This window comes from Sus scrofa, chromosome 7 (assembly GCF_000003025.6).
Source record: "Sus scrofa isolate TJ Tabasco breed Duroc chromosome 7, Sscrofa11.1, whole genome shotgun sequence".
NCBI classification, from domain to species: domain Eukaryota; kingdom Metazoa; phylum Chordata; class Mammalia; order Artiodactyla; family Suidae; genus Sus; species Sus scrofa.
This window is the reverse complement of record NC_010449.5, coordinates 29,989,219-30,055,779: the sequence shown is the minus strand read 5'-3', so window position 1 is coordinate 30,055,779 and position 66,561 is coordinate 29,989,219. Positions and strand designations below refer to the sequence as shown.

General features: G+C 55.3%; 2 protein-coding genes across 4 annotated transcripts in view; both read left to right on the top strand.

Annotated features, from left to right (window-relative positions):
* On the top strand, positions 42,716 to 52,279 carry MLN (motilin). Of its 3 annotated transcripts, none has more exon segments than NM_214235.1 (5): positions 42,716 to 42,739; positions 46,941 to 47,071; positions 49,125 to 49,241; positions 51,396 to 51,510; positions 52,098 to 52,254. In NM_214235.1, coding segments are annotated over 4 exon segments (360 nt in total). In that variant the 5' UTR covers positions 42,716 to 42,739; positions 46,941 to 46,954; the 3' UTR covers positions 52,109 to 52,254.
* LEMD2 (LEM domain containing 2) overlaps positions 58,703 to 66,561 on the top strand; it is a 16,684-nt gene continuing 8,825 nt past the window's right edge. The window contains exons 1-3 of the mRNA XM_005665892.3: positions 58,703 to 59,619; positions 61,264 to 61,304; positions 64,895 to 64,970. Coding sequence (XP_005665949.1) covers positions 58,812 to 59,619; positions 61,264 to 61,304; positions 64,895 to 64,970 — 925 coding nt within the window. The 5' untranslated portion in view covers positions 58,703 to 58,811. The remainder of the gene's footprint in view (positions 59,620 to 61,263; positions 61,305 to 64,894; positions 64,971 to 66,561) is intronic.

Here is a 66,561-nt window from a genome sequence, read left to right as displayed (position 1 = left end):
GGCAGTAGTTAGTTCTTCTACAGGGAGCCCCCGGAAGCCCTGCTCCCATCACATGACAAGGACCAGCAGAACCCCCGCCTGCCCCCAGAAGGTAGGGCTGGGCCCCTTGCGCAGGACTACATGGGACAGACTCACCTCTGAGCAACCCCTGGGCCTCTCCCAACAGGGTACCTGGACACAGAGCACCCCCTTCCCTTCTCCCCGGGGGTTGTGTATGGGGGGTGGATCCGGATCCCCGGGTTCCAGGCCGAGGCTTCAGTTGGCCTGGCCCCTCCCTTCTTTGAAGGCAGATGATGGTGTTGGTCCCAGAAAAGACAGAAGTAGCGCCCTTCAGACTCGCCGCTTCCTGTCTCGGTGGATTTATTACTCTCTGCCCTTGGCCGACCTCGGCACAGGAGCAGGTTCTTAGCTGCAAGGAGTCCCGGAGATGGTGGGGTCCGTGTCCCCTCATTTTACAGATACGGAGGCTCAGGCCCTCTGGGCAGTAGTGACTTAGCGCCGTCACCAAGGCGATGGTGGCCCCGGGACCACTGCAGAGCAGCCATGCAGGGCCCTGTGCCATGAGCACCGAGCAGACGGAGAAGATGGTTTCAGGAAGGAGGTGGCAAGAGAGGAAAAGCCATTTGCTGGCCATCGTTAGGAAGGTGGTTTGTCAGGACAGTAGGGTCTTCAGAGACAGGGCATGGTGGCTGCATCTCTGAGAAGGAGCCCCTGACTGAGCAGCTCAGGGCCAGGGCTCCCTTCTGACACCCTTTTCCTGACCAGCTGGGATGACTTGGACAAAAAAAGCTGCCCTTAGGACTTGGGGTGGGGTTGGAGGGGGAAGTGGAGGCCAGAGGGAAGGGCCGGAAGGGGGGCTCAGGTCTGGGCCCGGGTCCAGAACCTGGTCTGTGGCCCCTGTAGCCGACAAGAGCCAGCCAGGCCCCAGACCCCCGAGCTCAGCTCTGCACAGGGGAGGGTGTGCCAGCCAGGTGCCCATTGCGGGGTCTGGGCAGCTGTGGGGTGGAGCTGAATCAGCACAGATCCTGGGCTGAAGCACCCGGGACCTTCGGGGAGGACCCCGGGGACCATGGACCCCTCTCAGGGGAGGAACAAAGGGCTCCAGACCCTTGGCGGCGTCACTGGGCCAGGGAGGTGGAGGAGCGGAGCGCTGTACAGGCTTGAAAGCAGGGGCAGCGGTGGAGAGGGGCGGAGCGGTGTTATGAGGCCAAGGGCCCGCAGCATTCTGGAGGGGCCCCCAAGCACGGGAATGAGGGGTTGATGGGGGAGGGGGCCCCAGCTCCAGGCTTTGGACCCTGTTCTCTCCTCCCACCTCACCCCTGTAGCACCTTTCAGATGCCGTCCGCGGAGGAGGGGGTGCCTGGGACACAGAGAAATATAACTGTCCCGGGGACTGGAGCCTCATGTGGGATCCACCAGGGCATCTACCTGTAGAGCAGTCGCCACGGGAAGGTAAATGGTAACTGAAAGCTCGGGGCAGAAATTGGCTTGGGGGGAGGCCCACGCGGCTGTGTGTGTGTAGCTCCTTCCTGAGAAAGTGTCAACATCAAGCTAAGCAGCTGGGGGGGTGGAGAGGCTTCTGCCAGCACATGCCTGGGTGGTTTGCCGACTCCTCAGCTGCCCAGCCTCTCAACCCCCTTCCTATGCCCGGGGCCCCTCTCCCCCAATTAAGCGGAAAGCCTGCCGCCTTTTACAGAAATGCAGCAGACCTGATCCCCACTTTTCCATACTCCGTTGCAGCGTGACTGTGTTAGCAGCCCAGGCCCACCAGAGGCCCACAGCACCCCAGGCCTTGAGTGGGAGGCTGGGGCGGGAAAAGCCTCCATTCGGTGACAGTGGCGGCCTGGCCATCCTGGTTGCCAAGGCCAGCTATTCTTCCAGGAGCACCCAGCAGCTCCCCAGCATCCAGGCCTGACTGCTGTGCATTCCGCAGGGGCTGGGCCTCCAGGGGAACCGTGCCACCCCTGTGCGCCAGCTCTGCAGCTGAATTTCGGATGCTGTTCCGGGTCAATGTCCTTGCAGAGTCTCAGCCTTCTGGCGTCCTTTATTTAATAAATTCCCTTTCTGCTCACATCCGCCAGTGTCATTCTCTGCGCCCTGCAAATAAGAGCACTGCCTGATAGATGACCCCTTGGCACTGCCACCTGTCAGCTGTCCAGAGTCACGCAGCTGGTGGTGGCACACCTTGGACAAGTCCCAAGCTTGCAGCACTGCCCCACCTGCTCCCCAGTCAGGCCAGGAGCCATAGGGGACCAGTGAGTGCCACCTGTGTGCAGACACGGGACACATCCCCACTAGGCGTGATGGCCAGACAGACCTCTTGGAGATGGTGGGCCAGCAGGGTAAGTAAATGAAAGGGGCTCAGAGGAAAGGGGATGGTTTTCTGGGAAAAGACTTTACACTGAGCGTGACTATTTGGACGGTAGGGCTGGGAACTGGCTGAGGCTGGGGGACATGGCCCCTGTGCCAATATGTCACCCCCCGCCCCCGGCTCTGGGCTGACAGCAGTGAGGAACAAAAAATGAGCAGTTGGCAACAATTAATTGCTACAACACAAAGAAAAATTGTTTTGAATATTAAAATTATAGATATAAAGCTATTAGGCGCATGATTCAGAGTTTATGAAAACATTATTTATATTGATTTATTCCCAGAGCCATCAAGACTCCTTGAAAATAATTAAAGTTGACATTTCCATTGCTGAAGCTAAATGTTGATATCACATAATGAAAATTATATGCTAGGGATGGGTTGCGCGTGGAGAAAGCATTAAAACAAACACCAGCATCCGCAGAGCCTCGCACCCCTCCCCCATTACTAAGTACCGGCCACCAGCGGACGGCCTCTGAGGCTCTGCACCCACTGGCCATCAGGAGGGGACACGGGAGTGAGGAGGGAGGCAGGCTGAAGGAGGAGGTGTCTTCCTTCCTTCGGAACTTGCCCAAACTCCTCTGGCCACAAAGCTGCGCCCTCCGGGTGTGTGCCCATCCTCACCTGTCTTGAGGCAGCCCGTGGCCTTGGGGGTCTTTGTTTGTTGCCGGCTTTATGAGAGCCAGGGATCTCCTCTTGGGAGCCCTGAGTCATCAGTTTGGTCCCGGGGGCCTTTGGGTCAGGGAACCATCACTGCTCATATTTTCAGCTAACCTTCTCCAAGCGTCACCATGTCCCCAGCCCTATGTCACTTAAGGGTTGGGGACTCTGAGACTCCGAGCCAAGTCTTGACTTTGAGTGGCCTCCTCTGATGGGAGACAGAGCCGGGCCACTGTGACAACACGGTGTCCAATGAGCCCTGGCAGCGTAGGCATCAAGGTGGGTGCCAGGACAGTCATGGCAAATGGCAGCACCCCAGAGCACAGAAGCCTCGGAGACCTGGCCCGCCATCACTCCCCTGTTATTTGGTTCCAAACCAGCCTTGTGTGAGCTCATCTGATGGGAGAATCTTGATCTTAACCGGAACCTAGAGACATCTGGGAAATGCAGATTGTAACTTTCCAGGCACTTAGCGCAAAAGAAAAGCAGAGAAGAGAAGGGGCGGGCGACCCCTCGAGCCAACCTACGGAGCCCACCGCACAACCCTTCCTGTCTTGTGTTTGTAAATGAGCTGAGCCATCTGGCTAATCTGCCCGGCCCCTATCGCTATACCACGGACCTGGCCATGGGGCCCAGCCTGCTTTCCATCCAGAAACTCTGTGGAGAGTGAGAAGATTTTGCCTTGCAAGCGTCCCTCTAACTGTCACCATGGCCTTAAAGACTGGAGATGATTCTGGTCACAAGGAGGGGAGAGGAGGGAGAGGTAACATAATGCGGAGAGCAGCAGGGGATGATCACGCCCAGCAGTGGGGCCAGGGCACCAGCGGAGGTCAGAGTGCCTGAGCTTGCGGCCGCCTCCCACACCAACTCAGCCCCAGCCCCAGCCTAGGGCTCGTCTGCCCTGTGCCTCAGTTTCCTCACCCCTGTGAGGCCTTGAAGCCTGTGTCTGTGAGTTCCATCACGGGCATCTCCTCTGCGTTGCATAATGTCACGCACCTAGTGAGTGGCAGAACTGGGACCTGAACCCAGGTTTGTCTGACCCCAGAGACTCTTTAATTCAAAGTCCAAGAGGAAGGGGACAAGCTCGGGTGAGATTGCGATAAACCTAGAGAGAGCCATGCAATCAGCCAGGTACGTGTGTGTCCGGAACACCTCCTCTGTGCCAGGTTGGTCTAGTGCTGGGACAGCCAGGGCCATGCCATCTCAGCAAGGGGAGTGACTTGGTCACCCTGCCCTCCTGGAGCCTCGGGGGAGACATGGACAAGGAGAAAGCACAGGTGAGAGGGTGAGCAGCATTGGGGACACAAAGCAGGCGAGTTGGGGATGGAGATAGGGTGACCCAGGATGCAAGGAGGGCCTCCCGAGAAGGTGACTTGAAGGCACCCAGCCAGGGGACCCTGGGGGAGAAGGTTCCAGAGAGAGAGAGCAGCACCTTCAGAGGCAGGGGTGGAGTGAGGTGGGTGTGGCTGGGTCAGAGCGACAACAGTGATGGGGGGTTGCGGGGGGGGGGGGGGAGGAAGCAGGAGAGGAGCCACAGTGGCCATGGGACCTGGAGTGAATACCGGACCTCCTGCAGGGGTTAGAGCAGCACTGTGGCTCAGTCTAGTCCGACTTTGGTTTGGCAAGATGGCTCGGCTGCTATGTCCAGTGTGGGGCAAGGTGGGAGCAGCGAGGCCAGGCTGTGGCAGTGCTTCCCGAGAGACAGGGAAGTTTCTGGGGGTCTGTGGGTACCTCCCAGTAGGTACTTGGGTGGAAGCCTGGTGGCAAGAGAGGATCAGGGGAGGCTAGGTTCGGATTCTGGGTCAGGGGTCAAGGGCAACAGAGGGAAGTAGGTGAAGTGGATAATTAACGCCGGCTGAGCCCAGATTGGTCTGACTTCAAATTCTGTACCTGGAGGTCTGATAGGCATGCCTGGAGCATACAGCTGGCTGCCTCTGTCCCCTGGCTCCGCACAGCCTCCAACGCCTGGGTGCCCCAGCCTCCTACGCCTGGGTGCCCCAGCCTCCTGGGTCCATGGGTACTGCCGTCAGCCACGGCCTAGGATGCATGTCTCCCGTGGGTTCTGAAATGACCCCAGAGTTTTCTTTTTCCGGTTAGAAATTTACCAAGTCCCCCCCAGCCTGACACCACCCCCCCAATCTATACCCTGCCTGTGCTCCTCAGACCTTAAAGAATATTTAACCACCTGTTAAATGATTTATCCCATTGAGGCTCCAGAGCTCAGGGCATCTCACGGGCCTCCTGGAGAATTAACTAGAGCCATAAATCAAAGCGACATTTGAGAAATTTCCAGCCGCCTCAGACGGTAGGCAGTGGCTCGGGCCCAGACAGGGGAAATGGCATTTCGATGGGGGGGAAATGGCATTTAGGATGGAGAGGCAAGAGTGCTGGCTGGGAGTGGCCTCCAGGCAGCCCAGCTCTGAAGGCGGTGGTGGGCCAAGGACACTCTGCTTCTGCTGGGCTCTGCGGGGACGGCAGGCGTATTCCCTTGGCTCCTTGGGTCAAATGCAGGCAGCACCTTAACTGCTCAACACGTCCGGAGCCTTCTGTCGTCTGCAAAGAGCTTTCTCGCTGTTACCTCCTCTGATTTCAGAGCAGCCCAGGCAGACTGGCCTGGGGAAGGAGGGAGGCCAAGTGGGGTTGCGGACAGCCGCCATCGGGGGTGGGGCAGCCAAGAATCACAAGGGTGGCAGGGTGCAGGGACCAAGCAGGGACTTGGGTGGAGGCCTAGTGGCAAGAGAGGATCAGGTGAGGCTGGGCTCAGATTCTGGGTCAGGGGTCAAGGGCAGCAGAGGGAAGCAAGTAGGCGAAGTGGATAATTAGTGCCAGCTGAGCCCAGATTGGTCTGACTTCAAATTCCATGCTGTTCTTCCCCACTCTCAGGGCTGCTAAAAAATAAAAATGAAAACTGGCTGTGCCTGGGGCTCCCCTTACCCGCATTTTCACCTGAAGCCCTCACAGCAACTCCCGCAGCTCGTCTCTCTTAGTCCTTCCAATTTACAGATGAGGACACTGAGGCCCCCAAGCCCCAGCTCTGAGGAGCCGTGCGGGGGCTCACACCCAGCCAGTCTGACCCCAGAGCCCTCAGGCGGCACCCACCACACATTCACCTCTATGTTTGGAGGCTTTTTGTGGAAGGCTTGGTGGCCATACCTTCCGGGCAAGGGCGAGACCATTTTGGACCATCAGGCCCAGTCTTGGAAGCAGAAGGAGATACCACATGGACAGGGGCTGGCAGGGGCCAGCAAACAGAGCACCAAGCGGGAGGCTGCAAGGGGTCCCTGGGAGTTCCACCCCCCAGCCAGAGCGGCTGGCCGCAGGTTGCAGGGCGCCCCGGCACCAGCCGTCACGGGCTCCAAGGCAGAGGGGCAGGGCCCCACCTGGGCTGTCTCCATCCAGCAGGGCACTGTGGGGAGGCAGGGAGGCATCTGGATCCTGATGTTTCTCGGCTGCAGCGGGGAGGGTGCTGGCCTGGAGAGTGGACTCAGAGCCACCATTCTCAGTGACAATATCAAAACACCCAGCAGCTGGAAACAGTTCAGAAGCTTCCAGACAAGGAAGGGGGAGCTGACCCCGCAGCAGCCTGCACACCCATCCTTCCAGGTGGGGGCGGGTCAACACCCTCGTGCAGAAGGGGGAACAGGGAATGCGGGTAGCGTGATGCACCACGGACCTTGAAATCAAGGCCAGAAATCTAGGCCCTCCACCTGTCTTGGCTGTCAGAGGAGCCCCAGGACCTGCTCCTCCAAGAATGGCTTTAAGAGGTTGACAGGCTCTGCCACGGCTCAGCAAGTCCAAGTAACATGCACTTGTTATTAGCTGCCAGGTGCTGGGGAGGAAGGAGTGGGCACCCAGCCCGCTCTCCTCCCTCACCTTGGGGTCTAGGGGAGGGGCCAGAATGGTGGGCATTGCCCCGCCTAGCACTTACATGTTGGGGGCCTGGGTCCATCTCTACCCCTGCCCTGGGGTGGATGGTGCGAGGTTCAGAGAGGTTAGGTGACTTGACTAAGGTCACACAGCCTGAGCAGCAGTGTTGAGCCTGGAGCCAGGACCCTGAGGCTCTGGAGTTCCTGGTGGGGGTGGGGGTAGCAGGCAGCCCGGAAGGTGCAGGGATGACCAGCACCCGAGACCAGATATTGACAACCCGCCACAGGGACACCCCTAATGATACACTCAGATCTGGAGTCTGGTCCGAGGGCTGCCTTGTTCACACAAGCTGGGCTGTGACAACTGATACCCTGCAGCCTCGGGGAGGCCTGGAACCCTGGGTGGAGCACTCAAATGCCATCGTCAAGGCCCCAGGTCTGTGTGGGAATGCCCCAAACTTGGAGCCACTCTAGAGGCCGACCCCGGGGCCCAGGAGGCAAAAGGACAGAGGAAGGAGCCCCCAAGTGAGACCTAGGCTGCGCTCAGGGCCCAGACGGGGCAGGCGGAGGGGTGCGGCAGTGTCCTCCCGGCCAGCAGAAGATGATCCCGCCAGGAGAAGACAAACAGGCAGATGGCAGAAGAAGACACCGGCTGCAGCCTCCACTGGGAAAATTAATTAAGCCTTCAATTAGCGTGGCTGTCCCACTGGCTCCAAGGGGCGGCCGGAGCCACGGCTGCCCTGCCCAAGCCACAAGTTAATAACTCAGCCTATAAGTGAACTCGGCAGAGCTGGCCAGAAACGTCCCTGCATGTGCCTGCCCACCTGCCTGCCTGCCTGTCTGGCTCCAGCCGGGGAGCCTCCTTGGATCCCCTTTCCCCTGGGGACGTGTGTGTCCTCGAACCAGTCCCAGAATTGAAGGTGCCAGGACATGGCATGTCAGGGCGGGAGTCCCAGAGAGGTTTCACTTCAACATTGACTGTGCCTGCCACAGTGTAAGGACCTGGGGACAAAGATGGAGGAGCCCAGCTGTGCCCTCGTGGAGAACAGGGTTGGCTGAAAGGGCGGGGCTGGGGAGGACACAGGCATGAACCTGACCCTGAGCATTCCTGGCCAGCGCTGTCAGCAGCAGCACCCTCCAAGAGGCACCTGGGGAGGGGTCTCAGATGGCCCTGTGAACAGGGAGGGAGACACAATCCCACACTTTGTTTTATGGGTGCACAACCCAAAGCCCAGAGAGGGCAGGAACCTGGCCCAAGGCCACACAGTTATTCCAAGGCAGGACCAGAACTGAACTCAAACTAGACCCCACCTCTGAGGCGGTAAAACGTTTGCTTCCCCACGTTGCACAAGGCAAACTGAAGCCCAGAGAGCTGCTTCACTGAGACATGGAATGGAGCCCTCCGGGGACCCAGGCCCCACCTGAGAGTCACTGTCTTTTCACCCAGAGCCGCTCCCTGGGGTTTTCAGGCTCTCTGGCTCCTTCCACCCCCCCATCACCACCTTCTGCTCACACCCCAGAACTTTCCCCCAGCACCTCGGTCAGCCAAGCAGGCTGCCAAGAAGGGCCACGCTTCACTTCATCCTCCCAGGGCGGACCGGCCAGGCTTCCAGTCTACCGCTCAGACTCAACCTGCACCAGCGCCACCCAAGGAGTCCGCCGGAATGCGGGTTCCCAGGTCTCCCCCGGGAGAGAAGAATCAGACTCCCCAGAAATGGCTCATCAGAATCTACAATTAACACAAGCCCTCCAGGTTTTTTTCGTACATGTTAGTAGTGGATGCAGAAACAGACAAGCGTACAAGTCATAGGTAAACTACTCAGTGCAGTCTCACAGATTGAACATTTAATCTACACCAGATCAATAAATAGAACAGTAATAGCACCCCCACCCCCGTCTGCCCCCTTCCCACCAGTCTCCTCAGAGAGTGCCTCCGCCCTGACCTCTAGCAGCTTAGACCCTGCTTTTGAAATTCCCATGTATGGAATTCTACAGATACTCAAGGCTGGGTTTTCCTGCACAGCGTTGTTTGCAAGGTTCGTTCACATTGCTCGGTGCAGTGGAGGTTTATTTACTGCTGTGAGTAGCATTCCAGCCTAGGATGGTGCCCCAATTTGTCTGCGTGCTACTGTCAGTGAGCATCGGCTTGTTTCTCGCCTTAGGAGACTAAAGGGGGATTGCTATGAAAATTCTATGACGCGAATCTCTGTGGACATTTGTGTGCATTTCCGAAGGCTACATATCCACGCGTGGAACATTGCACCATGAGGTTTGCTTGTGTGCAGGTTCAACAGACACGAGAAAGCTTGTCCAAAGGAGCTGCACCAAGTTAGACTTGCTCCCCGTCCTCCCTGACATTGGTACACGTCTCTCCTCATCTGAGCCATGCTCGTGGGTGTGTAGTGGGATGGTTTTATGCTTCAGCTGGCATTTCCCTGATGACTAATGATGTTGAGCACAGTTTCTTATGTTTATTGGCCATTTGGGCATCCTCTTTGGAGAAGTGCCTTTTCAGATTTTTTGCCAATTTTTAAATCAGATTGTCTGTCTTTTCCTTATCAATTTATAGCAGGTCTATATATATTCAGGATCCCAGTCCTTTACTGGATATGTATATTTTAAATATCTCCTTTAGCTTCAGCTTGGTGTCTTGCCTTTTACGTGCGATGATTTTTATTTTTCTTTTTAGGGCCACACCTAAAAAGAATGGAGGTTCCCAGGCTAGGGGGTTGAATCAAACCTGCATTTGCAATCTACACCACAGCCGCAGCAACACCAGATCCGAGCCACATCTGTGACCTATGCCACAGCTCATGGCAACACCAGGTCCTTAACCCACTGAGCAAGACCAGGGATCGAACCTGCATCCTCACAGAGACAATGTCAAGTCCTTAACCCACTAAACCACTCCTCAATAATATCTTTTGATGAACAGTTTTCTTGAATATAGTCTGAATTATCCTTTTTTGGGGGAGTTAACATTTCCCATGTCCTATGTCTGGGTGACTTTCTGCACATCGAAGCTTGAGGGGTGTAAGCAGAGCCCTTCCAGATGGACAGCAGCCCTTGTTACTGCTCAACTCCACTTCCTTCTCAGCAAGAGAGACACAGAATTTGCACAATTGAACCAGCAGCACTTACTGAGTTACATCCCTGCTTGTAGGCACTGCTGTGTTATGGGACATACCCCTGGGCATCTGCTCAGCCCTTGTCCCTGTGTCATGGGAGCTGGGGACCACTCCTGCCACGGAAGGGCCATGGCCTGGGGACCCTGGCCACAGGTGATTGGGCAGGAGCAGACACTTAGCTGGCTCTCTCCACCAGGGATTGGCACACCTCTCAGTCAGGAGCACAGTGGGGATGCGATAACAGGAACTTGGGTGTCCAGTGGCCGTGGGGGAGCACGTCCAGCCCCTGGAAACCACACACATGGGCTGCAGAGGAAGACAGAGGAAGCAGATGTGTGGAGAGAAGCAGAGATGAAGGGTGGCATGTGGACTGTTCCGTCCTGGTTCCTGGCCCTCACGCTGCACTCCTGCCCAGGGGGTGGGGGTGGAGGGAGACACTCAGCCCCTTTCCAATAAATTCCCCTTTTGCTTTACCATGAATCTCTTAAGCGTCTACACTAAGATATGATTATTACCTTGAATCCTTAGGGCAATGGAGCCTTCCTTTTATTTTCATTTATTTTTAGGGCCGCACCCTTGGCATATGGAAGTTCCCAGGCTAGGGGTTGAATCAGAGATGCAGCTGCTGGCCTACGCCACAGCCACAGCAATGTCAGATCCAAGCCGCATCTGCAATCTACACCACAGCTCATGGCAACGCCAGATCGTTAACCCACCGAGTGAGGCCAGGGATCAAACCCATGTCCTCATAGATAATAGTCTAGTTCGTTACCGCTGAGCCATGACAGGAACTCCTGAGCCGTTTCCCCCGGCAGCAGCTCCACAACCGCCTCTGATGTGTGCAGTCCTCCCTTTATAGGAGCCATGAGTGCCTGAAAGGTTGGGAGCATAAATCAATGCCTGGCAGAAACATCCTTGTTGGAATTCAAGAGGAAAGCACACCGCTGAGGATCCCAGAGTGAGTTCCTCTCCCAAAGAACCATTGTCCCCAGTTTGTTTTTTGTTTAAAGCAGAGGCTCATGGCGTTCCCATCTTGGATCAGTGGAAAAAAATCCGACTAGGAATCATGAGGTTGTGGGTTTGATCCCTGGCCTCATTCAGTGGGTTAAGGATCCGGTGTTGCCGTGAGCTGTGGTGTAGGTCGCAGACACGGCTCAGATCTGGCGTTGCTGTGGCTGTGGTGTAGGCTGGCAGCTACAGCTCCAATTGGACCCCTAGCCTGGGAACTTCCATATGCCAAGGGTGCAGCCCTTAAAATGACAAAAAAAGAAAAAAAAGAAAAAGCAAAGGCTCATACATGGGAGTCGTTGATAATGGCCCTGCTCTGTCTATAGGGTTTCGCTGGGGGGATGTTCTGGCCCCCCAGCGATGGGTGACGGCCCACCAGCCTCCCAGACCCCCAGGGCTGGGGGCAACTTTCCAGCATTCATGCCTCTCTCTGCTTCACCCCTGCAAGTTCTGGCCCCTCCACCCATTCTAAGAGAGGTCACGCAGCCCTGTGGTCAGTGGCACCTGACTCCCTGACCACCTGCGCCCCCCCCCCCAGGACTTGGCTGGGCTAGGACACAGGGAGAGTCACCTTCTCAGTTTATTCCAAGCACGGCAGCACCCGCTCCTTGGGCAAGATGAGTCCAGGAACACTGACCAGGCCGGGAAAGTGATGTGGGAGGCGGGGACATCCATCACGGAGGGAGGCAGCTGCAGTAGATCAAAGCCTGCTCTCTCCGCCTCTACATCATCATTAGCAGAGGGCAGAGGCAGGGGGAGGTTGGAGGCCAGGGTGGGAGCAGAACTGCAAGAGAGATCTTTGGATTCACAGACTATAGCTGATACCCAGAGGTACCTGTGGCAGCGGGGGGAGGCGGGGGAGCTCCAATGGCCTCTGAGCCCAGGGTGTGGTGGGGCCAAAGGAAGGGCTCCATGCCCACGACACCTGCCAGGGAAGGCATCCTGGAGGAGGAAGCATCCAAGCTGGGTCCTGAGAAGGCACTGCTGATGTCCAGACCCTGCTTGGGGAGGTAGATTCCTATACGGGGGGAGTCTTCACCCTCGGAGACTTAACAGAGAGACAAGACACCACCAGCAGGTCTTAAATCCAGAGACCCATCCTGTAGGGCCCATTAATGGGATATATGGGTGGGTAATCAGGGAAGGCTTCCTGGAGGAGGTGAGCCGAAGCAGAGCTTTAAAGGAAAGGAGTGGAGAGAGGCTGTGACCTGGCCAACCACCAGCTCCATGACCTCCTCAGCTGTGGTCTCCATTCAATTAGCATCTGCCCTCTAAGGACTGAGGGCTCACAGTGCTGCTCACCATTGTGCCACAGCGAATGCTCCATCAGTGTTTCCAGGATGAATGGATGAGATAATGAATGAACAGCCCTAACTCTCCTGATGGCCTGAGGTAGAGAGGCTCTGTCCCATAGAGGGGGCAGAAGGCAGCAGACAGGCCTGGAGATTCTGAAGCATCAGGGAGCCCGTGTGGTTGAGCTGGGCAAAGGACAGTTTGGCAGTAGGACCATAAGCACGGTGTTCCTTGTTCTCACTTCTGGGGGAAAAGGGGACACCTCGGGGGGAAACGGGACAGGGCTGCGAGGTGGCACTGAAGGCAGAGTGGGTCATCTGGAGCTGGGGATGGCTGGGCTTGAGGGAGCCAAGCTCCCACCATGGGCACCCCGACCAGAGGCCCCTCTCCCAGGAGCCCCTGTCCCCTGCCTCCTTCCTGCCCCCCCTTGGTCTGATTGCACAGAGTGATTTGTGACCCTGACAAGTTGAATTGTGGGTAAAGCACCTGTCCAAATGGGGAGCAAATTGGAACTGTGGCTCCAGCCAGCAGGCCATCCATCACAGCGAAAGGCTCCGTCAGCACCTGGCTGTGCCTGCCCGGGTGCAGGGCGCCACCTTGGGTCTGAGGGGAGTGGGGACCCAGGCTGGGGGCCAGGCATGGGGGGGGACAGGGGAGGGGCCTGGGGTCACCATTCCTCCCCAGGTTGACATTTCCAGGGTCTGCTTCAGGCTTTGTAGCATTTTGAAGCTGAGGAGTGTCACGTGCGCCTCCCCAAAGGTGTATCCACTTACAAATTGGGAAACTGAGGCACAGCATACTCCACGATAGCCCCCAATGTGCCTGGCATTTTAAGAAACTGAAATTTGCTGCTGGAGCACCCGGAATCCTGAAACAAAGCAATTGTCTCCCGCAAGATGGAAAAATTCAAAAGCAAATAATGTTCTATCTGGCAAGACTCCTAGATCCTGGAGGTGACACGGCAGAGGCTGTGTCATGGACCAGTGAGGTGACAGAACCACAGAACCCCCTAACGCACAGAGGTGTGCCATCTCTGAAGGAAGTCACATGTTCCCAGACTAGGTGTGTCTGCTGCGCCCCCAACTGCAGCCCCAGTCAGGCCTCCAGGGGAGGCACTCATGCCCCCCATGTGACTCAGCTCCTGGCCATGGCTGCTGAGACCACAGGTGGGCACCAGAGCCAAAGGCTGTCTCCTCATAGGCAGCCACTGACCTTGACTCCAGGCCTGGATGAAATAGATGAGCTAAGCCAATGAGATTGGAGGGAGTTGGCACTGGGAGTCTGAGCAGTGCAATTGGGTAGCAGACTGAGCCACACTGAAGGTCACTCAAGTGTGCCTTCAGTACTCATTTTTTGGGGGACGGGGGCGGTGCAAGCCATCTATGCCCTGCTTGATCTCCCTCTGCTTCTCCCCCACGTCCTAGTCCAGGCGACACTGTGCGTGGGGGTGGGGGGAAGAGAGTGGGATCCTGTTCTATGTCACCTACCTGTCCCCATCTCCTGAGTTGTCCCACCGTGGTTTCCATTTCCTTTTTTTTTTTTTTTTTTCTTTTCTTTTTAGGACCACATTCGTGGCATATGGAGGTTCCCAGGCTAGGGGTCAAATCAGAGCTGCAGCTGCCTGCCTACACCACAGCCACAGCAACGCGGGATCCAAGCCTCATCTGTGACCTACACCACAGCTCACGGCAATGCTGGATTCTTAACCCACTGACCAAGGCCAGGGATCGAACCCACGTCCTCATAGATCCAAGCCGGCTTTGTTACCACTGAGCCACCACAGGACTCCCCATTTCCCTTTGGAATCTGCGATTTCAAACTCTAAAGCCAGGCGGGGACTGCTGGTCCCTTTATGCTGAGTCATCCGTCCCTTCCTGAGACAACAGCTATCCTGCCGGCTGCTGAACGGGCAACAGCCAAGGTCAGGATGGGGGTTACCACAAAGTAGAGATGGACGTTTTGACATGAGATCCGCCACATGAGGCCACCTGTGGCCTGACCCCAAACACTGAAGGAACAAGGAGGGAGGTAGTGTCTAGCTGGCCAATGAGAGCCTTCCACTGGGATTCTGCCTGAGCAGGTCCTCTGGGATCCTGAGCCATAAAGATGGAACGGTGGGTTGAAAAAGTGCCTCCCTCCCAAAGATATTTACTTTGTAATACCCAGAACCTGTAAATATTACCTTATATGCGGAAAGAGTGACTATGACCTAAGATGCCAAAAGATAAGATTAAGTGAAGGGGGAGTTTCCGTTGTGGCTCAGCGGATGACGAAGACTAGTATCCATGAGGATGTGGATTCAATCCCTGGCCTCACTCAGTGGGTTAAGGATCCAGCATGGCTGTGGCTGTGGTGTAGGCCGGCAGCTGCAGCTCTGATTCAACCCCTAGCCTGGGAACCTCCATATGCCATACGTACAGCCTCCCACCCAAAAAACAGATTAAGTGACAGGTCTTGAGAGGAAAAGCTTATCCTAGATTATCCAGGTGTGCCCTAAATGCCATCACAAGTATCCTTATAAAAGAAATTAGACACATACAGAGAGGAGATTAAACATGGGGAGAAGAAGGCATGTGAAAACCTAGCAGAGAGAGATGCGGCCATAAGCCAAGAAATGCCAATTGTCAACAGAAGGTGAGGCAGCAAGGAACAGATTCTTTCCTGGAGCCCCAGAGGGAGGGAGCAGAGCCCTGCCAACACCTTGGTTTCAAAAATATTGCATTTCTGCTGTTTAAAACCACTATGTCTATTGTACTTTGTCCCAGCAGCCCTAGGAAACTAGGCTGTGAGCCTATAGATGCTAGGGGCCATCCTGTGCCATGAGGAGAGGCTTGCCTGCAGTGAAGCTGATTCCGAGGAAAGCAGACATGAGGGACAGAGAGAGATGTAGGAGGTAGGCAGAGCCCTCAGACTCACCTTCCTTCCCTGGTCTTTTCAGCAACATAAGCCAACACATGTTCCTTCCCACTTAAGCCAGTTTGAACCGGCCTGTCACTTGCAACCCAAAGTTCTGGCTAACACTCTCACCAATAGTATCAAGAGCCTTAAAAATAGCTCAAATCTTTGACCCAGCTTTCTGCCTTAAGGAAATGATTTGTATAAGGACAGTTACTGCAGTAGGAAAAGAAATAGGAAAAAACCTGTACAGGTAACCACAGAATACGACTTCATAAATTATGACACATCCCTTACGCGACCATTAAAAACCATGTTCTCATGCTCATTATAAAATATTAAGTGAACAGCAGAATATTGCAAATGTAAATATAGACACAAAACCACACACATATATATTTATATATATATAAACAGAATGATCCCATTTTATTTTTATTTTGCTTTAGATCATTTTAAAAGAAGGGTTCCCGAGTTCCCGTTATGGCTCAGTGGTTAACGAATCCGACTAGGAATCATGAGGTTGAGGGTTTGATCCCTGGCCTCGATCAGTGGATTCAGGATCCCGCGTTGCCTCAAGCTGTGGTGTAGGTGGCAGACGTGGCTTGGATCCCACGGTTGCTGTGGCTCAGGCATAGGCTGGCAGCTACAGCTCTGATTAGACCCCCAGCCTGGGAACCTCCGTATGCCACAAAAGTGGCCCTAGAAAAGACAAAAAAAGACCAAAAAAAAAAAAAAAAAAGAAGAAGTAAGGGTTCAAATACAGTTGAAATCCTTTGTGTACCCTTCCTAGTTCCTTATACAGCCCCCTTAGTTGGTAACATTCCCATGCATGATTTTAAGGATGTATCCATAAATAATAGATAATATTTGCACATGTTTTTACACATTAATAAATAGCACGAGACTCAGAAACCTGCTTTTTCCCCCAAAGAACAATATGTTTGTGCACTTAATCCATCTTAACAACGTGTAACATTAATTTTAACTGCTGCCGAGAATTGAGTATCCCACACTTTTATCCTTTCTCTGGTTAATAAACACGGAGATTATTGACAATATTGTTTCCCATAAGATTCCACAGCCCTTACGCCTCCTTGCGCACACGCACACTCAAATACACACACACGAGACTGTCTCAAGGGTCTCAGGTGCAGCAGCTGAGAGGGTGCAGGCTTGTCTTTACAAGGCTGCTAAGTGCGCTCCTGAGTCGTGGTACCAAGAGCAGGTGGAGTTCCGGTTTCCCACATCCTTGAAGGAGAGACGTTTTTATTTCTATCAATCCAGCGGGAAGGAAACTACCTCGCCGTGGTTTTCGTGCGCACTTCCCAGTTTATACTGCTGTCCACGGTCGGTCCGGACATATCTGGTTCCATTTCCTGCTCTGCTAAATGCCTTCGCCTGTTCTACTGAGGTGTTTGCCTTTTGAACAGAAAATACTTTAGCATGAACAACACCCCAGTGTTCACAGTAGTTTACCAAGTGCTTTGTATACACTTTGTAGTAATAATAGGACGCTTGACTAGCGGAGGTGGCCCTGCCCCGCCCTCTGTTTTCACCTTCCCACCGCGCCAGATGGGCCAATGGGAACTGCCTCCCTCTTACTTGATCCCGTGCAATGATTGGGCCAGCTTTAGGCATGTGACCCAAGCCAGGCCATTCAGAGCCCTTCCCTGGCCTTTCCATCCCTGAGGCTGGGGGAGAACGCCTGTCCCTTCGCTCCATCTTGCAGCTGTGAGAATGCGAGGCCTCCTGCCAGATGAGGAGTGTGGGACCTTGGAGCCCCACTCGGAGGAGAAAAGAAACAGTGAGGTGCGGAGGGGCCTGCCAGACATGTCTAACACCACACACTAACGCAGCGACCCTCTCTGCACGGAACAGTCCGATTGGCGCCAGCACGTGCACCCCAAAGGGCTCTCACTAACATGTGAGACTGGTCTGCGTTTTTAAAGTTTTCTACAGTAGGTGTATGTGTTACTGTGTATCATCAGAAATTTAACACTTACTATCATTGTTTTCTTGTTTTTGTTTTTTGGCTGCACCGGTAACACACAGATGTTCCCAGGTCTAGGATGAAGCCCGAGCCACAGCAGTGACAACAACGAATCCTTAACCACTAGGCCACCAGGAACTCCAACATTTAGTGTCATTGTTTAATCTTACAAACATCTCTCTTCCACGAAGTTTTCAAAGCACCCAAAAAGCCCTGACTGGCTACCAGCAGAAAGGCCTGGCCTGGAGCGCTGCTGGAAACAGGTCAGTGCTGGCCCCTCCTGGGAAAGGGTCCCGGTGGAGGTGGGACATGGAGGGACAGGGGAGGGGAAGGTCTTTAGGGAAGTGGCGCCTGAGTGGACTTCCGACCTCCACTGAATTGCATTGACTTGGGGAAAGAGACTGGACCAGAAGCCTGCCCCATAGCCCAGGGTTGCCAGCCTTCTACAGTGTACTCACCAGACTCTGGCTGGCCCAGGGCCGGGGGAGACCCACAGGCTCTGACCCTGGAGATAGAGGTTGGGAAGAAGGCTGCTCCTGGTGCTGGGCCTCTGCGCAGGACCTGGGTCCACTGAGCTGGGATTAGGCACTGGCCCAGGTGACCCTCCACACCCACCCCTGCCCCCAAGGGTTGTGACCCTCTCCTTCTCACTGAGGCTAGAGGCTTCAGATGAAAAGCATGTTCCAAAAGATGTGGCTTATGGAAAAACTTCAGCCAAATCAATTAATGATAAAACCCTTGAGCAAACACAGCTACTTTTATCATTTTAGAATGTTGTGATTTGAGTGGCCAAAGAAATTAAATTAAAAGCGCAGAGACTCAGGGTCAGAACCCCAGCTGCTTTCATTGGTTTTTAATCTCCTGTTAAACAATATATCTTCTGATGGCTTTTGTCAGCTTATTCAATGTAATAACCCACGATGCGTGGCCCCGACCCACCTTGTTCCCTCCACGTGGCTGAGGCGGAAGGTGCTGCTGGCAGCTGGTCAACTGACACGGTTAAAATGGGGATGGGGGAGGGTCAGGGGAAATAACAGGAGGCCCTGACGTCACCAGAGCTGCGATGGCAAGGGGCAGGCCCTTGAGGTGCTCTGGGGCCAACTGTCCAACCTCTCAACTCCAAATGAGGTACCTGGACCCGGGAAAGCAAATGTTTGCCTAAGTCACCATGAATCAAGACTGGAACTCAGATGTCCCAGCGTCCAACCCACAGCTCATTCTGCTGGACCACCCACCCAGGTCATCCCACCCAGGTCACCCTGGAAGGGGCTGGGCTTGGCACAGGGGTGTGGCCTCCAGCCCTCTGTCTTCTTTTAGGGAATTATCAGGGGGGGCTTTTTTCCCCCTTTCTTTCTTTTTCCCTTTGTCTGCACCCACGACACATAGAAGTTCCTGGAGGGATTGAATCCAAGCCACAGCTGTGGCAACATGAAGTCCTTAATTCCCTGCACCTCAGTGGGAACTCCTCAGTGAGGCTTATTGAGTTCCTCCTGGGAGACAGAATTGAGCTGCATCTTTGGGGAGATCCTGACCTGATGAGGGAGGCAGTTCCCATGGTTGGGAGCCTCCCAGTCCGCTGATGGAGGTGCAGCCCTGCCCTTTCTGAGGGGGGACACAGGCAAATAGAGACAGCAAGCCTACAAGTAAATCATTTTGGTGGGAACAGCCCACAGCAAGTCAAGGTAGCCTGAACTTCTGTTGGCTTCACAAGGAAGGCTTCCCAGAGGAGGCTGAGACCTGAGGAGAAGAAGCTGGTCTTGGAACAGCTCAGGCAGAGGATCTGAGGCGAGGGAGAGCCTGGGGCTGGTGAGCGAGATGACACACAGAATGAGTGGCCTCTGTGAGTTGTCTGTTCCCACACACGGGCGTGCTGACAGACGTGCGGGCTCGTTTGCAGACACTCATGCCTATTTGCACAGATTCAACCAGGCACGCTTCTAACCACAAGCTTGTATGCCACGCATAAGCACACGCATGTATGCACACATGCGTTTACATACATGTACCCAGACATGCAGTCACATTCAGCCGTGCACACTGGCCAGCTGGGCTTTGTACACAGCTCACATGTGCTCTCTTGCACACATAGGTGGGGGGGCCTGCACTACCCCAGCCACGCTCACACACCCTCCATTCCCGCCGGCAGCCATGCCACCTGCCAGGTGTCCCTGAGCCCCACCGCCCCTGCCGTGGTCTATGCATCTGTTGCCTCTCCTTCAGGAAGGTCTTGAGGGGATGGAGTGGAGCTGGCAGAGGCTCTCAGAGAGTCTCCTGGAGCTCCCCCCTGCTCAGAGGACCGGAGGGTGTCTGGGTCACCCCCAGCCTCAGAGTGGAACTCTGGAACCCTCGGAATCTCTGTGACAGGTCAGGGGGCCTGTGAAGCCGGCTCTGATGGGATTTGTGTGTAGGTTTCCTGGGAGCAGCCCCCAGGGGGGTGAAGGAGGCAGGACCTGGCAGAGTGAGGAGCTGGGCTACCATGCGGTCACAACACCCTCAGCCACTCCTGGGACCTGTGGAGGGGGCATGGCCCTGCAGGTGGTCCTGCATACGCTGGGGGACTGTCCCTTACTCTGTCCCGTTACCAGCCACTGGGCGCAGGCTGCCTCCAGAAAATGGGGTGACCTTGAGGGGGGAGGTTCCTCTCAGCCAAGAACACTCACAAGGAGGAGGGCATCACTGGAGCTGTCAGCTGCCAGCCCCCACTCCCACCGCTGGGAGAACCAGCACGTGCAGGGGGTGTGGGCGGCACCGCAGCGGCCACCATAGTCTGCAATGGACCAGACACCCCTTCCTGTTGTAGGTCTCACTCCAGTCCCTCCTGCCATAGGCCTTGTCAGTGCCCCCACGTCACCCCATCTCCCTGCACTGGGTGCACAGCTGGAGGTCTCAGGCTTCTGTCTCCCTCTCAGAAAGCAGAGGCCCAGGCTCCCCCGGCGCCCTCCCCTCCTGGGACCGAGATCCCCTCTGAACACAGGGAGTGGTGGGGACAGTGCCCTCCCACCTGCTAGTCCACCGTGACTCGGGTCAGTGGGACGGGCCGAGGCCACCAGTGTTGCTCTGGGCTTGTGACTTAACTATTCAGCAGGCTCTGTGGGCAGCAGATTGCTTGCCACCTTCTGCTGACCCCCTCCCACACTTCCCCGTCCCGTGTTCTGGCACCCCCACCTCATCCCCTCTCACACACACACACAACCTTGGCTGGAGGGGCCCTGTGTTCTGGCACCCCCATCGCATCCCCTCTTAAACATGGCCCTGGCTGGAACAGGGCTGAAGGCCTTAAGATTCACACCAACCTTCCATCCCTTCCTTTCCAGGAAAGATGTGAGCCAGAGTAGGAGCTTGAGGAGGAAGGGTCTCTGCCCAAGCTCCATCCAGACTGGGGCTGTGTCTCGTCCAAGATGCACATTTGTTCGCACATTTTAATATCCCTGAACCCGATGTGTCTAACAATCGACAGCTTATCCTGGTCTAATGAGCAGCAGTTTCCCTTCCGTGGCACCTACATGACGGTCACCTTGCTAATCAACACAGTCTTAGCTTTGCAGCACTGGGGGCGGGGGAGGGGAGGGGACTGGAGCTGGGCAGCCTGTGGCCCCTCCCGCATCAGCTTTTCATGGCATAACTTCAGAATCTAGGCCCTCGCAAGGCCTCCTGCAGGCAGATGAAGAGCAGAACCAGGTTCTGGAGCCAAACAGAAAAGTATTTTTAGCGACGTGGGGCTGAGGTTTGCTTCCAGGGCCCCGCAGACCTCATCTGCCGGCGGCCACCATCCTCCTTCTGAAGCCTAAATAAAAGTGGCTGGAAGCAGGTTCCGCTGCCACAGCTGGGAGGATGTCAGAGGCAGATTCGGGTGCAGTCACTGGGGAGGAGGGCTTGGGGCTCTCTGTTAAAACTGAGGCCTTTTAAAGTAGTGACAGGCCTGGCACTGTTACCAGGTAAGAGGATCAGCCCTGCGGGGGACCAGATGTTAAAAGCCTGGGGATGAGGAAAGCAAATGCCACACAGTAGGAAAGGCCAGGAGCGGGGGGGCACTGAGGGCAGAGGAGCACATTCCAGGCCACCCGTGGCCAGGAGACCCCTGAGGCAGGCTCCTGGGGACCAGCCTTCCTGCCTGGTGAAGTCCCACATGGCCCCTGGAGCAGACACCTGGGGAAGAGGGTGGCCGATGGGTGACATTGAGACCCAAGCCTTGACAGGTGAAATTTCAGCATGCAGCAGAGACAGGAGGAAGCCATTCCAGGGGTGAGGCAGGTATGAGTGAGGCCCAAAGGGGATGCCAGGTGCTTCAGAGGCTGGAGGCCCACTGGCTAGTGGCTGCTCCCTCCTCGCCCTCTAACCAGAGCCAGAAGCCCATGGCAAAGGGCTCTGGGAAGTGCAGTTCCCAGGTGCAAGGCAGGAGGGCTCCCCACCAGCCCAGGCCAGCCCTCCCATCTTCCTCCCTTCCACTCACATTAACTGAGCACTCGGCACACCAGACGCTAAATTGGATGCCGGGGATTCGAGCAGACAGGCACAAATCCCTGCTCTCAAGAAGTGTATGTTGGGAGTTCCCATCGTGGCTCAGTGGTTAATGAATCTGACTAGAAACCATGAGGTTGCGGGTTCGGTCCCTGCCCTTGCTCAGTGGGTTAACGATCCGGCGTTGCCGTGAGCTGTGGTGTAGGTTGCAGACGCGGCTCGGATCCCGCGTTGCTGTGGCTCTGGCCGTAGGCCGGTGGCTGCAGCTCCGATTCAACCCCTAGCCTGGGAACCTCCATATGCCGCGGGAGCGGCCCAAGAAATAGCAACAACAACAACAAAAGACAAAAGACAAAAAAAAAAAAAAGATAAAATGAATAAATTTAAAAATTTTTAAATAAAATACAAATTAAAAAAAGAAGTGTATGTTGGAGTTCCCCTTGTGGCTCAGTGGGTTAAGAACCTGGCTGGTATCCATGAAGACTCGAGTTCGATCCCTATCCTCACTTAGTGGGTTAAAGATCCTGAGTTGCTGTGGCATAGGCCTGCAGCTGCAGCGCCAGTTCAAACCCTGGCCCAGGGACTTCTGTATGCCACAGGTGGGGCCCTAAAAAGAAAAAAAAGAAAAAAAAAAGAATTGTATGGTAGAGATATTGTCTCTAGTTGGGGAGAGAGAGAATAAACATAGAGTGTGAGTGCTCAGTGCTGTGGAGAAAGGTCCAGCAGGGTGGGGTGGGAGGGGGAGAGCAAAGCTGCTCTGTGTGGGGTCAGGGAAGCCCATCTGAAAAGACTTGACTAGCGCCTGAATGACATGAGGGAGTAGCCAGGAGGGGATCTATAAGCAGTGAGCTTCAGGCTCAGCAGGCAGTAGGTGCAAAGGCCCTGAGGCAGGAGTGCAGTTACGATGGTCCAGAACTCACCAGAGGACCAGTGACAGAGTGGAAGGGGCCCAGGGGACAGCAAGAGGAGGCGAGGGCAGGGCGGTGAGCGGCATCAATCCCGCCAGGCTCCATGGACCATGGAAGGGCCCTGCCTTCCACTCTGAGACCTGGGGAACCCATGGAGGTCTGAGCAGAGGGTGGGATCTGACTTCGGTTTTAGCAGGAGAATAGACTGTAGGGGGCAAGGGGTCAGAGGCAGGGAGAGCCACTAGAGGCTGTTGCAGTCCTCCCAGCAAGCGGTGAGGGAGGCTGGCTTGGGTATATTTAGAAGGCAGAGCTGACAGCGTTTGCTGACAGTCTGGATTCAGGGGTGTTCCAGTTTTCTGTTGCTACATAACAAACCACCCCCAATACTTGGTGGCTCAAAATCACCACAGTCTTGTATTTTGCCCACACGTCTGCAGCTTGGCAGGGCTCAACAGGGAGGGCTCGCCTGTTGCATGTGCCATCGGCCAGGCGGCTGGAGCCACTTACAGGATGGCTTATCAGAGCAAGTGTGTGCCCACGGGGCTGACAGCTTAGCCTGGCCGACTGGCCCCAGGTCTCAATTCCTTTTCGCTCAGGCCTCTCTCGGGGCCTCTCACGACACAGCAGCTGGGTAACAAGAGCAGGTGTCCGGGATGCCAAGCTGGAGGCGCCTTGTGATCAAGCGTCAAGCCCGGGAACATGCCTCCGCATCTCCTTGGGTCAAGCCCAGCCCTGATCCCAAGGGAGGGAGATCAGACTCGCCTATCATGTGCCCTGAGAGGAGGAGCAGCGGGCTTCCGGCTGCAGTTAACCTGCCACCTGGGAGAAAGTCGGGGAGGCCGCAGGATGTGTGTGTGTTTGGGGGGGGGGGTCTCTAGGCAACTTACCTCCTGGTAGGGGTGCTGTTTACATCCTGGTTAACTGCCCCTCCAGAGACAGAGAGTGGCCTTCCCCCATGGGAGCTGTCTCCTCCTGTCTGATGAGGGCCTTGGACCCCAGCACAGGGGCTGGGAGCGGCCTGCCAGGGCATCCCCGGAGACACGCCCTCTCCCCCAGGATCTCCTCCCAGAACCCCAGACGGGAGGCCTGAGACAGGCTGGGCGGTTCCTGAGAGGCCGTGCAGAGCAGGACCGGAGCTCTCGGCCCCTGCCTGGTGTCCTGCGCGGCTCCCGGGCTGCGCTCAGACTCACCCTGCTCCCACTGCCTGGGGCCTGGCCCGGCCACTGTCAGGAGGGAGGTAACCAGGTCCTGGCTCACATCAGGCTGTGGTTTCAAGGGGGCACCAATGCTGCCAGTCCACAGAGCAAGGGTCTGGTCTGGCCAGACCTGTGGCTTCCTAGGTGGACACTGCAACATAGACACATCCAGCGCCTCTGTGCGATGTGAAGAGCAGCCATAGGCCCTGAGCACCTATGATGTCCAAAGTGGGAGAGAAGGAAGGGCGGGGGGGGGGAGGGGAGGGAAGCACGTGGGGACAGGCAGGGGGAGGACTGAGGGGGGAGAACGGAGTGGAAACCACAGCCTGGTGTGAGCCGGCTGGACCCAGTTACCTCCCTCCTGATGGTGGCCGGGCCAGGCCCCAGGCGGTGGGGGCTGGGTGAGTCTGAGCCTGGCCTGGGAACCTTGACAACAAAGGGACTTAGCCAGAGTCACAGCTGGGCAAGGGCACCAGAGGGGCCGGGAATGAGGGGCTGGGGGGAGGGGAGGGGTGCCGGGGCCCAGGATCTCGGGGCTCATCCGAGGCTCTCAGGCATTAGCGAGAAATGAGATTCTAGCTGCAGCCCTTCTGGGAAACGTCTGCCTTTTCATGTATGAGGAAAAAGTAGAAAAATGACCGGGGGAGGTGCTGTGACTGCTTTTTCAAGCAACGCAGCAAAAATGTCAACCACTGGGAGCATACAGCCCATCAGGATGGTTAAGTCGTAGGCTGGCTGCCTTCATCAGGCTCAGCTCACCACAAGCTGCCTTCTCTGGGCGGTATTTCACCCACGGCCCTGCGGCCCAGACTTGCCTGTAGGCCCATGATGAGCTGCGGGATGGATGTAAACCCCACACCCATCTCGCAGCCTGTAAATCCCATCTGGTGGGAGGGGTGCTAAGGCATTGGTGGCTGGGGGCAGGGTTTGGGTGGAAGGGGGTCTCTCCTGCAAAGGGGCTGCAAGGGTCGGGCAGCCCCTGCCCCATCTTGGCCCCCGCTGTACCCAGCCTGGGGTGCCCTCTCCCTCCTATGCAATCGTGAGTGTACTCATCCTTCAAGGCCCACCCAGATGCTACCTCCTCCAGGAAGCCCAGTCTGAGGCCACCAGCCCCCTGACTCCTGCCTTTCCAACCTGCATGAAGCCAGCACCTAAAGGGAACCATTCTCTAATACACCAGAAGCCCCTAAGGGCAGAGCCTGGCACTCACCCTCACCCTCAGAGCCTGGCTCCTCATCCTTGACCTCAGATGAGAAATATCTAGAACCTCCCTTCTCCTGGCTCTGCTCTGAGAGCCCCTCCCACCCAGCCCACTTCCGCTCTGAGGCTTCTCCCTGACACTCTCTCTGCATGGTTCTTTCTTTATTTATTATCTGTTTCTCTGGCCTAGAATGTAAACTCTATTAGGCAAAACTGGTTTTGCCTGTTTTCTTCACTGCTCTATGGTGAATAATGCCTGGCACACAGTAGGTGCTAAAGAAATGTTTGTTTCATCCTCTGCTTTCCGCAGAGTGGATATATGGAGCTCTTTGCCTTGATCCACAGAAAGGCGTGATGCAAATGGCAGTTATCTATTCAACCTAACGAGCATTTATTATGTGCCTATTGTGTACAGGGTGAAATCTTAAAGTATAAGACCCAGAATCCCATGGTCTGGACACAGAAGAGCCGTACTTGGGACAGATGGAACAGCGCTACCGGAAAGGCGGGTCCTCCCTCACGGGGGTGACAAGTACAGTGGGAGCACAGGTGGCAGTTAGTTTCACTTGAAGTGTCAGGGAACGCTGCCAGAGAAGGCAGTGTTTTCGCTCAGCCTTGGAGGACCCCAGCCAAGGGGAACAGCATGAGCAGAGCCTGAAGAAACTGGTACCTGCATTTTTAGGGAATTGAACCAAAAGCCTGTGATGCCAGGAGGCCTCTGGGGTGGGGGACTGCAGGCGCTGGAGGCCAGAAAAAGCGGGTAGCAGGGGCGGATGTCTGCAAAGTAAGTGGCTGTGATTCTACAGCAACCCGCCAAGCCCCTCTCAGAAGGTCCGTTTGGAGACTGTGCAGGTGGATTGGATGAGAGGAGGCGGAGAAGAGAGGCTGGGACCAGAGCGGGTGATGGCATCCTGGGCCAGGGGACAGTGGGGTGCGGGCACAGTGAGCCGGGCTTCCAGAAGGAAGGGGGAGGTGGAGGAACAGATACACTGAGGTTCCAGCTTAGACATGGGGCCGTGTGGGCGCCTTGGCTGTGTCCTGTGACCCTGCCCTGTTTCCCCAACGCCAACTGCTCCACCAATCCAGTGGGGGATGGTGGAGACCTGCTCCAGAATATTCCTTTGCCAAACATGTATAGTTAAGGGCTCAGCCCTGATACCCCTCGCTCTCCGGGTCCCGGGACAGGACTGGGCGCCCAGCACGGCTGTCATCACAGAGGAGCACAGAACGGGCTGGTGCTTTCAGGGAGAGCTTCCCGGAGCTGAGGGTGGATTTGGATGGGCAGGGGCAAGGGCAGAAGCCTTGGCAGGAGCTCAGGGCCAGCAGGTCTGTTAGAGCCAAGGCTCAGGAGAGGCCCCAGCACAGCCCTGCACCCGAGGGAGCACTGACTCCCGTCCCTTCACCCTGGGCCCCTCTCTGGCAAGGACTGCAGCCTCCCTGCTGGAGAGCTGGCCCCAGGTCAGAACTTCAGCTAGTGGCCCTGCAGGATCCCTATCCAGGCCTTTTTCCCCTGGGGAGGTGGTCAGGCCGGCCACCTGGGGAAATCTCCCAACCCGCGTGGGACTCCTGTGTGGGACCTGTGGGATGCTGAGGACTGGCCAGAAGTGCTGACTCAGCCCAGAGCCGGAGGCTCTGCAGACCTGGTGCCAGGCACCCAGAAACCCCTTCAGCTCCAGCTCCCGGCCCTCCTTCTCGCCACTTCTCATCTCCCTCCAGAGCTTTAGCCACAAGCTGCCAGATGTGTGGGGAAGGGGGAGAAGGGCCCGCCGCCAGCCGTGTGCCATAGGCCTCACCTCCGCAGCTGGCAGGGGGACCTGAGTAGAAGCGACAGCAGACAGGCACCAGGCGCCCAGATCGATCCCTCGGCCTCAGGTAGACGCAGGCTGCTGTGGCAGCAGAGGTGGGATGCAGGCGTGCCTGCAGCCGGAGTCACCCCGAATCAGGATTAACCCCACCCTGGGGACCCGTCCAGGTCTGAGTGGGCATAGGAGACACTGCCACCTCCTCAGATTCCTGCCTCCCTCTGTACCAAACCCTCCTCTCCCCGAAGCCACACTCTCCAACCCTCTTTCTCTCACCAACCCTGCCTCACCCCCCACTCCCAACACCACACTCTCATACCCCCTACCCCACTCCACACCCCACACTCCACACCCCACCCCCCACCTCACACCCACACCCCACACTCCACCCCCCACCCCCACACCCCCACACCCCACACCCCCCACACCCCACACCCCCCACACCTCCACTCCACACCCCCACACCCCCACACCCCACACCTCTATAGCCCCTACCCCCACCCCCCATCTCCACACCCCCTTACCCCACACCCTCACACCTCCTACCCCCGCCTCCCACCTCCACACCCCCACACTCCACCCCCAACCCCATATCCCCTACCGCCACCCCCCCATCTCCACACCCCCCACCTCCATACCCCCTTGCCCCCTACCCCCACCCCAAGGTCTTAGCCTTCTTTCCCCTCCCCCTCCTGCCTGTCTCCCCCCCTTCCCTTCCCCTTCCTCCTCCCTCCTCCCTGGGGTCATTCCTGAGAGTTAAGCCTCACCCTCCTCCCTTTTAAACACCCCTGGGGAACTTCCCAGGGAATCTCAGCAGCTGCCTTTGATGAGAGAACGAGGCCCTGGAAGGAGGAAGGGGAGACACGGAGGGTGGACAGGTGAAGAACACCCCTGACCAGGCAGCGGGCGAGGGGACCCCCCCCCCCGACCTGCTGAGGAAGGGGCAGCTCCATCAGGGGAGAGGGGCAGGCGGGCAGAGAACGGGCTGACCCCATCTCAGCCCCACAGGCGCCCTGAGCCCCATTCTGGCAGGACCCCCGAGAGCCTCCCTCCCTGTCCCTGGACCTTCAAGAAACTTCTCACCTGCCTAATGTGATGCAGCAGGTGGAACTGGGTCCCAAGGTGCAGATGAGACCACCCCCCACCACCCAGTGCCATAACCACACATGGCAGGTCCTCCCTCTGCATCTCCCAAGGCGCCTGGGTTTCCTCCACCTCCCAGGCCTGGCTGGGGCCGCTGCCCTCACCACCCTCCATACCCCCAGGGCCATCTTCAGCCTGCACAGCCCAGCCCCCAAGAAGCTTTCTGATGGTGTCAAAGTTCCCTGCATCCTGTCGACAGTGACCCTCCTGTCCCCCACACTTGCACTGTTTTGCTGCTATTGCAATTAATGGAACCCCACTGCATCCAAAATGTCCCTGAATCCAAAGTGGATTTTGTCATCATGAATTTCCTGCACGGTGACAGGTAACAAAAGGTGTAGCTGAAAGTCTTTGTTTGCAAACAAAGTGGTGCTGCTGAGTTTTCTTCTTTTAACTGCTGCACTATGGAGAATTGCTAAAATACACAGAAGTGGCGTTCCCGTCGCGGCTCAGTGGTTAACAAACCCGACTAGTCTCCATGAGGACGAGGGTTCGATCCCTGGCCTCGCTCAGTGGGTTAAGGATCCAGCATTGCTGTGAGCTGTGCTGTAGGTCACAGATGCGGCTCAGATCCTGAGTTGCTGTGGCTGTGGTGTGGGTCGGCAGCTACAGCTCCAATTCAACCCCTAGCCTGGGAACCTCCATATGCCTTGGGTGCGGCCCTAAAAAGATTAAAGACAAAAAATAATAATAATAATAATAATAATAAAATACACAGAAGTGCAGGGGACTGTGTAATGAAGGCCCAGGTCCCCAGCCATAGTCAACTCCTGGCCAGTCTTTGTGTCTGCGCCCCCAGCATCCTCCCCCCGTTATTTTGAGGGAGATCCCCACCATCATACCATTTCAGCTGTCAATATTTCACTGTATAGCTCTTGAAGATAAGGACCCTTCATTTTTAAACACAGTCAAAATACTGTCATCACACTTAATGGCAATTCTTTCATTGCCCAGTCCGCGTTCAGAGCTGTTGGAAATTGTTTATGTTGAACATGGATCCTTATACTTGAAAAGTCAGGCAGCCGCGGCCTTCCTGTCTTCCTCTCCCTTGATTGTAATTGTGTCTCTTGGTCCCCACCCCAACCACCCCAACCTCACAGGGGAGAAGTGGGTCAGGATCCCCATTCGAGAGCTCCATAAACATGTTCCATTGCACTGGGCAGCATTTTTGTGCTAGTAAACAGCTGGGAGACAGGGCAAGCCATGGGCGCCCCCACCCCTCGCAGGAGCAGACCCACCAGGAGGGGACCCAGGTCCAGACACGGGGTGGCTGGGGGGACGTAGCTTCCTCCTCTTCTGTCCAGAATAGGGTCTCATCCCCAGCCACTCTCCTCACCCACTAACCATGCCCCACCTCCCTCAGGCCCTGTGAGAAGCCATTTCTAAGCACCTACTCTCCAGTCTGCAGCTAAACGCCACCTCCTCCAGGGAGCCCTCCAGGAGACCGCTTACCACTGCAGGCCCACCAACCTTAGTCCTCACTGTCCCCTGGACTTTGTCCAGCCCACCCTCTGCTGTGACCTCCTGCAAGGCAGGGCCCATCCGGCTCCATGTCTCCACTGTAAGTGCTTAGTAACAGCTTACCTCTGAGCAAATGGCAGAGCCTCTTTCTGCTTCAGAATATTGCTTCTTGCTCTCACCCTTACTGATTCTCTTCACCCCTTTAGCCATTCTCTTGCTGTTTATTTATCTTTGTCTTTTTAGGGCTGCACCCACGGCATATGGAGGTTCCCAGGCTAGGGGTTGAATAGGAGCTGCAGCTGCCGGCCTACACCACAGCCACAGCAACACTAGATCTGAGCCGCGTCTGCAACCTACACCACAGCTCACGGCAACGCCGGATCCTTAACCCACTGAGCAAAACCAGGGATTGAACCCATGTCCTCATGGATACTGGTCCAGCTCATTACCACTGAGCCATGACAGGAACTCCCACTATGTCTTTCTTCTAAAGGTTGTGCCCTGCCCCCTTCCTTCCTGTTTCAGAACTATGAATTCCAACCCTTCTCCCCTCACTCAGTGTTCTTCCAGCTCCGTCAGTGCCGCCACCGTCCACACAGCACTCAGTCGCAACACTAAACCCTATCCTTGATTCTTTTTGCCATGTCTTTGCTCTCTCTCACAAATCTGATTGTGAATATAGATTTGAACCCTTGGTTTCCGTCGCCCCGTCATCTCCCACCCAGCCTGCAGCCTCCCACTGATGTCTGTGTCTCTTTTTTTATTTCCTCACAACCTACTCTCTGCTCAGCACCCAGAATGGTCTTTTTAAAACAAAATGCAGGTCCCATCATCCCCTGCCTAAAACCCCTCTAGGGCATCCCATTTCAATCCAGGCTCCCGCCCAGGGCTAATCAGCATGTGTTTATCCACGTAGAGTCCCACCTGTTTCTGCTACCTTAAGAAAAAGTTCTGCAGGCAGACATCTGGGCCCTCAGAATTGATGGCAGGAGACTCTAGGTTTGGAAAACAGGCAAGAAGCGTCATCTTTCGGCAGGAAGAGCTAGGACAGAACATGCCCAAGGCTGCTGGACACCACAGCCCCCATCACCGCCCAGGCAGAGCCTGACTTTCCTCCCGTCTTTGGCCTCTTGAAACTCAAAGTCCACAAAGTTCCCGTCGTGGCTCAGTGGTTAACCAATCCGACTAGGAAACATGAGGTTGCATGTTCGATCCCTAGCCTTGTTCAGTGGGTTAAGGATCCAGCTTTGCCGTGAGCCATGGTGTAGGTTGCAGACACGGCTCAGATCCTGCTGTGGCTGTGGTGTAGGCCGGCAGCTACAGCTCCGATTGGACCCCTAGCCTGGGAACCTCCATATGCCATGGGAGCGGTCCTAGAAAAGGCAAAAGACAAAAAAAAAAAAAGAAAGAAAGAAAGAAAGAAAGAAAGAAAGAAAGAAAGAAAGAAAGAAAGAAAGAAAGAAACTCAAAGTCCAGGGAATGAAGGAGCAGTTGGCCAAACCTGGTCAAGTACCATATCCCAATCACAACAGAGAGAATCTGGCCCTCTGACTTCCCTCTCTCTGCCCCCAAATGAGAAGGAGGGTGGATGCTGGGCAGCCAGAGCATAATTAATATCAACAGGTGGCCTTCAGGCACTGCATGATCCAGCTCCTGCTTCCTCCTCATGCCCAGCTTATCCACCCCTCACCACCTCCCTACTGGGATTCACTCCACACCAAGCTGACCTGTCAGTTTCTAGAGCACAGTCTAGCTCTTTCCTCCTCTGCAGTCTTTCTCAGGGCTACTCCTCACAGAAGAGCAGTACCCGATGGTCTAGGCCGCACCACAGACCTCTTGCACCCCCTGCTGGATGGGTGTGAGGAGTGAGGGTGCCCAGGCCATGCTCCAGTCAGCTGTGGTGCGTGACCCGATCCAGCACATCTCCTGAGCCCGTGTGTTGTCAGGGCCACCTAGGGCCTCCCCTGGAAGGGCGCACCCTCAGGCGCCAGCTGCACCCTCCCCCAGGCCTGGCATCTTCTCCCAGAGGCAGGGCCCACCCTCAGCGGGAACAGGAATCAGGTCCCTCCTTGTCCCTTCTCCTCCTTCCGCCCCCTCCCACCTCTTCACCAACAGCTGCAGCATTTCAGCCAGGAGCATAAAAGACAGGTGCTTGTCTTTGGCTTTGTTCTTTTAAGAAGAAAAACAATGAAGAGACAAACCCTAGGAAATCAAGAGGGGGAAGAAAACCAGCCCTGTGTTCCGGGGAAATGTTAAATCAGCGAATTGAAATGCCGGAGATGAAAGTGGGACTGCCGGGTGGAGCCTGTCACACCCGCGCTGACAGTGACAGTGGGGGGTGAGGGGGGGCGATACAGGCCGGGCCATCTGGGAAGCTTGCCGTCAGCGCCCCCACTCTGCAGCCTCCTCCCCGACTCTGCAGCCTCCTCCCCGACTCTGCAGCCTCCTGAATTCACTCCCCTGTGGCCCTGCCCTGGGCCCTGGTTACCCCTCCAGCCTAGGCAGAGTGGGGAAGCTCTTCTCTGCCCCTCCCACCGCCGCACTGGGTTCAAGCCCCTACACACCTCCACTCAGAAGAGCGCTCTCTGATGGAAGTATGATGTTGATTTATCATGAGAAATCTACGTTAGGTTCCCTCCCCATCCCACCCCCACTTCTGGCACAGAGCTCCTGAAACCCTTGGAATTTCTTAGGTGAGAAGAGCAAGGGGAGCATTGTTTCTTATAATATTTGGTCTTTTGTCCTGTTCCTCAAAAGCTCTAGCGCCAGAAAGGTGAAAGCAGTCTTGTTATTCATAACAAGCCACTCTCAACCCACCTGAGTGTATGTTAATGAAGCCACATTTGGGGCTGGTTGCCGGGGGAACCAACCATACAATGGGAGGGTTGGAACTTTCAGCTCTTCCCAACTCCCCTTCCAGTGAGGGGGGCTGGTGGCTGGAGATGGCGTTCGATCCTCAGGGGTCAGTGATTTAGTCACTCATACCATTAATGAAGCCTACATGAAGAACCAACAGGACAGGAGTTGCTTGCTGTCGTGGCTCAGCGGAAATTAATCTGACTAGTATCCATGAGGTTGCAGGTTCGATCCCTGGCCTCGCTCAGTGGGTTAAGGATCCGGCGTTGCTGTGAGCTGTGGTGTAGGTCAAAGACCCGGCTTGGATCTGGCATTGCTGTGGCTGTGGCATAGGCCCTAGAAATTGACTACAGCTCCAATTAGACCCCTAACCTGCGGGTGCGGCCCTAGAAAAGACAAAAAAAAAAAAAAAAAAAAAAAAAGCGTAGCCACCCAGCCGGTGTCACAGAGTTGTCCAGTGGTGTGGGTGAGATTGTGATGGGAAGCAGCCTTCCTGCCCTCCTCTGCCCCAGCGAGAGTTCAGGCTGCAAGAAAGCAGAGTGCATTCCGGTGTCCAGAGCACTGGACACTTAGCCCCCTGGTGTGACCTTGGATCTACTAGACACAGGAGGAGTCCACATGGATCAAGTCCTCAGAGAAAGAAAAGGAGAGAGATTGTGACATTTATGGAGGGGGGCCCATCACAGGCAGCTACTTGACCCTAGGCTGTGAGATGGGGTGTGAGGGAGGGAATGAAGGATGCTAGGCCAAGAGAGCAGCAACCCAGAGCAGAGCCAGGGAAATGGAGCAGCCTCCACCCCCTGTGCCCGGGAACCTCCAGGGTACCCCTCCCATGAACCTGAGCTGGACCCAGGCCTGAGGTAGACATGCAGGACCTCTGGCAGCAGCTTGTGAGTTGGAGGGAAAGGCGGGCTGCCCACCCCACGCAGTTACCACCACACCAGGAATGTTTAATCCGCTAATGAGCTGTCTCGTCCCCACGCAGCATCTGCGTGTGTGGGGCTGTGGGAGCCTGGCCTCACTAAGCAGCTGTGACCAAGCGAGACCTTCTCCTTGGCACAGTGCTGAGCCTGTTGTCATGAACATTAAGGAAAATGATAAAGGGACAGACTGGATGCCCCATATGGGCCTGAAAGGCCAGAGGCCGAGAGGAGGACTGGGCATGGCTGCCAGGCTGGCTCTCCTCTTCAGGGCTGCACTCCCTTGAGAGCTAAAAGTGCCCCCCCACACACACACACATAGCAGGAAGGCTGCCACACTCCTGCCCCCATCCTTGCAAATCTCCTCCCAGCTCCCGGCAGGGCCACCCAACCCCACTTTGCTGCTGAGTACCCTTGAACAAGAGGTAATCATCCCGGAGGCGCAGCAGGGAATGTTTTTCTACCCTTAGGGGAAAAGGGAAATATGTCCAAGTCCATTTGTTTGAATTATGCAGCCCTCCAAGTTCCAAAGCTGCTTGAAGGAGTGCCCTGGGGTGGCCAGGGAGCCTGGTTAAAGGGAGAGGCCAGAGCCGTCAGCACCACGGACAGCGCCCCAGCCCTGCACCACCACCGGGTGCCCGCAGGTTGGAGGGTGGAGAGGGGGTGGTGCTGGGCCTAAGAAAACTCCATTCTTGAGGCACCCAGAGCACGTCTTTTCTGCTGCAGCTCTAAGGGACATCGGATAAGGAATGTCACCGCCGGGCCCAGATGCCTAGTAATCAACCATCCTCAGTGCCCCGCATGGAAAGGCAATTAAAGCAAGAATTAAAAAGCCATAGCATCATTTAAAATCCAATAACACGGCTGGCCTGAAATGTGTCCTCAGTCTCTGGAGAGGGTGGAGGGGCTGCTAAGGACAGACGGATATGGCAACAAGGAAAGAGAAAGAGAGAGAGGGAGAAAAACGTGGCTGTGGGTGGAGGTTTCTGAGGCTCTCACACGTCCTCCCACCAAGTAACCCAAGTCTGCTCACCCACCACCATGCCACCTGCCTGGAGCCCGCCCTGATGACTGGCCCGAAAGAGGTCCTCTCCCCTAGAGCCCTCCAGCACTTACTCTCCTCTCACAGTGTTCAGCCTTGATTCCTGGCTGTTCACCTGTCTTTCTCAACCTCAGCTGACGCTTCTGCAGGGACACACCGGTTATGCCACCAGTGCCTGCACCCAGTGCTTTGGTTGACGCTTTATCCCGAGGTCCCACCCTTGTCTCTCATTACCTACCTCCCCACAGCTCAGCAAGTCCCTCCCTAAACTGAGAATAATAAGATCCACCATCCTCATGAGCCTGGGTGTTAAAACACAAAGCAAACCTGGCCATTTCCTCCCTTTGGTTTCCTGTATCTAAAAAGGGCTCATGCACATCCCTTCATGTAAAAGCTCTGAATTTGCTTTTCACCCCAAAGAAACCCAGAGAAGTTCTAATCTGCTAAGATGACGTTAACCCTTTTCACATCAAATAAAGCCCTCCTGCAGGTAATCTTCCTGTCACAGGCCGGCTGCCTTGATGTGACTTGCAAGTGAGTGGGGCTGCTCAGGGCCCTTTCACTTTCCAGCCTCCTCAGTAAAATCCTAAACCAGGAGGATTCAAGTTTGATAGGAGCTCTTCTTGCAATTTATGCCTCCTGTCCCTCGGGAGCTTACTCGTGTCTATTTTAAACAAACTCCCTCTTTTTTCTCTCCTTTTTGCAAAGAACAACTGCAAATCTTCTCTGAGGATAGCTTTTCTTTGGGGTGAAATTCAGTTCTGACAGCCCAACATTCGTGAGACGGGCCCAGGGTGAATAATGATTAAATGAGTTATCTCTGTGATTGGGTCTTGCCTGAGACCTGGGGGTGTTTCCCCAAAGTCCTGCTGTGTTTGGGGGCTGCAGCTTCCCAATAACTTGGTTGATCTTTGAAGGAAAATAATATTCTAAGAAGTGGAAAAGGAAAAAAGAGGGGTGGGTGCTGAGGGGTGGTAGGGGTGAGCTCTAATTACCCCTCTTCAGGGCTAGTCCGGACAGCTCTTTTTTTTCTTTTTTCTTTCTTTCTTTTTTTGCCTGCACCCATGGCATACAGAAGTTCCCAGGCGGGGATCAAACACTTGCCATAGTAGCAACCCCAAGCCACAGTAGTGACAAGGCCAGGTCCTTAACACACTGTGCTATCAGGGAACTCCTGGGCAGCTCTTTCTTGTCTTAAGTCTAGGTGAGAGGAGCCAAGGCTGCCACTGTATAAACCACTCTTTCCAAATTCATCTTGTCCCCATCCTGGATCCTGTGGTGTGAACACAAGGTCATGCCTCTGTCTTATCTTCCTGCCCTGCCTGGGATTTTAGGACCTTCCCCATCTGGCACATTGTCCACTTAGGTGTGATACCCGGTAGACCACAAGAGTTCAGGGTCTGAGAACGGTCATGGTCCACGCACGAGGGCTGGAAAGAGGATTTTCCAGCATAGCGAGGTGAAGAGAAAGAAGAGTTTATTGAGATAAGAGGCACTGGCTGCTAGCACAGAGAGACGACTTCCTGATGGTCAGGGAAAGCTGACTCCAGGCGCATGGACGTGGCTGTTTTTGTAGCCGAGGGAGAGGAGAGGTCTCAGGATACACCTGCTGACCTGCTGACTGGTTGGGGGAAGGGGGGCCTCAAAATACACTTGCTGGTTAGTTGGAGGCATCTAAGGCCCCTATGGGGGTGGGGTGAGGAGTGGGCCACGTGCCTTTCCTAGTGGGGGGGGCAGGCAGAAAGGAGGAGTAGAACAGGTTGCTCAGCGTGGGGGGGTGCGCATTACAACGAGGCAGGTGGGGCAATGATAAGGGTCTGGTCATTCTTGTCTCGGCCAATGGCTTTGAGGTCCATCTCCTTGAAGGGGCCTTGAAGTCCCACAAGGACCATCTTATTGTGGTTGCAGACTAGGTCTCCATGAACGGGCTGGAGCTGTGCATGGCTCCCGAGCACCAGACCTTTCACAGCAAACAAAGCCCCCAGAATTCCTGGGGGAACTCACCCTCCTCCACTGCCCCCCATTCTTGCCCAGACCTCCCCCCACCCCCAGCCACCCAGCCCTGGAGTGGGCCCCAGAAAGCCTTCCCCGTCCCTGCCACTCACTCCAGAGTGGGCCGGTGGGAGGGAGGCCTGCACGACTGCCACAGCTGTCAACGGCAGAGGCTGCGTGTGGCCTGCTGTTCCCATTAGCAGCCATTGGCGGCCCCCGAAGCCAAAAACTGTCAGCCCAGCAGATGTGGGGAAGTCAGCGACGGAGGTTCACTGATGCAGTGGAAGAGAAAAGGATGGGACAGCCAGCGCCTTTTACCTGAATCTGCCCTGGATGAGGCTGACACTTGAAAGGGCTTTGGCTCCCAGCCACATGGCGTGAAACCTCTCCCAAGACTCCTCTCCTTCTTAAATGAGAAAGCACAACATTTCCCAACCCCAGACTTCCCTAATCATCTATTCAAATGTGTCAGCTCTTCCCAGCGCCTTATTCTAGCTCCTCTCGCCCTCCCTCCAGGGAGAGGGGTGCTGGGAGCCGCCTGCCCCAGAGGGGCTGGGGGGGCGGGAGTTGAAGAGAAAGGAGCCTCTGGGGCTGCGGGAGGCCAAGCTTTCCTTAAGATGAACGCACCACTGGCAAGACCATCTGCTTTCTCTTCACACACATCCGTCATCTCCGTGAAAATAAAAATACAGACAGTTAAAATTCAATTAAAAGGATACCCAGTGTCACCAGCTCCATTCACAGAAGGAACAGATCCCACCCCCATCCTGGTCACAGGCCCAGCTCTTAGTGAAACCCAGCAGGACCCCGTGGGGCTCCTGGGCACAAAAGCCTTTCTGTGTCCCCCATTTCTCGTTTTTAGGAAATGGGCCTCATTCAGCCTCCATGACCTTCCCAGAGCTCCAAGAGGCAGGTTCCGACAGTTGCTGATCAGGAAAGGGAGGGGAAGCAGAGCCAGGGAAGAGCCGTCAAGGACAATAGCGCAGCCTCGGGGCAGGATCCGAGGGAGACACACATAATAATATAGGCACCTTATACACCTCGGAGAAAAGTTATATTCCTTATGCTTCTTTTAGAAATGAATCAAGTTGGACAGCTTAGAGTCCTTCCTTGTCCTTCTCCCTGGCTTCATTGCACCGTAAACACAATCACCCGTAAGCTACAGATTAGGCACCCTGAGCACAATTGCCTGTGGGTTAAAAATCATTAGCACATGATGTTCTTCGGGAACTTTGCTAGTTTGTTCTCATCTCGGATCAATACGCCCTTTTTGCAAGTACTGTTCTTCTAGGCAGTAACCCTGAAGCCCACCATCACCATCAGCCCGAGATTTCCTGACCTCGGCTTTGATGACTAAGATTCCCCCAAAGAAAGAAGAATGCATGTCTGCCCCAATCCTGACTCCTACCTGAAAACCTGTGTTTTTTTCCTTCTTACTATAAAACTCCCCGCAATTCTTCCCAATGGAAGGCACAGTCTTTCAGGCATTAGCTGCTGTGGCTTCTTTTGCCTGGCAAAGCCATAAAAGCTATGTTTTTCTCCTTCACCCCAAACTCTGTCTCCCCCTTTCTGTTCGGCACCAGGGGACAGAGGCCAAGTTTCGGTGACATCAGCCCCCACTTCCTGTGCCTGGAAGAAAAGTTATGTGACCTCTTCTCCTCGAAGTTTTATAGCAGCAGCTTTCATGATAAACCCCATAAATAGAACGGCAGCCCAGAAGCGGGGGGTGACTGGGCCGTTTCTAAGAGTTTGTTAACCACCTGGGGATGTATTGACAGGAGGAGGGCGGGATGCTATTGGGAAACTCAGCTGAGTCCCCAGGTTGCCTGCACACTGTCAATAGTCCTTGAGGCTGAGCCGAACAGGATAGCATTTTATCGGATCACTCTGGGTCCAGGTTATTGGCGCGCGAGGAATGGACGCCACGGGAAACCAGAGACCCAGGAATGTTGGCTCAGGTAGCCAGTGGAATAGCCCGACAGGAAGCTCAACACTTTGGAAGTTAATTCTGGGTGGACCCTCTGCATGTCTGTTTTCCTCGCCACGGGCACTATTTCTCTGCCAAGCGTTCCTGGGGTACAGTGGTGTCTGCTGTGCATCATTTCTCAACGAGTCATTTGTGAGTTCTGGAAAAGGACCCTGAGCCATAGCAGGGAAAGAACAAAAATATCCCCACAGGTCACCAAAGCCTGTGTCCCCAGGGCCAGGGCACGGTTGTTGCCTAAAATACATCTCCCGGTGCTTTGCCTGCCCTAGTTTTAAATGCCACGGTCACCAGCTAGGAGTTTTGCTCATGAGCCCAGTTGCCCACCTTCAGCTCCAAGAGAGACACCAAGGGCTTGGACCTGAAGGGGAAGTGACAGCCACCCCTGCCCCTCCCCACGTCCCCCGCCGCTGAGAAGCGGCTTCTTTGCCTCTCCTTGGCCCTGGCATGAGGTGAGCAGCGCACGTGTAATCCTTACCAGCGTTCTGGGCAAGCCGACCTCTTGAAAGCTTTTCTTCTTCATTCTTAGGCCCTAAGCTTTGGCACTCCCACCAGTCCCTCGGCTGTGTCTGCTCATCTGAACCCTGTCACCCTCGAGACGCCATCCTCTGCCTCTTTGAGGGAAGACAGAGGTGGAGCCCCTCGCCTCCCCCAGGGCCTCTGGGTGGCAGCTCTCCTTCTCTGCCACCCCTCCCTGCCACCACATCCTCCATCCCGAGTCCTTGGTGACACAGGTCCAGCAGCTGACCTGCCCCTTTGCAGCCCTAGGTCTAACCTCCCGCATCAGGTCTCTGTTTGTCCTGACGTGTGCCACACTGCCCAATTTAGCGCCATCGGCAAATTTAATTAACTTGCCGTTGCCTCCCTGTTCCAGGCCATTAGTGAAGATGTTGTGTCCATACCCAGCAAACGGCATTTTCAAGGTCAGGAGGAGAGGAGAGCGAAGCTGCTGGTACCTCTGCCCAACACGGGGGAATGGGGCAAACAAGTGCCCACGTGCCGTTTGAGTCATTTCCTCTGGGTTTTGCCAGCTTCCTTCCCTGACTTGGTTAGGTGTTTACGCCTCTGCTCCGCCTTAGCCACTGCACATCCGGGGAAACTCCCATTTGGCCAATGGAGAACATCAGGTCATGCCTTCCTTTTATTTTTGTCCAGTTTCTAGCAGGAGAAACAGCCGCTAATTGAGCATTTGGAGGGAGAGGCGGTGCGCATGATGAAGACAAAGTAGTCGTTATCCAGCTTGTTATCCGGCCCCGTCTCCGATCCTGAAGCACCAACCGTGACAGTGGAAGATACACATGCAGGTCAAGGCACCTGACAGCGGGGGAGGGAAGGCATGTTCCTGCGGCGCCAGTTCCTAAAGGGCCAACCCACAAGGTCTGCAGCCCAGAGTTGCTTGAAGGAGAGGCCCCTTCATCCTTGCAGCTCCAGCCCCACGCATGGCCCTATAGCAGACCTGGCGCCCAGGCCCCCCATTAGCCTGCAGCCCCTCTGCGTGACAAGGAATCGCCCTGCAAACTCTGACTGCCTTCCTTCCATGCCAAACCGCAGCCATCACACTGGAACACTGCAAATTGCCTGGATCAGAAGTGCTGGATCACAGGAGCGATTCAGGATAATGCTATTTACGCCCAGAAAATTGATCCTGGGTTATTTACCGTTTCCAGCACTTCCCTTCTCCCCATCTTTCACCGCAGGCCTGTCTCTGGTCCTTAGGTTCCTAATCATTTCTCAGACAGAGTCCTGAAGACGCCTCTGGACCAGAGCCCAGACCAGCCCGGCAGAGCCCTGGCATGGAGATGATACGGGACGGCTTCTCATTGCCCACATGCTTGGCGGTCGGGCTGGCCCCCCAGTCTCACTCCTGCCCGGGGCCCAGTCTGGCCTCTCCAGACCTCGGAACACGCAAGAAGCACCTATGTGTGTCCCAGTTAGTCACTGGCTTAGGAAGAGAGCTGCAGGTTTGGAGAATTTGCACCCGGCCTCGGCAACGGGCCTACCTCAGCTGTAAACAGTCGTGTGCTCACTCGTCAAACACTGAGAAGCAAGAAAGTCCCATGGATCCTGAAGCCAGACTCCTGAGTTCGCTACTGGTCCTGCCATTTCAATAGCTGTGTGACATTGGGCCAGCTGTTTCACCTCAGTTTGCCCAGCTGTAGAGTGGGATAATAGCCGCTTATCCTCATTGGGCTGTGGTGAGATCTGGTGAAGCCCATCTGTGTGATGCCTGACTGTTATTTATTACATACCAAACACCTTTCCCACTCCGGACACTATCGACGTCAGGGGTCTGCAAACTTTTCTGTAAGGTCTAGACAATAAATGTTTTTGGTCTTATGGGCCTAATGCATCTGTCACAACTATTCAGCCCTGCGGTTATAGCCCAGAGCAGCCATAGACAATAAGCAAATGAATGAATATGGCTGTTTTTCCAATAAGACTTTATTTATGGACATGGTAATGTGAATTTCATATAAATTCACCTGTCACTTAATATTATTCTTCTTTTGATTTTTTTTAAATTATTAAAAATGTGAAAGTCACTCAGCTCACAGTCTGTATAAAAAATAGATGGCGCTGGATTTGACCCATATCAGCCCCAAGGTGGAGGCATTGGCGATTCAGCGGCTGAAACGTCCCACCAGAGGGGCCCATGGGGCGGACAGAGCCTCCCAGGAGCTTCGCTGAGCCTGGAAGCCAGCAGGGACCTTCACAGCCCTTGCACTGCCCTGCCCCCACCATGTCTCTGACCTTGTCTTAAGAGCTCTTCTTGATGTGTGGGCAGAGAGCCTTCATTCAGGCCAAGGTTAAGAAATGGCAATTTAGTTCCAAGCCCTGGCATCTTGGTCTCCAATTCCTCTGCGATAAATCTCAGACACCAGAGGCCCAGTGCACAAGCCTGTCACCAGTCCAGCATGCTGACTTCTAACCCAGGACTGGAACACAGGCTGATGGGAAGCCTTGCTGCATGGGGCCTGGAGAGGCTGTCTGGACCGGCTTTGAAGCCCTGCAAATGTTTGTTTCTCTCAGAGGGCGAAGCCAGAGCTGATGGAAGGATGACAGGGCAGGGGTTCCTTGATGAGAAGCGGCCCCTTCTGGATGCATGGGGCAGCCTCTCTGGAAGGCACTAAAGGCCGCTGTTCACCTGAGGAAAGGCCGCTATCCCCTCAGACCCTTGGGCCTCCACACCAGTCTGCCAGCCACCTCCGCGCTGGTCTCCCAGCCTGGCCTCTCCCTGCTGCAACATCTGCACCTGAACGCTGAGGGATCTTCCATCATGACACATTTGTCCTGTCCCCTTCAAGACACCAGGAGGACCCCTGACTTCCTCCTGCATCGATTCTAAATCTTTCTGCTTGGTTTCTAAGGGCCCTACATTCAGGCCCAAGACCGGCCCTCTCCCAACCACACAATGGACCTCTGGTGACACCCCCGTCCTGCCATCCCCTGCACCTGTGTGAGCCCTGCATCCCAGAAGCCCCCCATCCCACCCTCTGCCACACCTGACTGGGTCCAGCCTTACCCTTGCATGAAGAGACCTTGCAGTGGGGACAGAGAAGGGATTTCATTGTGCTTCGGCTTCTATTTTTTTCTTCTTTTTTTTTTTTTTTGGCCATGCCTGCAGCATGCATGCTGAAGTTCCCGCTCCAGGGATCAAACCCTGGCCACAGCTATAGCCACAGCGGTGACAACGCCAGATCCTTAACACACTGAGCCACGAGAGAACTTCTCAATTTCCTTATCTGTAAAATGGGGAAATAAGAGCACCAACCTCATGGGGTTGCTGCTGTTTAATTAGGACACAGGCATCAAGCGTTCCCTGCCGGGTGCCAGAGGGGCCCCTGTGTCCCAGCAGCAGCTGCCCGTCTGACTCCAGAATACTTTTGCCTCTCCCCGCTTTGAATCTTTAAAGTTACCGCTTACATTATGCGATTGCCACAAAAGGGTTCCTGGCTACGTGTCCCTTTCCCCCCATTTAGGCTACAAACCCTTTGTCCAGACACCTTACACCTGCCCTGGCCTTCCACCGGGATGCTGGTCCTTTGTGGCCCTGGGTCTGGACCATCATTTTCCTTTCATTAATCCAGTGAAAGCCTGTCACACACTCTAGCACCATTTCTTTCATGAGGGGCTTCAGGGGAAAGGCTGAAAACAAGTTGTCATCCTAACTCAGCACTCTGACAGGCGACAGAGACTCTGGTCACCAGAGTGGCCCAGAGAAGCCCCACAACATGATATGTTTAAGTAACCAAGAAAGGAAGGGCTTTCGTTAAAATGTCCCCTGAGGGGCAGTTGAGCTCTGAGTGGACAGGAGAGTGCCGTCCGGGCGGCGGCTGGCCTCTTCCAGACCCTGACTGTCACCCGAGGAGGGGCCTTCCAGGAAAGGCCCAGAAGGCCAAGGCGTGGCAGGCCCTGCCGTTGTTTCCACGAGCTCCAAGAATGCAGGTTCCCCACCCAGAGCCCCCAAAGGTTAATGGGCCCCAAAGGGCGGACAGGCAGTATATAAGGGCCCGTCAGCCCAGCCCGACACAAGCGGACAGGCAGAGACACACACGCGCCCACTGTGAGTAGCCAGGGAGGTGGGCAGGGGAGGCGGTCAGCACGGGAACGAGCCAAGTCAGCCCAGCCCAGAGCTGACCCAGTCCCTTGGCGCTCCGCCACCTTCCGATACCCACCTGGGCTTCAGCCTGAGCGCCCCAAGCTGGTTTCCAGGATATGGGTCAAAGCTGCACAAAGTGGGTGGGAGCAGGGCTGCCCAAGCCTGGCTGGCTGAGAGAGGAGCAGGGAGTGCAAATCCCGGCAAAATACAAGCAACCTGGGGGGGGGGTGCCATCAACTGCACACCAGGAACCCAAGCCAGAGCCCGGCGTGCACACAGGGCCACCCGATCGCTGTGGACTCCTGGCTCTGGGAAGTTAAGGGGGAATGGCTGGATCCCCGAGGAAATGGCCTGGCCTGGCAAGGCTGGCAGGGCTGGGGGTTACTGGGGTGGTGGAGGGAGCCTGGTGCCCCCTCAGCCAGAGCTGAGCCCTGAAGCCCCTTCCTCAGTGGTGGAGGAGGAAAGTCAGCCCCTCACCAGTGATGAGAAGCGCTCTCTCCGGCTCTGAGCTCCTGGAACACAAGCGAATGTGGGTGACATGCCAACTGCCACTTGTAATAGGGATAGAGTAGGATAGTTACACAGGTAGTCGTAGGAGTCCCAGGAAGGAACCATAGATAGCGAGGGAAACCTAGGGGACTTTGGGAGAGCACTCTAAGTTAATCATTGCTCAAGAAAGCCATCAGAGGAGTCCCATCGTGGTGCAGTGGAAACGAATCCGACTAGGAACCATGATATTGAGGGTTTGATCTCTGGCCTCACTCAGTGGGTTAATGATCCGGCATTGCCATGAGCTGTGGTGTAGGTTGCAGATGTGGTTCGGATCTGGTGTTGCTGTGGCTCTGGCAAAGGCCAGCAGCTGTAGCTCTGATTTGACCCCAAGCCCAGGAACCTCCATATGCCATGAATGAGGCCCTAAAAAGAAGAGAAAAAAAAAATAAAAAAGAAAGAAAGAAAGAAAGAAAGGCTTGCTTGACCAGTGGAGGCAGGAGATATGCCTCAGGTCATCGGGTGGGGGGTGGGATGGGCCTGCATTCAGGTTCAGACCAAGGGCAGGAGTTTAAGGACCACCCTTCCGATGATTTAAATAAGCACCATGACAGTCCTCGTTTGACTTTATAGGGTCAAATACTCTCTCACTGGATACTGAGGAGGAGCTACCACTCCCGGAAAGGAAGAGGTGGTCTTTTCCAACCCCTACTCCCCTTGGGTGATAAAACTGTAGCCACCGGATCCTGGGGCAGAGCCTCCTTTCCTGCTCACTTGCATCTCTCATGACAGTCCTATCTTTTTTTTTTTTTTTTGGTCTTTTGTTTGTTTTTAGGGCCACACCCACGGCACATGGAGTTTCCCAGGCTAGGGGTCCAATCGGAGCTACAGCCGTCAGCCTACATCACAGCCACAGCAACGCAGGATCCGAGCCACGTCTGAGATGTACACCACAACTCACTGCAATGCCGGATCCTTAACCCACTGAGCGAGACCAGGGATCAAAACCGCAACCTCATGGTTCCTAGTCGGATTCGTTTTTGCTGCACCACAGTGGGAACTCCAGCGTCCTAGCTTAATAAATCTATTTCTTGCCTACCACTTTGCCTCTCGCTGAATTCCTTCTGCGCAAAGGCATAAAGAAACTGAAGCTCGAGTTCCCGTCATGGCTCAGCAGTTAACGAACCCAACTAGTATCCATGAGGACTCAGGTTCAATCCCTGGTGTTGCTCATTGGGTTAAGGGTCTGATGTTGCCATGACCTGTGTTGTAGGTTGCAGACTTGGCTTGGATCTGGTATTACTGTGGCTGCGGTGTAGGCTGGCAGCTGTAGCTCCCATTCAACCCCAAGCCTGGAAACTTCCAAAAGACAAAAAAAAAAAAAAATAAGAAAGAAAAACTGAAGTTCAGTTAGTCCAGACACCGGGTAAGTAATTCCAATTTAAAAACTGTGGGTTTAAGTCCTAATCTGGGTTTAGGCTGGGTTCAAGTCCCGGCTCATGTGTTCAAGTCCCCATCTGGGTTCTGGCTAGGTTCAAGCCATTAATGCTATCTGTTTCAGTTGGATCAAGAAAATGAGCAGCAATTGGATTTTTGCCTTTTTTTATTCAAAGTTTTTACAGATTCTTTTTTTTTTTTTTTTGGTCTTTTTGCCTTTTCTAGGGCCGCTCCCATGGTATATGGAGATTCCCAGGCTAGGGATCTAATCGGAGCTGTAGCCACTGGCCTACGCCATAGCCACAGCAATGCAGGATCCGAGCCACGTCTGCAACCTACACCACAGCTCACGGCAACGCCAGATCCTTAGCCCACTGAGCAAGGCCAGGGATCAAACCTGAAACCTCATGGTTCCTAGTCAGATTCATTAACCACTGCGCCATGACAGGAACTCCCAAAATTTTTGTAGATTCTTATGGAGTGAGTTAAGGTGAACAGCAGAATGAAAAGGGAACTATGGCATCTCTGTGAAGGAAAGGGGATGCCATCAGTGTGACCCATCCATCTCCCCTGGGAGGGAGCTGGGGAGAGGGTAGGAGGAACAGTGACTCGGACCCCCCCCTCCAAGCTCTGTTCCCTCCGGGGCTCTGAGAGGTGGTCTTCACTGGGGGTGGTCCTTTCTGCCGTCCTGGGAATTTGTACGCAACAGTAGGGAGGCTTTGGCTGTCAGAGCTTGAAGGTTCTTGCTTGTGGAATGTTAGCGCTATGGAGAGACGAAGCGGGGGAGCAAGACGCCGAGAGAGGGTCCTGCTCAGCAGAGGGGATGCCAGGCAGAGGGCTGGGGACAGAATCCAGCTGAGAAGCAGGACGCAAGCCCACGGCCTTGGAAGTTTCTCTCCAGAGGGAGGGTCCAAGTGGGCTCTGCCAGCCTGTGGCAGGACCCTCGCCTCTCAATAGAAGCCAGGCTGCCTCTGCAATCCCTCACCCCCGCTGCAGCAGAGGTGGCCCCGGCCCCTCCTCCCTGCTCAGGGGGCCTGGCCCCGAGCTCTGCCGTCCACCCTGCACAGGAGCATGGTGCCCAGAATGCATTCAGCAGGGCCGCCCCTGCAAAGCCTTCTCCAACTTCTGTGGGCAGAGGCCACATGCAGTGGGTATTAGGACAGGCACTAGGTTTCAGAAGGCCAGACCTCCAGCCCCCACTGCCCTCGAATGGGTCCCTTCACCTCCCTAGGTGTCCTCCCCTCCCTGGATCACTCTTGCTCCCAGGCGGGCGTGAGAATCGTGTGGGAGAGGACTTGGAAAGGGACCCCAGGGACTAGCCTTAAGGAGTCAACCACGGATGGCACCTTGCAGGCCGCGCCCCTCCACCAGCAGACCACACCCTCTCCCAACAGGTCAGGTGCCACCCAGCAGGCCATGCCCCTTCCTGAACCCGCCCAGCGTTGGCCCAGTGGGCCTCCTTTCTCAAGTCTCTGCACCCCTGTTGTCACCACACCCACCTGTCCCCTGGCGGTCTCGGTCTTGGGGAGCCCTCTTTCTTCCTGGCCATTCCAGACAGACTCACTTCCAGGCTGCGGGGTCTTGTGCTCGCGCTGGCATTGGCACTGGTTCGGAGGAGGGTGGTTGTCACAGGGAGAAGATTGTTTCCGGGTGTTGGCCCACAGGCAGCTCCACTTGCTTGAGCCAAGGAAGGGATTGGTCCAGAGCCAGTGCCGACCCAGAGGGTGGGCACTGCGCTCTGCCCTTAGATGCTGCTCAAGCTGAAGTTTCCCATCTGGCTCTATCTCCATGTGAGCAGAGGTCTGCACCCCTTCCTCTCTGGGGCTCCCACAGAATCAGGTGGTCCTGGGTCCAGGCCTCTCCACACCCTAATTGGCTCAGGCGCAAGCAGGGCCCTCTGGACCCTGGGGCTTAGCTCTGCTGATAATCTAAGGTTTTTTCTCTGAGACATGAGGTCCCTCCTGCTTCATTACCCCAGCTCACCGCAGAAGACCGCTCCAGCCACAAAGAGACAGCGTGGCCACTGGAAGGCATCTCTCCCAGTGTCGGCGCTTTGGGCAGAGGCAGCCCTGTGCTCACCCAGTCCAGCCCCTCACCAGGCCCAGTTCCAGAAAGGCTAAGCAGATGGTTCAAGGTCACACAGCTGCATGTGGGGCGTGGGCCAGAGCTGAGGGCACCAGCCTCTGATGCAGCAGTCTGTCACTGCACCCTGCACCTGGTGACAGGTGCCCTTTGTCAGTGTCCAGCTCCAGGATGGTGTCCCGCAAGGCTGTGGTCGTCCTGCTGGTGGTGCACGCAGCTGCCATGCTGGCCTCCCACACGGAAGCCTTTGTTCCCATCTTTACCTACGGGGAACTTCAGAGGATGCAGGTAAGAGGCTCCCAGCCACCTGAGGTGACACAGCCCTGCCCAGCACCAAAGTGGCGTTAGTCTCTCTGAGGCACAGCGGCCCTTCAACAAAACCCACATTCAATCAGCTCTGCCAGTGACACTGAGTGATCACGGAGGACCCAGACGGCAACAATCCCAGACTCCAGCCATGTCCCCAGCCACCTCCAATGCTTGCCTAGCACCACAAAGCAAAGGTGTCAGTGGCTCCGGGGGCGACATCTTTCCCCACCCCTGCCCATCCTTCAGAGACTGAGATTTTCTTTCTTTCTTGCTTTTGCTTTTTAGGTCCATACCTGTGGCATACGGAGGTTCCCAGGCCAAGGGTCGAATCAGAGCTACAGCTACCGGCCTACACCACAGCTCACAGCAATGCCAGATCCTTAACTCACTGAGCAAGGCCAGGGATCGAACCCACATCCTCATGGACACTAGTCAGGTTTGTTACCGCTGAGCCATGATGGGAACTCCAGAGATTTTCAATTTACAAACCAATAGTATTTGTGGAGCACCTCTGCAGCAGCAAGGGCCACCCTGAGTGACAGGCCAGGCATGCAAGGAAATTTGAGAGCCTCCCATCTTCGAGGGGCCGTCCTGGGAGCCAAGACACAAACGCAGGAAAAATTCACTAGCAGTAGAGAAGTAAAGGGTGCTGTCACAAGGCAGGACATGATTAATTGCCCAGTAAGTGCCGCTGACTGGTAAGTGCTGAGTGCAGGGGAGGAGGGTCGGCGTGGGCTGGCGTGGGTTTGGAAGCTGATGGGGAAGCGGGGGACTGAGCTGGGGCTTGAGAGGGAAGGACAGAGGAACAGGTGGGAGCAGGTGTCCAGAACGGGAGGAAGCTGCCTTTCCAGGAGGGGTGGCCAAAGCCTCCTTCTCTTTCGAGCCCAGAAGAAAACAGGGCAGCTCAATGGAACTCAGACAGCGGGGCCTAAGGAACCCTGCACTGCTGGACCTGCCTGCCTGCGCCTGTGACTTTGGATGTCTGGGGCTCTGAGGGTCGACACCACCTTTGTGTCTCATTAAGTGGATGTAGAATGGGACCTCCATGTCCCACATGTCCAGGACTGAGGCCCCGCTAGGGGAACACAAGCGAATCGGGAGGTCACGTGGCCCTGTGGTGCAGCCCCAGCTACACGCTCTGTCTGGGGTGGTCTCCACGGCATCCTCTGCAGAGGCAGGGCTGGACCCTGTTTCTCCTCATCGGGGGCAGGCGTGCAAAGGGATGGGGGAGACGGCGGACCCCGAAACCTCCCTTTCTCCACCACTTGACTTCCTCTAGCAGAAAAGATGACTAGATGGATGACCAGCTGTTCCAGAAGCACCGTGCATCAGGGCAGGCCCAGAGTGAGGCTGTCAAAGAAACTGGAGGAACGGGTGTGCCTGGCCTCGGTGCCTGGGGACCTGGCCAGCGGGATGCCTGGCGAGATGTGGGGCTGGACAGACGCAGTCCAACTCGGCCAAACACACAGTGAAATGACAATGCAAGGACACCACTGTGACCTGCGCTATGGCTTTGCTCCTCGTAACTCCCAGACACTGGGGTTTCCACGAAGAAGTTGCAAGTCCTTCCTGCATAAATCAGCTCCCCGTCTCGCCACTTATAAATCACATCCCAGGGACTCGGGCTTCCCGGACCCCCTACGGCACCCTCGCAGGCGAGGCTGTCTTGCCACCTTTTTTTATAGGCTCTTTGCTAAGAAAAACACATTTTCACACTTAATATGCAGGAGGGGCAGCCATTATTTTCGGCATTTTAATTTAATTAACAGTAACGATCAGGGGTGTAATGTTTGAACTGTCGAAGAGCTGATTCCTCCTCGAGCTGACTCGCTGGCGGGCAAACCGGAGGGACACGGCCACACGGCCGAGGCCTCAGGCATCCGAGATGCCCTGTGTGGGAGGCACCTGGGAGAGGGGGTTCTTTCTGCCCATGAGGGGCTTGGGCCACTTAGTGCTCTGGGCAGAAACATCAAGGGGCCATGGGGCGGTGGGGGAGGGCAGGATTTGTACAGTTTTGTGCTTGGAACCCTAGGAAAAGGAGCGGAATAAAGGGCAAAAGAAATCCCTGAGTGTCCAGCAGGCGTCGGAGGAGCTCGGCCCTCTGGACCCCTCGGAGCCCACGAAGGAAGAAGAAAGGGTGGTTATCAAGGTGAGCAGACAGGGGGACAACGCAAAGAACTGAGGGGGGGCGTTCCCTGGGCCACCAGAGGATGTTCTGTCAACCAGACATGCAGGCCACAAGGTCTATCTAGGAGGCAGAGACAGACACCAATGATGAGACGATCAACCATTTTATTTTATTTTTTTGTCTTTTTGCCTTTTCTGGGGCCGCTCCCGAGGCATATGGAGGTTCCCAGGCTAGGGGTCAAATCGGAGCTGTAGCTGCCGGCCTACACCAGAGCCACAGCAACACGGTATCCGAGCTGTGTCTGCAACCTACACCACAGCTCAGGGCAACACCGGATCGTTAACCCACTGAGCAAGGGCAGGGACCGAACCCGCAACCTCATGGTTCCTAGTCAGATTTGTTAACCACTGCGCCACGATGGGAACTCCAAACGATCAACCATTTTAGATGCCAGATAAGGAGGTGTGGTGGGGAGTCAGCAGTGGGGCTGGGGCACTGCTTTGGCTGGGGGTGGGGAGGTCTCTCAGAGGAGGGGACATTTGACTTGAAACCTGAAGGGTCCAGAGATGCCACCCATGCCAAGAGCCGAAGCAAGGACACCCGTGAGAAGGAACAGTGAGTGCAGAGGCCCTGCCCAGGGTCTGGTGGGTCTGAGGCCCACCAGGCCCAGGGCTGCTGAATGAGGGCAAGCGGCCACAGGGCCTGGGGGGCCAGGCTGGATGTCCAGAGGCCTTTAGGGCTTCACAGAGGGAAGGTCACCTGACCTGACTGGAAAAATCTGGGCTGCACGAATGGAGGCGGGAGGCCAGGCTGCTCTGGGAGTGACGACGGGAGTGCCCAGCAGAGCTGCGGCGTCCAGACCCGGGGCCCAGGGCCTCAGTGCCCAGGTCGGGGCACAGACTGTCAGGTCTGGGGACAGCCTTGAGCTTGTCTGGTGCGGCTCTTTAATTGTGTGGGTGGGGAGCATCTACTGAACCGCGCTGTGCCCACAGTTCCAGGCACTGGGGATAGAGGCGGAACAGAACAGAGATGTCCTCTGCCCTCGAGGAAGTCACACTCCATGGGACCAGAAACAAGCTACTGGGAGGGTCAGACACAGACCACAAATAGGGCCGACCAGCAAGCAGAACAGCATAGAGCAGTGTCCAGGAGCTATAGGTGCTCCGGAGGGAAATAAGATGCAGGCAGGTCATCATTTTTTTTTTTTTTTTTTTTTTAAGGGCCTCACCTATGGCATATGGAGCTTCCCAGGCTAGGGGTGGAATTGGAACTGCAGCTGCCGGTCTATACCACAGCCACAGCAAGGCCAATCCGAGCCACATCTGTGACCTACACCACAGCTCACAGCAATACCAGATCCTTAACCCATTGAGCGAGGCCAGGGATGGAACCCGCATCTTCATGGATACTAGTCAAGTTCTTAACTAGCTGAGTCACAAGGAGAACCCCCTCTTTTTTCCTCATTTTAAAGTGAGGAAGCAGATCACACAGCAAGGGACCGGCACAGGCAGGGCCAGGGGGTCCTTCAGGCATCCAGAGCCCATTTCTCGCCCCAGCCAGCCCAGTGGGAAGAGGGGAGTGGGCCTGGGGCTCCTCCGAGTCAGGGCTGTCTGGCTTATGCAGCAAGACCACTGAGCCAGGAAGCTGGGGGCAGGTGGTAGGGAGGGAGTAGCATCACCTCCAGGTCCCTCCAGGCCCCCGAATGTACTGGCTTCTCCCTCTGGTCTAGAGTGAATTATTACTCCACCTCTTTGTCCTCCATTTCCTCATCTGCAAAATGGGCACACTAAGAGCCTCAACATCACAGGTTACTGAGAGGCTTAAGCTATGGAAAGCATTTAGAAGGCCACCCACCACCCAGTCGGGCTCCTTGGTGCTGGCTACTATTATTTCGGGGGGGCTGGGGTGGCGGCAGTGTCCTCCTCAAAGGAAAGCCCTGCTGCCCTGTATCCCCACCAGGGGAGGTTGGCTGTGTCCCCACTGGTCTCAGCCACTTCCAGGATCCAGGCCCTGGTTAGAATTAGGGGGTAAAAGCGAGAATTCCCAGAGGATCCCCAAGGATGGGGAGGAGGGAAGCCCTGATGGCCTGGCTCCCCGCGGTGTCCCCCCCCCCACCTGCGTGTCGCCCCGGGGGTTGACTCTCCCCCTCCTTGTTAACTCTGCTTTATTTCACAGCTGCTCGCGCCTGTGGACATTGGAATCAGGATGGACTCCAGGCAGCTGGAAAAGTACCGGGCCACCCTGGAAGGGCTGCTGGGCCAGGCGCCGCAGTCCACCCAGAACCAGAATGGTAAGTAGGGCCGTCCTCCGCCCACCGCCGCTTTCATATGCCAGCAGCGCAGCCACAGGGGGCTGTGATTGGTTTTCCTCCCACGAGCGCCCCCACCCTACCCCATCTCTGAGGGGAACCTAATTGCAGGGCTGCTGGTGCTTAGGGACCTTTCTGGCTGAGAGCCACAACAGGTGGCAGTAACCCCCAACCCTCCCCACTGCAGAGCCAGTTCCTTCCCTCTCACGACAGCCTGCATCCCCTCCCTCCACCTATTCTGCACGTCCAAGTCCTGAGCTCCACTTGGCCTTGCCAAGTTCAAGGTCTGCCTGTGTTACTTGTGCAAAGCCGGGTCTTAACTGACTAAGAGCCACTAATTCCTTCTCACTGCCTCTACCCCCCACCCCACCCCCCACAATCCCGGGAGGGGGAGAAGGGAAGAGAGGGGAGGCAGTGTTGGAGGGGGAGGAGCTGGGAGGTTAAACCACCAGCTTTGGGCTACAGAGAAAGCCCAGGAAGACCACCCCCTCCCAGATGCCCTCCTGCCTCAGGCCCCTGGGCGCGTTCAGGACATCTCTGGGCTACAAACTTCCTTTGCTTTTCTCCAGCCGCCAAGTAACAGGCCGCTGGGGGAGAAGGAGGACACAGCTCGGACCCCCCTCCCACGCAGGGAGGGCCTAGAAATCCGCTGGGCTTGGAAGGAAAACACCCTCTCCCAAACAGCCCTCAGCCCCCCTCCCCCAGCAAATAAAGCGTGAAATAGGCAGAAACGACTCTTTTATTTAATATATTAATTTCCAAAGTTCAGATTCAGGTCAAGCCATAAAGGGGAAAATAATAAAGCTCAGAGGAAGCTTGGCCATAAATGGTGCAAAATTACCAAGGGTGTGCCTTTTGTAAGTCCTGTGTTCAAATATTCATTGAAACCACAAATCGGAAGACGTGCGCCAGCGCGTCCATCATGGGTGAGGAAACGGAGGCCTGGAGAGATGGCATTTTCTGCCCACGCGCCGAGTCAGGGGCAGAGCAAGCACTGGAATTCAGGTCTCCTGAATCCTGGTCCCTTTTCCGTTTACTGACGATCTTGAGGCCTAATGGACCAGAGCGTTTTAAGGCCTCTGCGCTCAGCGCCTTGCTGAGGAATGTGCAGCTAGCCCTTTAACCTCAATGAGCCTTTGCAAAAGCAAGGAGTTAACATCTGCCTTGAGATCTGGGGACGGAAGGGGGCACCAACAAAAAGCAAATTACTGTTATTATTATCATCACCTTGTGACTACAGTCTCCAGCATCTGCAGCAAAATCACACAGCCAACCCACTTATTTCTGCCTTCTCAACAAAACGGGATGGGAAATTTCATTCTAATTTAATTTTACGTTAATGAACACTCATTTATTTCTAAATGGGGGCCTTAACAGGAACCAGGGCTCCTTCCATCCACCGGTTACTGTCGCTTAGCTGCAGTGCCCCACCCATCCCAGCCACTCCCAGGACTCAGCTGTGGATAACAGTGGGAACAAGACAACTACTGACACTTAAAAAGGACCCTCGTGGAGTTCCTGTCATGGCTCAGGTGAAACGAATCTTGACTAGCCTCCATGAAGTTGCAGGTTTGATCCCTGGCCCTGCTCATTGGGTTAAGGTTCCAGCATTGCAGTGAGCTGTGGATGTAGGTGGCAGACGTGGCTCTGATCCCACATTGCTGTGGCTATGGTGTAGGCCAGCCACTACAGCTCCGATTTGACCCCTAGCCTGGGAACTTCTATATGCCATGGGTGCGGCCCTTAAAAAAGGACCCTCCAACAATAACAACAACAACAACAAAAAAGACAAAAGACAAAAAAAAGAAAAAAAAAAAGAAAAAGAAAGAAAGAAGGAGTTCCCGTCGTGGCGCAGTGGTTAACGAATCCGACTAGGAACCATGAGGTTGCGGGTTCGGTCCCTGCCCTTGCTCAGTGGGTTAACGATCCGGTGTTGCCCTGAGCTGTGGTGTAGGTTGCAGACACAGCTCGGATACCGCGTTGCTGTGGCTGTGGTGTAGACCGGCAGCTGCAGTTCCAATTCCACCCCTAGCCTGGGAAGCTCCATATGCTGCGGGAGCGGCCCAAGAAATAGCAACAATAACAACAACAACAAAGACAAAAGACAAAAAAAAAAAAAAAAAAAAGGACCCTCATTTGGGGTCCTCTTCATGCCTCCCAAGGAACCTTAAGGGAACCCTGACGGTGCACACTGCATGTTCGCACAATTTCCACAGCACGTACAGATCAATGGATCAACCCAAGCACAGCTGCTGGTTCCCAGGAAATGCTGCCGACACATGCGAGGGGGCCTGCTGCAGGGCGAGGGTCGGGGGCATAGAGTGAAAGACCCCTGGGGTCTCCGTAAAGCGGCGATTGGAGGAAACAGACACAGGACGCCTCCTCACCCCTGAGTCCCTCCAAGCCACTTCACTCCGTTATCCGTAACGCATTCCAAGAAACAGAAAAACAAAACGCTCGCTGTCTCTGTCCCCGTGGAAAACAGATTTCGCATTTTTTTCCCACCATCTGCGCGGATCAGCCACGACAGTGACACCACCTTCCCCCATTACCGGCAGGGGGCGCACGCTTCTGGGGCAGCGCCCCGGCACCCTCAGGAATTTTCCTTAAGATCCTGGGGGCGGTAGAGCCGTGCTGCAGGCGGTGCCAGGAGAGAAATGAGACACCTGCCCAGGAGGTTTCACCCTGAACGGGCCACATCCTTTTAAGTGGGAATTGGCTCAGCACCTGCGGAGCAGGAGGGCCGTGTCCGTTCAAAGCTCAGGGCTGCATCGGGGTTGCCCCTGACCCTCAGCTGGTGGCCTCTGATGTGCTTCCGCGTGTGGAGTCACACCTGGAACCCGGCCACCACCTGCTTCTCTGTGTACACTGCCCCGCCGCCTGTTCAGAGGGGTCGCTGCCTTTCTTCTCTAGTTTTCCCCCTCCTGCCACTGCTCGATTTTTCCCCATCGGCTCAAATCATTTTTTTTTTTTTCAACAAGCACCAGGACAGTGGACTTGATTACTTCCAGGACACACACAGCCCTGTAAGAAATTAAAACTGGGGGGAGGCTGGGGAAGTCCTGAGCTGAGCCAGGCGAAAACAACTACGTTTTCACAAAATAGAACAGAGAGACACATTCTTGGTAAAAGCTAGAGGATGACTTGACCAGGACGCAGCCAGGATCGGAAGACAGGACAGTGCCCAGAGGAACCAGTGGGGCGCGCCTCCTCACATCTCGGTGAGGTCTATCCAGCAGCATCTGCAAGAAACCCTCCAGGTCCCTGGTGATTACGGAGCGTTAGAGATTATTCATTCTCATCTGGAATGTACTTTCACACTTAGGACCACGGGTGATTACAGGGCGACCCGAGCCCAGCTTCACAAGATGGAAACGAGGAGGTACTTTCTCGGTAACCACGTCGGTGTGATTTTATAATTACTGAGCTACATGGATTTGCCATGAAATTGAATAGTTAAAAGCAAAGAGTAATTGCCTGATATCTGTACTCTGTAATTTAGTATAATCTAATCATGGACAAAGCCCAAAAGAAAATGTTCTGAAAGCATTACATTTTCCTTCATACACAATTTGTTATTGACATAGGGAATGAATTCCACGCCTCTAAAGGAAAACTTACCCACAGATATCGAGTTTTGAAAGTGGCCAAAACAGAGTTTGTTTAATTTGCAGCCGATTATGAAAAAAGCAAGTGGCATCAGTGTCCATTAAACCAGCTCTGACACTTTCTGTGACTCCCTTTGCCATTTCTTTGACCTAGAGAGATAAAGGGGTCACCCTCCCCTTCCAGGGGCACTCAGATGTGGCAACAAGACACTGGGTGGAATCCAAGCCGGAAATGGCACCCACATGGTCCCCTCTCCCACCTTGCTGGGACCACCCACCATGTGTTCCCAGGGAGCCCAGAATATCTGGGACAAGGTGGATCAAGGACGAGTCTGCGGTTGGTCCCGGGGTGCTTTTAAGGATCTGATAAATGTGTGTGGGGCTTTTCACAGGAGGAGAAGGAAAAAGGAACCCACTAAAAGATTTATGGCTGTTATTATTATCAGGTTCTGCCAAGATGGAGAGAGGCTAGCAGGCCGGCGGCTGGCCAGGCAAACCCCCAGGGAATCTGAAGTGTCCTCCACGCGGCTCCTCTGCTCTGCTAAGTGTGGATGTGGTTACGAAGTAGAGTTAGACACTGGAGCTTGTTTTCCCTCATTTGCCTTTAATCAGGAAAACCAACCACAACCTGAGCTGCTCACCTTAAAAAACAAAAAACACAACAAAGTGATGAGAAAGGAGGGCACTCAGGATGGCTGTCACCTTTGCTCTTTGAAATACACATTCCCATCCCCAGTGGGCCGAGCTCTGGCGCTGCACCGGAGGCACAGAGAGGCAGATCCAAGAAGGTGAGAAGGGGCCTCGTGGCAACTCCAGACACAGCTCGGGCCATGGAGGCAAAGAAGCACCCAGATGCAGTTTGGAGGGGACAGTCGCCTGGAGGAAAGTGGGCGGCATCAACACTAAAGCGGGGAGTTCCCATCGTGGCCCAGTGGTAAATGAACCCAGCTAGCATCCATGAGGACTCGGGTTCGATCCCTGGCCTTGCTCAGTGGGTTAAGGATCCGGCGTTGCCATGAACTGTGGTGTAGGTTGCAGACATGACTTGGATCCTGCGTTGCTGTGGCTCTGGCGTAGGCCAGTGGCTACAGTTCCGATTACACCCTTAGCCTGGGAACCTCCATATGCCATGCATGCGGCCCTAAAAAGAAAAAAAACAAACAAAAAAACCCCTAGAGTGGGTAACAGTGCCTTGAGGGCGCAGAGTGTTGACGCAGGCGCTGAAGGGTCATCAATTCTGGGAGGGTGGGCAGAGTGGGTGATGGGTTCCCAGGAGAACCGAGACACACCCCCCCACCAATGTGGCGGTTCAGCATGGAGACCTGCTTCAGACATGGGTGCAGCCCAGCATAAGAGCTGCACCCTCTCAAGTTGGGCAGCAGGAAACAATGGCCTGCGGAAAACAACTGCCTGCCAAGCTTAGCCACCTACAAGGATTAACCGCCCTCTGTCATGGGCGCCCCTGCCCCCTCCCTTGACCTTCCCCTCTTTCTTTGTTGATCCTGCCACAAGTTCCCTGCTAGGAACACCAGCCACAGTTCCTTTACAAGCCTAGCATCTCCTCACAGTCGGGGCTGGTGCCATCTTGAGCTCAGCCCCGTCCCCCTCTGATGCCTTAATAAATCTCTCTTGCTTTGCTAACTTGGCCTTGCACGTTCCTCCCTCAGCAAACCTAACAGCAGGGAGTTCTGGAGAAAAGAGACCGGAGACCTGGGAAGACCCTGGACTCCTGAGAGTTTTTTCTGCTTTTTTCAGTCTGATCATGAGGCTTCTCTTCAGAGGGGGAAGAAGGGAAGTAGCGAGTGGTGGTGCATTACACCGGCACCCAGCCAGACAAGGCCAAGGACTGCCTAGTCACTGCCACCATGAAGGCAGAGGTGGGCCACCTGGGGTGGGGTGGGGGGAGCACTGCACTGGATGGGTTCTAGGCTGGAGCCACAACAACAGGGCTGGGTGGGGCTGGGGGAAGGCTGGGGGGTCACTTGGGGCTTGGTGTGTACAGCAGCCCAGACCCCCAAACCCAAGGAAGACTGACAAAACCCACACTGGGGACCCCTGGGGGTGGGTTCTATTCAGTATGTTTTTAAATCGCCCCAAACCCACTGCATTGAAATAGACCATAACTCTGCCAAATGCTGCAAGGTGAAGTCTGTTTAAGCATCAGTTTCAAGCCCTCTTAGAATTCACAGGGCCGGTATTGATGCTGAAAGGCTCATTCTTTATATATTGAACTGCACAGCTGCAAGGAGTTGCACAAATGTTACCAACCCATTTGTCATGCAAACAGTGCTTCAGAAAGAAATAAAATACTATTATGTGGTATATGTGTTAGGCAATCACTATATCAAATTCATGGCATTCCGTGCAAACACTGGCAGAGAAAAAGAAAACAACACTTGGTGAGAGAAATCGCACCACATGGGAGCAGCTAAGTCAGGGGTGATGGGGAGGCTACCTCGGGAGGCTGACCAAGCCCAGGCTGTAATTTTACCCGCAAGGTGGCCAGTGATAAATGCGCCGATAGAGCAAGGGGCGGGAATGCAAACGCTGGCAGAGACCTTGCCCAGGACGGGTTCAAAGGGACGGTAGGGGAGGCGGGGAGATTGCGGGAAGGAGCGACCTGCACTGGAGGTAGAAATGGAATGGAACCCTTGAGGCCGACAGTAAGTGTTTGAGAAAGGCAGTCGATGAGGAATGCGATGAGGAATGCGGAGGCAGAAGGAAGCCCACGACACATAGCCTTATTCCATTTGTCATCACGCCCCATGACTCCCGCAGCTGCAGCGGCTTCTCTGCCGAGAGCCTCGGGAAGCACACAGCGCAGGCTCCACGCGGCACCAGTGTCAAGTGTAAACACCCGGGCACACGTGCCAGCCACGTTCCGAGAACATATCACCTCTCCTCATCCTTGCCTCCTGGAGGCTGGAAATGTCAACTGGATACGAACGCACGTCTAATGGTGCAGCTGGGAGCGAGAACTCTTAACTCTACACTTCTCTCCTTTGAAAACCCCACCGCTGGCCACGCGGCCTCCTCCCAGGGGCACACTGCTCCTCTGCCCACGATGGGACGTCCCTGGCTGAGGGCGGGGCCCGCAACGCCGGGGCTTTGCGAGGCGTGAGCACAGCTGGGGTCCACTCCCCGACCCAGAACCCCTCCCTGAGCGCGCTGGTCCCCAGACAACCGGAGCAAGGGATTTTGCAAGCCACTCTCTGCATCAAGTAATTCATCCGTTAAAACAACGTGACTTATTACTCAATAAGTACTATGGAAAGGGACTGCGCAAGGGACGGAGGATTCAGAGATAAAGATCACTTGGTCTTACAGAGGAGAAGGACTGGGCAAAGTGAGGAATAAAAGAGGAAAACAAAAACAAAACCCTTCCAAACACTCAGACCTCCCCAACATGGCGACCTTAGAGGCGGAGTCTGGCCTCCCCTTCCCGGTTCGCCAATTAGGCAGGCGCAGACCTTCTCAACATGGCGTCTCGGAGGCGGGGTCTGGTCGCGTCATGGACGGCCCACTGGGCAGGCGCAGACCTTCCAAACATGGCGGAAACACCGCCCTTCCCATCATGGCGCGGGGCCCCGCCCGCTCCGCCGCGGCCGCCGGCGGGAACAGTTCCGGGTGCGGTGCTGTGAGCGCCGGGGCCGGGCAGGGGGCGGTGTCCTGGCCATGGCCGGCCTGTCGGACCTGGAGCTGCGGCGGGAGCTACAGGCCCTGGGCTTCCAGCCGGGACCCATCACCGACACCACCCGGGACGTCTACCGCAACAAGCTGCGCCGCCTGCGGGGCGAGGCCCGGCTGCGCGGCGAGGAGCGGCTGCGGGAGGAGGCCCGGGCGCGGGGCGAGGAGCGGCTGCGGGAGGAGGCCCGGCTGCGCGGCGAGGAGCGGCTGCGGGAGGAGGCCCGGCTGCGCGGCGAGGAGCGGCTGCGCGAGGAGGCCCGGCTGCGCGAAGAGGCGCCGCTGCGCGCCCGCCCGGCCGCCGCCTCCCTTCGGTCGGAGCCCTGGCTCTCCTCACCGGCCTCGGGCTCGGCCTACGCGCCTTCCGGGGCCTATGGCGACCTCGGGGTCTCCCCGCCCTCCTGGTCCGGGAGCCGCGGCCTCGCCTACTCCTCCCGCCCTGCGCCGCTCAGACGCCGCGCTTCGGCCCGGGGCAGCTCGGAGGAGGACGAGGACTCCCGGACGCCCGATAGGGCGGCGCCGAGCCCGGGCCACGGAGTCCGCCGCTGGTGGGCCTCGGCCCCGACAACGGCGCGGCCGTCCTCCGCCCTCTTCAGCCCCGACCCGCGCCCGGGCCTGCGACCGACGAGAGCGAGTCCCACGGGCGCGGCGCGGGCCCGGCCCGAGGTGGGGCGGCGGCTGGAGCGCTGGCTGTCGCGGCTGCTGCTCTGGGCCAGCCTGGGGCTGCTGCTCGCCTTTCTGGGCATCCTCTGGGTGAAGATGGGCCAGCCCTCGGCGCCGCAGGAGGCGCGAGACAGCAGTACGTCCCTGGCCGGCGCAGGGGAGGGCCCTGGTCGCGCGCGTGCCCCCCGGGACGACCCGTCCTCAGCGCCAGGCCGCACACCCCACACCTGTCAGATGCCTGTTAACCTCCAGACTGTGGCTCTCCTTCCTCCAGCCGTGGGAGGAGTGACCAGGATCCCTGGATCCGCAGTCATTTCTGTCACCTTTCTCCTGTTCGCATTTTCTGTCCCAGCTCTGCCTACTAATCTCCCTTTCAACCACGTGCTGGAAGCACCCTTTCTGGAGTCACTTTTCCTTTTCCCTCTCCAGAGCCAACCCTCTAACACATCCCTCTAACAGATCCACCCGTCCCTGCTTAGTTCTTTGATCCCTTCTGTTTTCTTGCTCATTCACACATCAGCGCCCATTGGAAGGCACCTTACGTGTCACTACTCAGGGATAGATCTGGTTGGGGACCCCACTTTGCAGCACCAGAAAGGCTGCACGCTCTACTTCTTTGGACCACAGGACTCATTTGCCAAAAGGAGGTTATTCTAGCCCTGCCCATGAGACAGGTGTGGAAGAACCTTTGAAAGAGTTTACAGTGATGTACACGGTGGCATCTGTCATTGTTTGCAGCGCCCTCATGGAGTGTGCCAAAAGAGAGTCCTGCATCTCAAGGGTGTTCCCAGCCATGCCTCTGTCCACACTTACTGGATAAGACACACCAATAAGAAAGCTGTGGGGTACTCTATGCTAACCAATAGTTTAGGATTTGTGTGTTTCCTAAAAGGGAAATTTGCTTCTCCCATAATTCCGGGCTCTAGTTGAATAAGAAACAGCATAGAAGTGATTTCTTTACAAATTTGAGCATAAAGTGATTCTGTAGTTCACCAAGTCTTTGTAGAGAATGAACATGACTAATACCGTTCCCAGCCTTGAGCCCAGGCCCCCTCTTTGCCTGCCTGGCAGGAGCAGCCAAAATGCAGGGAAATGCTAAATTGTCTTTGCTGTTGCAGCAGGTGGATATTTGGATGGATGAGTAGGTCTGCGGACGCAGGGGTCCCAGACTTGTGCCCACATCCCAATAATTTCTTGACTGAGAGCAGTTTATCCACCTGCTGGAGGAATTAGACAGACCCAGGCGTGTTTCAGTGCTCACTGTACGCTGGTGATGTCGGAAAGCAGGCTATGGCCTCACTGCCGAGAGGCTCTAAGACACAGCTCCTGGGTGAACACTGGGCTCTGCCCTGACTTCTCCCATGATGGTATCGATGCCTGTGTAACGTAACATTGTTCACAACATCTAGAACCATCATGAATGTTGTCTTGTGTGAGGCTGAGTCTGAGTGAAGCAAGGAAGGCTTTAGTGAGCCCACGTTACGATGACGAGTCAGAGGTTCAGAGTGGTGGGTTAAGTGAGTCGTTGCCTGAGGTCCCTTTGCTGTTTTACTCCTGGGATTAGGACACAGACATCCTAATTCTAATCCAGGGCTTCAACCTCCTTACATTTTAGTGCCTGTGTTTTTTAAATACCTTACTTAAAAGACATCTTTCTAATCCCCATCGTTATATTGCTCATGTTTTACTTTCCCTGAATTTTGAGAGTGGTCCCTTTTTGTATCCTTTCTCACAATCCACACACTTTTAATTTCCTCTGTGCTTCTCTTCTTGGTCGCAGTGAAATTATTGCCAGTGGACTGTGAGAGAAAAACAGATGAGGTGAGTTTGTGTTTCTCTAGCTTTCATTATTCCTCCCAAAGATGTTGGCTTCCATCAGGAGGTAAACTGGCCCAGAAAGAGATCATAATGGGATCATTTTCAGGAGAGCTGCCTGTAATGTACCAGAATGGCATCATGTTCTGTGATGTTTGTGTCAGACTCAATTGTGGCAGTGAAGGAGCACTTGAAACGGAGAGGATTGAGCTCCTGAGCTCCAGCCCCGGGCTTGTTACCGGAGCTCTCCCATCAATCACGGTACTAAGGACTTTGATCTGCCTGAGCCGATGGGGAACTGAGTTGGATGCTGTAGGTTGTGGTTGAAGAACCTCTCAAGCCCCCTGGCTTCCAGAGAAAGGCTCGCAGCTTTTTAAGGTCAGGAGACCGGGGTCTCAATTGCGCAATCTCCGGTCGATGTCTGTGGCTCTGAAAATACTGTTCTGATTTGAAACGTCATCCGGGGCTTGTTTTAAACACATCTGAAGTGGAGTTAGCCCTCTTAGTCTATAGATTTGTTTTATGAAGCTTTAATGTTCCCTACAAATAATATTTGGGAAGGTGAGCAGTCCCATCCATTTATGAGTCATGAAAACAGCATTAGCGAGAAGCTGGGATGCTGGGACAGGTGGCAGTGTGGGGAAGATACGAGGCAGTAAATTTTCAGGTCGTAAATCCTACCAGGAGGAGTCTTGTGCTGCCAGAGGGCGTGACTTAGTGGTCTAAGTGTGCAGGTCACCAGGGGCTGGAGAGAAGCCACTTGAGGTTATTCCCAGGCCCATGCATGGACTCTTACCCACGTAACCAGGGGCCGTCCTGATGCAGACAGCCAGTTTTATTTCTCTTTGGCTTCTGCTGTGTCATATTTGGGGGTGTTTTTATTACATGTATTTATTGCGTGCATCCACCAGATATCTTGGCTTCCCTACTGTTTTGTAAAAACAGGTTCAGGGTAAGTATTAGCTGCCTTCTCAAAAAAACTGCAGTCGATGATTGAAGGAAGAGGCCCAGAAGCATGGCCAGGAGGGGAAAATAGAATTTTTGAAGACCGAAAACCAAAACAGGAAAAAAAAAAATGAAACTCTTCTGTAAGACTCTTCTGGTTTCTTTTATTTAGAGACGGGCTGTGTGCTTTCTGTTTCTTGGTCTCCCACACGTCTTAGTGTCGCCGGCCCAGGACCGCAGGACAGATTGGCCCGTGGCCCTCCCCTTGCTGGACGTGCTCGTGTCCCGCTAGCGACAGCGCGACGGGCACCCCGCTCAGCGCGCCGTCTGCATGCTTATAACCTCAGAGCCCGGCTCAGCGGAGTCTGGGCCACTGCAGGCGCCCATCAGCCGCCAGGCTGAGCTCTGGTGCTGAGCCGAGGTTCCAGGGGCACCTTGGCCTTCAGGGAGGGCGGACACAGGAACAGGCAGTGGGGAGGTGCTTCTTGACTTTGGTGATGTTCGTTCTTTGTGCCGCTCAAGCTCACCAGAGGGCATTTGAGTTCGAATATACGGGTCCTTCCCCTTCTCCGCCGTCTGTGACTCTTGGTTCTTTCCGGCTCAGTGCTGCCAACACCTCGGGGACAGCCCGGGAGTGGGTGCCGTTGTCTTAGTCAGGCTGTCTCCTCGTCCAGTCCCTTCTGTCCTGGAATCAGCCCTGCTTTGCCTAAACACCTGTGACTTTGGAACCTTAGTAATTGCTACCACTTTTTTCATGGTGGTGACAATGAGAGCTGTTTAATGTAGCAAGTTCTGAAAATGTGACAAAAATCACCCATGATTCTGCTGCTTGGAGATAAGAGCCATTATCATGTGGGGAATGTTTCCCTCCCATCTCCTCTCGCTGTGTCTGTGGAATCGGGACCTCTGTATGTTTAGCTGCAGTTAGCACGCAATTGTCACCTTTTCCCATATCGTCAAACATTCTTTAAAAATTGTTGGGGTGTTCCCATTGTGGTGCATCAGGAACAAATCTGACTAGTATCCATGAGGACGTAAGTTCGATCCCTGGCCTCACTCAGTGAGTGGGGGATCTGGCATTGCCGTGAGCTGTGGTGTGGTTCGCAGACTCGGCTCGGATCTGGCATTGCTGTGGCTGTGGTATAGGCCGGCAGCTGTAGCTTCAATTTGACCTCTAGCCTGGGAACTTCCATACGCTGCAAGTGTGGCCCTAAAAAGCAAAAAAAAAAAAAAAAAAAAAAAAAAAAAAAAAAAAGTTGGGGTTTCTGACTCACTAGTAGGCAGGTGAGTTGTTTCGGAACATTTATAGTCGTGTGCGTTACATTGTTTCATACCTGGTAGAGGCTTTAGGGTCTTCAGGTGACATGAGGGGACAAGTCTTGCCTCCGAGACTGTTTGAAACCAAATCAGATCAGGGCAACCAACAAGCCCTAGAAGGAAAGCGACTTTGGCTCCTTTGTAGGGGCAGAGCCTGGTCTAGAGTCGAGACCCTGGACTTTGGTGCAGGGCTCTGCCCCATGACCGCCCAGAGAGGCCTCAAGGGTAGAGGGCAGGTTGGGAGTCCACTGGCCGGCCTCTGTGTGGCTTTCCACTAAGGAGTGTGGGATCTTGGTGGCGCATGTAAGGTTTCTAAACCTCAGGCTCCTCGCTTGAGAGGTTGGGGTGCGGGTGCAGTGAGGGTTTTGTGAGGGTTCAGTGCCCGCGCATGTACAGACAGCTCAGCATGGCACCCGGCCTTTTCCAAATGTTACAAATCAAGTGAGGCAAGCAAAATGGCGTCACGTCTGCTCCAGGTGCTGGAGCAGAAGATACACAGATTTTCTCAACAGATGACATTTTCTCCCTGCAGTTTCAAGATTTCCTTGAGGGAGTTCCCGTCGTGGCGCAGTGGTTAACGAATCCGACTAGGAACCATGAGGTTGCGGGTTCGATCCCTGGCCTTTCTCAGTGGGTTAAGGATCCGGCATTGCCGTGAGCTGTGGTGTAGGTTGCAGATGTGGCTTGGATCCCGAGTTGCTGTGGCTCTAGTGTAGGCCGGTGGCTACAGGTCCAATTCGACCCCCAGCCTGGGAACCTCCATATGCCGCGGAAGTGGCCCAAGAAATGGCAAAAAGACAAAAAAAAAAAAAAAAAAATTTCCTTGAAACTTTCCATTTCTAGGGGAATCCAGTCGGAGATTAAACATTTGCAGAAGATAATTCACAAAGCAGACCATGCATAAGTAGAGTGTAGACAGGCCCATGGGTCCCCAAGAGTGGGCAGGAGTAGCCCGCGGGGACACAGGACTGCACCAGACAGCGTCAGCTCTCCCCTCCGAGGAAGCAGGGCTCCACGTTTGCCCCCAGCCGCGTGGCCTCTGATTCACAGCCCTTCTCCAGCAGGAGCCATGGGGCAGGGGCCCGGGGGCCTGCAGGCTGGCGGGCCCTTCATCACCGTGTCTGCTTCAGCCTGCCTCTGCTTTTTGGTGTCCTTCTCAGTCAGTTAACCGGTATTCATGGCCCCTGTCCCGGGCCCACCGTTGCGAAAGTTGTGGCTTAAAGTATGAGGTCTGCCTTACTGCTTAGAACTGGACTGTGCAGCTGAGGACGTGAAAGCAGATGCCCTCCCACCCCCGCCCCGCCTTGCTGACCGCCTGTCCTCTGCCTTTTCAGTTCTGTCAGGCCAAACAGAAGGCGGCCTTGCTGGAGCTGCTGCACGAACTCTACAACTTCCTGGCCACCCAAGCCGGTGAGTGTACCTGACATACCCTGGGAACGGCCGTAGTCGAGGCCGGGTGGCCAGCTCTCTCCTGGAGCACCCCTACAAGCCAGGTCCCGCCTTCCTGTTTCTCATTCACACAGCCTTTTTTAACCTTGCACGTGGGCAGAGTGCCTTGGGGTCTTTAAGGACCCAGGGGTCCTGGCCCCTGCATAGGCCCTTCAGCAGATGTGCTGCTCACTCACGCTTTGGGGGTGCACGTTGCATTGGCAGGGCCAGGCCTCAGATCCTCTCGGAGTCTGAGTCTTCCAGACTGTGGGCTTCGTGGCCCCAGATGGATGCCCAGGCTGGGTGGAGAGGCCGGTGCGGGCAGAGAGGCTCGTGCAGGTGGCCGGAGCTGAGTGGTGACCTGAGCAGTCAGGCCTGTCCAGTGCTCCAGGGCCCCGGTGTCTCCATCTGGCTGTGGGATGTTGCACCACCCTGATGTCTCAGGGCCTCCATCTCCCCCTTTGACCCAGTGATCTTGGGATATCTTGTCTTAACCAATTGAAAGTCAAGTGCTATTTTCTAGAGGAGGGCATTCTTAGCACCCTCATAAACACCCCTGCAAACTCCAGCTGGAGGACCCCACTGGTTTATTTGGTATATGTGTTCCTTGAGGCCAGAGACGGCAGCTGCCTTAGGCTGCATCCTCCCCGACACTGGCCTCCAGAAGGCTCAGCATCACTGATGCCACAGATGAGAACTCAGTGCTCAGGCCAGGGTTAGGCTTACTGGGCACAAGAATCAGAGGGAGCACTCAGTCTAAGGGATGTTTGAGAGGTGCCCGTCACCCACGGGGCCAGCCCTATCTGAGGTTGTTGCTAGGAAGTCAAGGTTGCGTGGACCTCAGCCCTCAGGGCCGAGCTTGTGGGCCCCGGCTCTGCTCCCCCCGCTGCTGACTGGTGGGAGGCCAGGGTGCTCAGGGAGGCACCTGTGAGCTCGGAGGAGGAGACAAGAGTTGGGGCTCACAGCATCACTGTCATCATGGGCATCTTTCTGTGGCCTAGGGGCTTAGCATGTAATTTCTGGCCTAAGGGGGTGTCCTAAACCTTTGTGGCTCAGTTGTGGTCAAGGACCAGCAGAACCAGGGTCACCTGGAAGCTTATTGGAACTGCAGAATCTCAGGTCCCACCCCAAACCTATTGAATCAAAGTCTGATTTATTTTTTTCTTTATGGGTCACACCTGCAGCATATGGAAGTTTCTGGGCCAGGGATTGACTCTGAGCCACACTGCTGCAATGCAGGATTCTTAACACACTGCATCACAGTGGGAGCTCCCCAGCGTCTGGCTTTCAGGAAGACCCCCAGGGGATAAAGCTGAGCAGCTCTCCTCCTAACCTGTGGATGCTAGGTGACATTTCTCCATCCCACTCCATGTGTGGTTCCGTTTTATGCCCCCAAAGAGCCTGGTCTTCAGGCTTCTGACCAGCCAGGCTGGGGCAGGCTGCAAGCACGCAGGCCCTCTACCCACCTCCTGCTGGATGTCAGCTGTGGTGGGGCCGCCATGCTGACCTTTGCAGGACACAAGTTGACTCAGCCCAGGGTCGTGCCCACAGGCTGCGCAAGGTCTAGGAGAAG

What these genes read in the sequence shown, in the direction of transcription:
- MLN (XM_013977796.2), top strand. Translation starts at nt 46,955, where the DNA reads ATGGTGTCCCGCAAGGCTGTGGTCGTCCTGCTGGTGGTGCACGCAGCT. An exon ending in GGGAACTTCAGAGGATGCAG is followed by an intron (nt 47,072 to 49,124) that starts GTAAGAGGCTCC and finishes TTGGAACCCTAG; the next exon opens with GAAAAGGAGCGGAATAAAGG. An exon ending in AAGAAAGGGTGGTTATCAAG is followed by an intron (nt 49,242 to 51,395) that starts GTGAGCAGACAG and finishes TTTATTTCACAG; the next exon opens with CTGCTCGCGCCTGTGGACAT.